The sequence below is a fragment of the Buteo buteo genome, chromosome 12 (genome assembly GCF_964188355.1).
Source record: "Buteo buteo chromosome 12, bButBut1.hap1.1, whole genome shotgun sequence".
Lineage (NCBI taxonomy): Eukaryota > Metazoa > Chordata > Aves > Accipitriformes > Accipitridae > Buteo > Buteo buteo.
Genome location: NC_134182.1, coordinates 40,109,296 through 40,179,892, shown reverse-complemented (window position 1 = coordinate 40,179,892; position 70,597 = coordinate 40,109,296). Strand labels below are relative to the sequence as shown.

Below are 70,597 nucleotides of genomic sequence, written 5' to 3'. Positions count from 1 at the left end.
ATCTGATAAGAGACACTTTCTACAACGCAGAGTTGAGTTTTCAAGAACTTTAGCTAGCCCTTAGTAGCATACACGTAGCCTAATGTAGACAGTGCCAAAAGAAGCCTAAAATTTCTGAGCAGATGAACCTGTTCCCTTTTGCATCGGACAGATGGAACTAACGTGGAGATTAATTCATGTAGATAGAAAGATTTGCACTGGCATCTCTGTGGGTCTGCTGAGAATAGCCAAAATGACTACAGATGCTTTCTTCAACACGGGGCTGCTGATCGGTCTTTCACCGCTTTTGAAGATTGAAGAATGCATACAAATTCTCTTGTTGTGACTTGGCCCGTGCCAGAAAAATTGTCTTCCATCTCCCCACTTCATTAATCAACCAGTGCATTGTTCAGAACTCCCTCTTCACTGCCACTTCAGCCTTGCAGCTTATTTTAATCACATGTTAACATGCTCAGGTTTATTAAGCTCCTGAATCACAAGGTCTCTAAGCAGAGGGCTGAAGAAGTTGCTGGGGCATTTCTTAGTGGCAAAACGCTCACCCTGCCCTTGTGTCCGGAGAGTCAGCAAATGTTCCAGGTTGGTCCTCTTGTCCCATAGTGACAGCTATTGGAGTCAAGTGCTAGGGTATCTGCAGGAGGAGCCAAGGGCTCTGCCAGGCTGGGAGAAAGTCATGGACTACAGGCATGGTTCATATTCTGAATTTCTTGGATCACGGACCTACAAAGGTCAAGTCAAAGGGGGTCAAGGACTTTGCTAGAGATGGTACAGCAAGGTTTCTCTGCTGCCTGTAGTGTTCTGTCTGATTGCGCTCCCGTCTTTATCATGCCAGTGATTTCCTTCGCTCGCCTCATTTGTAATAATGATAACATTGTAAAAGCTTGCCCTTTCAAAGAGCGGGAGCCCTTTGAGTCATAGACCTGCTCTGCTGAATCAGAGCCCTTTTCTTCCTTTCCAGTGCTGTCTTCTTCCCATCCTGCCTCCCTGTTCAGGAGCCCTGCCAGGTCCCAAATGACAGCGTGAAGCCTTTCTTTAAAACAAGAGTTTAAAGGGACAAAAAAAGGAGAAAAATTCAGAAAGCAAAGGCTAGAAAAGCAAAGCATTGCTGCCTTTTTGTGTGCATCCTCCCTCTTCCCCCTGGGAGTCAGGAGCAGAGTAACCCAAGTAAATGCATGAGACTTTAATTCGAACAAGTTGCTGGCATGGCTCTGGGCCAGCGTCCCCCCGCGCCGGCTCCCAGGCCCCCAGGAAAGAGCAAGGCGGGGGTGGGGGCTGAGTCAACAGCTCAGATGCACTTTCTCAGCAGTCAGCTGGGAAGTCCATTCGGGTTAGTCTACTTGAGGGGGATTTCTGTCTCTTCTTATTGATCTGTTTTGGATACCAGGCACCAGTGTTTTCATATCCAGTCATGAAACAGGAGGCAGAGGGGTAAAAGGGCTGAGGTGAAGGAGAGTGCAGATGCAGAAGCAGGCAGTATCTGCTGCGTGGAGCAAATGTGCAACAAGTCTGAGAAGAGGAGAGTGAAAACCTGGAGTGGGTAGAAAATAGTGGGGGAGGTAGAGAGAGATCAAAGATGAGTACAGTAATGGAAGAGCCAAAAAAGGAGCAGGAAAGAAAGAGGAGACGAGAGAGACTGCCAGGTACGGGGGCAGGTCTAAATGGCACAGGGCTGCAGCGCTTGGTTTATCGGACATGCCAGCAAATTGCCGTGGCTGGGAGTTGAGGGACAGTCTAGCTACGTGCGCTGAGAAAGCAGCAGGCTTTTGAGTAGAAACTCATTAAGAAGGGGAGGAAAAAGAATAAAGGGATGATGCAGCAAGGGACCAGGAGGGTGACGCAGTGGTGGCAACAGAAAACAAAGCATGAGTGTATACAGACAGAGGGATGGACAGTGGACACAACCGTCAGGCCCAGAGTTGTTATAAACATCCTGCCTAGAAAGAATCTTCCCTTTTCAGATATTTCGGTCTGAAACTGTTCCAGCTAACATCTCTCCAAATAACAAATACTGTAATGCATGTTTACCCCTACTTCCCCCCTGCACACACACATTGTCAATCATTATTTTGGCTAAACATTTTTATGACTACTCCCTCTTCCCTAAAGTCGTGTTTATTATTACAACTAAACAGTGAATTTTCTCATAGCCTTTTTATACATCCTTTTAAAGGTCTTCTCTAATAATCCAAAGAAAATTCTCGTAAACTCCCCCTTAGCGAGAGAGGGGCAAGATTGCTTGGGCCGATTAGCCCGGCACATTTTCACTGCTGTATATGTTTTACGGAATATGGTCACTAATAGCTAATGCAGGACTTAGCCACGAGCAGGATTTTCATGAGATATTCAGCTGCCAAGCTTGGTTACTATCAAGTTTATGTGCTTATTTATGTATTTGGACTGAATAGCACCCTATTTTTTATTTCCTTATAAATTCTAGACAATGAAAAGCGTTTGCTTTTAAATTCATAGGTAAGAGATCTGAACATCTCGGGATTTAGAGCACGACCGTGTAGTCCTCTTTCATATCATACTGAGCAGTAACTCACAAAAGCTTTACCAGTGACTTATCTCCAAAATAACCTGCTTCCCTGTTGCTTCACACTGTACAGTCATTAGTACTCATGAAAACTGCTGCCTTATAATTAGAGTAGAAATTGTCCCCACTTAGTGTTCATAAGCCTGACGACCTATTTCCTGCCAGAGGTTAATGACAAGGCTCAAACCTACCTGTGCTGTAAGGTAGAAGAAATCGGAATTCATCATCACGGGCAGCTTTGCTCCACAGTGAGAACTAAAGGTTCAATTAAGTTTGTGGTCATAGAGATGCCATCAGTCTCTAATCACATCCTGGGTTTTGTTTTCCAGTTCTGGGAGCTGTGCACTCAAATCCCTTAGATTAGGCACGTTGAATGTTTGTATAGATAGCTGCCTTTTGGTGAAGAAATAATAATAGTAATGATAATACCTGGATTGTAGACACTGCTTCCTACAAGTACTTTTCAAAGTGTTTGATATTGCATTTAAAGTCTTTAAATCGCTGCCGTAGACCTTTGTTTTTCAGGGCCACAGTGCACAAAGTGATAAGGGGCAGGCTTATGCTGCAGCAAGAGTGACTCAGGTTAAATACTAGGAAAAACATCCTAGTAATAAAGAAACAAAGTTTTCAAAAGAGCTTAAACTTCACATAAGTTTGTAAAGAATTTATTGCTTTCCAAGAGCAATTTCTAGCCCAAGCAGGCCTTATGAACAGGCTGAACAAAATCTGCTTTTGGAGATGACATGGACAAAACTGTTCCCATCTTGGAAGAGGGTACTGGATGTTGACCTGGAGTTCCCTTCTGACTCTGCTTCTATGAATATCCCCACTTTATACATGGGAAACGAAGACAGAGAGCAGTGAAAGGCCATATCCAACGTCATGAAGCAAAACTGCAAGTAGAACTTAGGTCTCTTCTCTGTGGGGGCAAGCAAAAAAGAGGGAAAACAACAACAACAAAAAAAAGAAAAGTAAATAATGGATTCATTACAGGCTTTTCCTGCCTTTCAATCCTAGGCTTTCCTGCATTTCTTCAGACGTATTTGAAAGGAATCTTTACCTGCAGTTCAAGAGTAGACCATCTTATCCAGACCAACTTACCTTCTATCCTAGCCCCTCAAAATCTCCTTGTATGGATCAGAGTACCCATGGATAGCCAGAGGAATGCTTGTTTCTGGGTCATTTCACCTGTACTTGCTTGATGGATAGTGTGCAGCATTTGTGCAGTACTAGGTCACACCAGCTTTAGGCAATTTGCACTGTGATAGCAGAAAGGAGCTGCCTAAACATAAGAAATTATTTGTCCTGTGCAGTTTATTCCAAGCCAATAAAATCTATTTTATTCTTTATGAATTTTTTGGTTGCTTCCAAAAAAATAATTGTAAATGCAAAACCTATACACTGAGCAGTTAAGAATTAGAAGGGAATATTGGTCCTTGCAGTGTTAGTAATTACCACTCACTTGAAAATAATTGCGGCCCAAGATTAAAACCGATTGCAATAGCAAATTTTGTTCAAGAGCGTTGTTCTCATTTTGAGGTTATAGTCACTGTCCTCCTCCAGTTTTAGCATTGTTTGGTATTCAGGAACTTGAAATTAAGACAAATGCTGCTGGTTTTGAACTGGGTTTCAGCCATTAATCACCAGGGATGCTGGTGAGATTCTCAGCTCGGATAAGTTAGAGACTGTCTCTTCATTACCTTCCTTATGTATCCAAGCCTGGTATTAGTGTGCAGCTTATCAAGAATTTATTGAGATAACAACTAAAACCTCCTTCATACTGAAGCCAAAATTCTGTTGAATTCGGAGAGAAAAGCAAGAGGATATTGCATGTAATTAGCCTGTGGATGAAACTCCTACTGAAGTAAGCCTGAACCAAACCCCATATCTGTGCACCCCTAGATGTCGAGGGGGAAGTGAAAAGAGAGGCACAACCTGGTCTCCTAACCTGGATCCAGTTTCAAATCAATCGGTACCCCACCCATGTAATGTGCTAAACCAGAGAAGTCTAGGCTTTGGGACTGGTAGAAAATTCTTTTGAAACTTTCTTCTCTCATTTTCTTGTATAAACTTGAGTTTTCAAACTAAATTGAAAACATTCACGGAAAGCATGTTTGCCTCAGTTTTCTCATGTTTTCACCAGAAAACAGCAAATCCAGTTTTATCTGCAAACAAATAGCGTCAACTTTTTGTCAAAAAATAATAATCACAAACTGGAAAATAATCAGGTTTTGATGCAAAGTCATAATTTTCCATGGGAAAACCTCCAAATTCCATTTCAGGGCATGTCAGCATTCTAGATGAATAAAACAGATACAGGCAAGCTTTAAACTAGCTCACTCCGGTACCAGTAAGAGTTTAGTACTGGCAGTATGAACTCAACATAGACTACTCTACCCACTTCTCCAACAGAAATCAGCTACATGCACAAGCTCCTATTAATACCATGTTGGACAATGGCTCTGAGCCATCTTTTCCTTTGCCTCTGGCCAATATCTTCAGAAAAACATTAATGAACTCAGTAATAAAATTAGTTAATCATGTCCCATTCTGTCTTCAGTACCAGATGTTATATGGAGTTGGAGGGAGAACACTGCCCGTGAAGAAAGCTTACGTTTTTCACCCTGTTGGGGAGCTTTATTCTGCACCTGATCTCTTCTCTGCAGCTTCTTCAGTGCAGAGAATCTGCGGAGAGTCTGCAGGAGAAACGAACCACCGGTTTTGCTTGCTTTGTAACAAGGAGCAGCCACTGTCCCCGTTTTGGGGAATCTGAACCTGACTGATTTGCAGACCATCAGGCAGGAAGCGTGTGAGGAAAGCTGAGAACGGGGCCCAGATCTCCGCCACCTCCCATCACTTAACAACAAAGTGATATTTTCCCTGTGCAGGAAATTGGATCTCAGTCTTTAGAAGCAAGACAGTCTAGAGAGCAATTGCCTCTCTCCTGGCCAGACATATGCCAGTAAGTGTTGGCATTAGGCACAAAGAGAAAAGGACAAGAGATTTTCCTATTGACCTTTGCAAGCTTTAAAAAGGCTCCCGTTGGTAATGCTAAAGGCAGCATACATTATTGTTCAAAAGAGAAGTCCCTCTAGCAAGTTCCTGATGGATAATAGTGGTGTTTACTTAAGGAAACTGGGTGATCACAAAGGTTATTTTTTATTGGGTGCCATCCTTTTTAGCATCCTCGTACACAGCCGACGTCAATGTGTGTCATTAACAATGACTTGTAAAAGGATACAGCAGTTGCTAAGGAAACCTCTGTTGCACAGGAGCTAAACAAATAACAGCAAATTAAGCAGGGAGCAGAGGCCAAGAAGGGCCTGATTCTGCAAATCTTTACCCATGCAGGCAGTCTTAGGCTGCAAGAACTGGTCTCTGGACTTTGCTAGTTGGTGCTCAAACTCTTGCATGAGAAAAAGTTTGTAGAGGCAGGTTGCTTGTCAGAGACTCCTCAAACTTTTATGCATTCACTAGAGCAGATCAAAGGCAGCCTACAGTAGAAATAGCACATAGCTATTTCTGGCCTCTGAATATAATTAATTGTCATTTGAAAGCATCCGTGTAATCTTTGTTGTGATATTAATTTCACTGAGAGATGCTAACAGGAAACATCAATGTACATGGCCTTCAGTCCTCCATTAATCTTCAGGAAGTGTATAGCAGATTAGGCACCTTTAAGCATTAATGAGATGTGTCCTTAGGACATACCCAGGTATCCCTGTGTGCTTCAAAGAGCCTGAGAGTTTTGCAAGGAAGGTTGTTCCTGGTGGTAATGGTTGCTGCTTTGACTTATGGGCTGGATGGGTGAATCAATAGGACCCATATTTCCAAAGAATTGACACCCTGGCTTTACAAGAGTTCTGCAGAGATGCTTTGAAATCCTTTTGCCTGTGAAAGAGAAACAAGAATATTAGTTTAGCGGAGACTTTCTTCCATGCAAAATCCTGGGTTTTTTAGGGGACAGGTAGTTTTCACTTCACAGTGATGAGACAAGATCAACCATGAGAGTCGGTCTTACAGAAAGACACAACGACGCACAGCCTGTACGCAGCCATGCAACAGCTCCTGGTGGAGAAGGCTCTGCAACATCTCCAGGTCATTCATCACACACCACAAAACAGCCCCAACAGCCTGCAACAAACGCAGGGTTTGTAACAAAAAGCAGAAAATGATGACTTGAATGTTATGAAAATGTGTAGATCAGATAGTATGGTGTAGCCCTGCAATGACAGATATTTTTTACCTGCATCCAGGTAAAAATAATAGGGTCTTATGACTGCTGGAATTTAACACTGAAAGAGGCATTTCAATACAAAACCCGACAGAGTTTCTGACAGTGAGGAATAGCCTCAGTCTACTCAAGGGAGTTTAAGTGGTTTATTGAAGTTGTGATTTCAGACTGGTTTAGTTAGAGGGTTGCAAATTGCTGAGTAAACATTGATTCTTCAACTTCAATCAGATTTGTTTCAGTTCAGTTCAAGCCAGGGAGGAGAATATTTAGCCTATGCTGGGATAAGCCACTGCAACCGAAATAAAAGTGACCATTGTGAATTTGTGTCAGTTTAAGTTAACCAATGTGAAAGTCTGTAAGTAGGCAGTAAGATCTTTAGAGGAAAGGACTCTCTTTTATACACATTTCCACTGAACCCAGGACAATGGGACCAGGATTACAGGGTGTTACCATGATACAAATGAGACACAGTATTAAGAAAAACAAGTGTTACCATAGAAACAGCTGATAAATGGGCACATGCAACAAATTTGTCCTTAATTTGCTTGTTTAAATGGGAGGGGAACTATTTTGATCCTGCTTAATTGCAGCTGATCCTTTTTAATTGCATTTTCTTCTACCAAGTCCAATACAGTGTCACAGTTAGAGCAGCAGGATAAAACTCCAGTGATCTGTAGTCTTAGGTCCTGCCACTGGGAAACTGAGGCAAGGACAGATGACTGTGCTAGCTCCCACCAGCTTTTTTGACTTACCCTTACCTCAATTTCACCCATCCAGAAAAGTGACTGTATAGTAGGAAAATGAAAATTAAAAAATGCATGAGGGAAAAATCTTTTGCTCACCTGCTTAGCTTGAGTGGGAGTAAGATCGGGTCCTATGGTTGCAAAGAAGGGGGGGTCTTCTTTTCTTATTTGTCCTTTGCAAGGTGCTAATGCTGATTTTAAGGTCGCAGGAAAAAGAGTTCCGCATTTAGCAAAGCGGAAAAACAGCAGCTAAGTGTGGAGAATCGGAAACCTGATTTGAATAAGAGTAACCAGATTGTAGGAACTTTAAATAGAATGGCAACTAATGTAATTAAAATGAAAAGGTTCAAAGCACATTAAAGGGCATTAATATGCAATAAGGAAATTCTTAGCTTGCTATATCTCCAAATACACAGTCCTGAAGGTGAAAGGAGCAGCGCCCATAAAAGCCATTCTTTTAGGGAGGGCATTGGGTTCAGTGCATGAGAAAGGTTCAGTCACAAAAGCCTTCCATGGAAAGTTTAGTTACTGCAGGACATTTAGGATGATAGAGGCTTGATAACAAGCACTAGGCACGCTCAAGTCATGGAGCAGATTCACATTTGAGCTAAACAAACCTTCATCTTACAGTGTGATGCACACGAGCAAAGTCCTTCAGTCTCTCAAGGTCTGCCAAGGCAGATAAATGTATAAATAGAACAGAGAAAGGGCCACACTGGTTCAGTAGTCCAATTGCTCTCTTGAGCTCTCTCCTGTAATGGCTGGTACCAGCTGCTTTGAAAGAAAGTGTGTTCTGCAGTGAGCAGCTCTGAAATAAACTACCTTCAGGGAATTTCCTTCCCAGACTCCCTTGTTAGATGTTAGCTTAAGTCCTTATAACAGATTATGCCCCTAAATATAGCTTCATTTCAGCAGCACATTGTTTTATTTTAGCAGTAGAAATGGAGATGACATTTTTTTGGACTGTGGAACAGCATTAATAGCATCACTATTCTAGCATTTTTCAAAGCTTTAAAGAACTAAATGAAAAATTCCTATTACATATTATCCTTTCTACATTGAAAGGATTAAAACCAGCTCGTCAACACAAGCCCTGTATGTCCTAATTAACTCCTTTTCTTGTAGCTTTAAACGATTCATTTAAGCTCCCTGCATAAATAGATATTTCACCTAGTGGAATTGGAACTTTGCCATAGATACCACGCCAAGCAGGATTACACCTCTGGGCATCAAAGTAGCTGGGCAAATATAAACTTTTTGATTTAAACTCCATGAAGATAGCAACAAATGCTTAGAAGAGGAACAGAAAACAGGAGCTGGTAGACAGCAAATTCTCCTTGTTGGGACAGAAATCTTTCTGTTTGGAGGTGTCATAGTCACCTCTGGATGGGGAGTCAAAGACCACACGCACTCATTCATACCTACGTACAGGCTCCGAATACTCTCACAGGAACTATTCCCAAGCATATGGTTAACAGATTAGGTTACCTACAGTAACTGCCATATGCCAGATCCCCCAAGTTAAAGACTTAATTTCCTTGCGTGGTGACAGTGCAACTTGTTCTCCTGCAGGAATCCTCAGACTGTGGTGCACGGAAGGCTGTTAGACAGTTTTTTGGACCATGCATTCATCAAGAGCTGCTGGGACACACTGTTTTCCCAGTATTGGTGTTTTAACTCAGAAATGCAGTGTGCTGTCTGTTTTAATTATAGGGACATAGTTCTCCTTCTTGAATTTTAAAGGACTGCAAGTAACAGTGTGCCTCTTAAATATCTGGTTTCTGTGATCTCCTTTTTTTGCCTTTCGAAAGGAAATCTTAAAAAAACCCCAAACACTCAGTTTCCAGTCTCAGTGGAAGTTGTTTCCTACTAAGATAAATAAATAGATGTGAGAATAGAAAACATATACCCATTCTAGTTACATCCTAGGTATTTATGTTGCTGAAGCATAAAAAAACCCCCAGTTTTAATCCCACATAATGGAAGATGGTCCTCCTAGGGATAATGTTTAGGCAGGAACCACAGCTTCTTAAAAATAATAGGCCCATGGTTGAATTATCTTCTCTGGGATTTGCAAGTGTCTTTACAGTCTCTGTTGGACAACAGTTTTCTCCAGAAAGGACAGTGTTTCCCAAACTAGAAAATACCTTCTTACTACAGCAGGGAAGTTTCTCCCTCCTCTTCCCCTCCGTGTTGGTTCCTTTACTGGGGCTCTCGCCAAATCTGAATGGGACAGGAAAGACAGAGAGAGGCTGTCCTAGGCGAGGGGGAAAAGGGGCCCAGACACAGTGCCATGGCGGATGTCACAAGTCGGAAAAATGAGGGATGTGTCTCAGCTTTAATTAACAACAACAAATCAGCAGCGGTGGGTGAGGTCTTTGGCTGATGTGCATCCATGGAGCTAAGTCAGCAAGTGGACCCAAAGGCATGACACCACATACGCTGCTATTTTTGTTGTATCTGCCTCTGGCCCTCTGCATAGTTTTTAGCACTTAAACTGATTTTCTACTTCTCTTAACTTGCCTGCTAAATCACACAGGTTCCTCCTATTTTATTATGTAACTTCATTGTCTTGAAGCAAGAGTTGAATCCCAATGATTTTCGTTCTCCTTCCAGCTGCTATTTGCTATTCTATTAAGGGAAAGCCAAAACCCAAACACAACCCAGATGCTAATGTGAATTCTAGAGACTCTGGTAGGATTCAGGATTACCGTTTTTAGCTGAGAAACCAGAATATTCTGAATCCAGTGATGGAAATGTAACTGAAACCATTTCCAAAGGGAGACACAATAATGCTAGAAGAGTGGATAACTAGGAAGTTTTTATAATTGCATCAATTACAGATATGACCACACTCCATTTTGCATTTGAAAGGAAGTGAAATAGATGCTCTGGGTTCAAATATCATCACATATTGGCATTATTACTTGATATGAAAGAAATCTTTGGCCCTGAAGGCTTTACAAAAGCCTCTTCTGGATTTGTCGGGGCATGAAATGAAGTTCCTGCTGATTCTAAGTTTATCTTTCATAGCCCAACATGTCAGGGTATAACTTTGGCTGGTCTGAAAATGAAGCTGACACCAGACTTCTCAGTGTCATATAAAGGAATGACCTTCTGGATTTCACAGAAACTACTGAGATTTCAAAGGGAATTTGCTTCTAATTAGAAGCCCAGAGCAGAAGTAGGAAACTTATGCAACAAAGTAATTAAACCAAATTCCTCTCAGTCCCTGTGCGCCTTATGTCCCGTCAGGCAGGAGCGTCCATTTTAACAAGCCGTGTTTGTCAGCCAGGGTCTCATGGTGGGTAACGTCATGAGAGTCAATTGGTCTGTGTTCATTCATGCCAGCTGAGAATGTGTCTAGGTGACACCAGAGGGTGAAATACTCAAGCTGGAATAGAAGGCAAGGCAGAACTTGTCAGTTCTGCATAGAAAAAAATGGAATATTAAGTCTTAATTGTGACATGTAAATTATATGTCATTAAGCTTATGAGGTCTCTGTGGAATCCTCAGTGGGACTGGAATACTTGCACAAACTCAGGGTACTACTCATCAGGTGGAAAATAGGTTCTTCAGGCTCAGGTTTTTTTAAGTGTGATACAATTGTGCCTTGAATTAGCCCACTCCCTTCCAATGACCTTTCTTGCAGCATATTTTGGATATTAAGAAGAGCTGGATCTGGAGCAGAGCAGTTCATCCCTCAAGCCAGGAAGCTGAGATGCAGCCAACTCAGAGGAACTTTTTTTGTTGGGTTTTTTTTTTTTTTCTTGACTGTGTGTGTTGCCAAAAGATTAGAAATGACAATCATCAACAAGAATGAGAGCCAGGGTAGGACAGGGCTGCCTGCAATAACAGAGGGAGCCCCTCTGACAGCACTGGAAATGCTCCTTCAGGGTTCACAGAGGCCAAGGGGTTCTCAACCCTTTTCATAGGGTGGATGATGTTTTAATACTGAGATTCTCTGCTGAGAACATGATCCCACGGACCCCACCTCTCCTTTCACTGGAAAGAGAGCAAGCTTCAGCAGTTGCTTACGTGGGAAGTGACGGTAATGGGAGAGAATTGAATGTAGCTTTAGCTGCCTTTAAATGATTTAACAGCTGGATATAAGGAGATGTGACTGCCACTGAAGTTGCTCCATTGGTTTTAGGAGCTGGACTGGCTTCCAAGCAATTGAGCCAATTTAAGAGATTATATATGGTGTCTTGTGGGAACCCCAGATATGAGCACCAGTTTGGGACAGTTATCTTCTTAAGGTCCCTTTGAGAAAGGGAGGTACAGCCAGCCCCATCATGGAGCCAGGGAAGTGAGGGTGTGATTTTAAGGTGCTTTTGATGACATTGACTTTGTTGTGTTCACACTTTGCTTGCATTTGAACTTCTGGGGAGACGCTGTGGCAGAAATACCTTTTTAAACTTTCTGTAGCACCACAAGCCACAGTGAAACAGGATAGTGGCCTAGGTAGCCTTTTCCTCTAACCATGGCTTTTCTTACATAAACTAGTAAATCCCAAACTGCACGAAACCCTCCTTGTTAGTATGCATTTTAAGTAGGTAGAGCTTTCAACCAAAGGCCTGAGAAAAATGTGTGCTTGCCCAAAATAAATCTGCTGGGTGTTCCTTGGGGCAAGAAGTTTTGGAAGAACTAGTAGTTAATGAGTTCAGTAGAAAACACTTCTGGAACAAGTGTACCCAAAAGCACACTACAGAGGGAAAAAGCCACGAAACTTCAGTTTTCATAGAAATCTGACTTCTTCCTTCAGCAAAGTATCTTTGCATTTCTTGCATTTCTCTCTGACAAACTCCAGCTCTGTCCATTCCTTCCGGTGTGGGTAATCACAGAGTAATGCTTCAGAGTTCAGAAATCTTTGTCCTTGTCTAAACTTTGCGCTACAGGCCTTGTTTATGAGCTGTCTGGAGAGGATCTGTGAATCAATGGAGCATTGTTCAATAAATAATAAAAGCCAGACACAAATAGGTTTCTTTTTATATGAGGCTTTTCCCATAGGAGATAGTATATAAAAAATTCTGATGTGTAAGAACATGGTTTCTTCCTCTATAGAATATAATTTAAACTCATCAAATTAATTACCACTTTGACATACTGCCACTTGAAGTAATTTGTAGCATCACACGTGAAACATAAAGTCGCTTTGTAAGACGGGACCTTGTTGTGATTTAGATTCTTTTATTATCATGCTGGAGGAAGCTGTAATTAATTTCTGTCAGTGTGATATATAAGTGGCATTTTGTTTCATGTTTAATACAAAAGAATTAAAATGGCCTTTCTGGCGCACCTCACTTGTGTTGAAGAGTCAGATTTGTCTTACGTCTTTCATTCTACTCTCAGTTTATCATACGTATGGTAGTGCTAGACCAAGATGTGATGTCTGTCTCATTTAAAATGCCTGCACAGTGGTCAGGATTAATGTAGCAGATCAAATTTTATTCATACTTAGAGCTGATAGTCCTGCTTCATAATCACTCTGTTTTTCTCTAGTCAGTAACACTTGGTTCCATCATCACTGAAAACATAGTTGTTGAAACCAGAGGTACATGGAAGGCATTTCATGATAAAGAGAATCAAGCCTCTAATCTTTCCGAAATCCTGTTACTAAGCAGTGCAAGTGGTGACAAACCCTTTTGCTCTTCTTGTTCCAGGCAATTCCTGATTTTTTAATAAAATATGTCCCCTTTTGAATCAAAGTATAAAATTGCAGCCTGTGCTCTAGTATTACTGCTTTTTCTATACTTACCTGAGTCAGCCGGTACCCGCTGCACATACCCGTCAGCCTCAACCTCTTCATTAGTTCTTCTGTTTGAAAGATACAGTGATCAGGCATGAAAAAAGGCTTTAGATAACACAGTATGATCTCTTGGAATATGAGATAAGTGATATTAGTAATGAAATGTTCCATAAATCATCTTTATCTGCACAGCTGGGTGGGACTTAAAAGGAACCGGGTCAAAAAGACAAGTACGTGTCTTCGCCTTTGCATTAGTCAAAATGCCTAAGGCCAGACTGTAGCTTCACCTGACACGGCTTTCATCATGTTGCCTTGCAGAGCTTGTCTTGTTAGAAGTGCTCTTACAGTTCTACAGTATTACTACTCCTTGTTGCAAACAACAATATCTCATTGGACTCCTACTTCGTCTGCCAGGACTGTCTGATCATGTCTAAATTTTAGTGGCAATAGAAAGCTCAGGAGTCTTGTCTTTGCTGGCAGTTTGTCTTGCTATAACTCTATCTCTGTGTGTCCATTTTATGTTTAGGAGGAGCTAAACTGAGCATATCTGCAGGAGGACATGATGTGACAATGCTCTCTCCATCTACTCATAACCACAGGTAGAATTTGGGGACCTTTGCAAAGGTGTTGCTGGGGCTTTTCCACTCAGGGGTAGCAACTAAGCCACGCCAGCAACAGATCTGAAGGTGAGCACCAGGTGAGCAATGGGGCTAGGGAGCAAGTTTGACCTCAAGCCTGTCTTGGAGGCAATTCCAGGCAGCAGGGCTTCATAGCCTTAGTCTGGGTGATGTGAGGATAGATATGGCTAAAGCCTGGCATGTCTGTAAATCCATGTGACAGATAAATCCCACCTGGAGCTTTGGGTTGTTATTTTCATTAAAACACTCTCTTCCAAGGATGTGCTGGATTCTTAAGGTTAACGTGGGAAACAGAATAAAATAGCTGGTTGAAAAACCACTGTGTCCTAACCCAAAGGCCAGTGAAATCTGGGGAATGATTCTTCTTCATTTCAGTGAAGTTTGGATCTGGCCATCACCTGCCCTCTGGCTGGGAGAGAAGTGGAGAGTAAACACAAATGAGAAGTGGGCAACCAGGTATGTAACTTCTGCTTGTGACTGACCAGTGAATAAGCCCACTGTTTGTTCAGGATGTTCAGTGGCCGGATCCACACGTCCAGTCTTGTTTAGATCGCTCTCACAGGAAGGCAACTGCATATTTGTGGCAGGCTTTAGTTGGGAAAACTTCAGTCAAGCCTGTAAGTATCTGTTCTGCTCTACCACCATCACCACCAAAAACCATCTGGTATTTTAACAAGCTTGCACTGCAGATTTCCATATCTCCAGAATAAAACTCCATCCATGGTGGGGGGAAGGAGGAAAAGGAGTCCCAAACCAAAGCATTCGGGAAACCACAAAAAGGAGGCTCTGTGGCTAACATCTATCTTCTCAACCCAAGCTGGATGCACTGGAGTAGAAAGTCTTGCTCAAAGTGCAGAAATTGGAGACAGCCTGCACTGACAGCTTCCCCACAGGGTCTGCCAATGACAGAGAACAGCCCCTATTTCCAGCACTGCACTAAGGAGGACAGGGTTGACTGGTGAGGTGCTGAGCGCTTTAATGCACGTGAGCATCAGGATGAATCAAGAACAGGAAACAAGTTGCCGTATGGGGCTTCCTTTAAGGGAAAGCCAGGGCAGATTCTAATCACACCTCTATGCAGGTCTAATGCAGGGCCGGCTGAAGTCAATGGGCTTCAGTGGATGAGGCCTTGACCACAACAGGCTTCGAATTGCATTTCCAGAAGGATTTGCAGAAGTGTAGCTCCAACAATTTCAGCACTGTGTCTTCCTAAATGAGTAGAAAATCAGGCCTAATGATGGAAACTTTTCTAAGCAACCTGATACTCCAGAGCCTCCTAAACACAGAAGTAGAGGGATAATAATGGTAATAAAATAAGAGCCATCCTAAAGGCATGATCCAAACTGTTACCAGTTTCATCCAGTCCTTTCTGTCTGCTGTTCACCCTGGATGACTGCAATTCCTTTTAAAAAGGGAATGTACCTAGAAAGTACCTTTTTTTGTGGTCATCATAGGAAACATTTGCAAAGGAATGTGAAATTTTTCTGGGTGTCTTACACACCCCAAGTTCTAGGTAAGTTGCTCAAATAAAGTGACACTTCATGAGAGGAGGGCACTAACGTATGGCTGAGATTTGCCACATTTGTGGGTTCTCTGTAACCCACATAATGCCTACAGCACATGAGAAATGGCTCTATTTCAGAGCAATAGAAGATGGCTCCAAGAAGCACTTCCGTGCTTCTCTATCTCATCCAGGATTGTATGTTTAATTGATCCATCTTCATTAAGCATTTTGAGATCCTCAGAGTTACACAGCAGTACCTTATTTACATTCTCATTAAGGAAAGCAGATGAAGTGAAAGAAGAAAAGAGAGTGTGAAAGACAGCATCAAAGCAAAAGGAAAGGAGGTTCTTTGCAGAATGTTTTCTCAGGTGTAAGAAAGGGTAAGACTGTTTCTAGCCAAAGACTTCAAAGGCAGGGAGCCCCCTCCCCAAGCTGTTGGGCTGGTTGGGTTTGGTTAGGCTTGGCTCAGCAGCTGAGGAGTGACTCAGAGTGACGGGGAGCAATGTTTTTCATGTGTAATCCGGAATGGGTAGGAGCCTTTGTTTGGGAACCTTTGCAACTCCCTAAGTGAGTTCATACCAGTGAGGTCAGCGGATAAAACATATCGGAGACAGGTGAAGAAATCACCCTGGCTTTTTAACACTTGTGTTTTTAAATACTTCTTCAGTGCTGCTTGGATTAGTCCTGTGCTGTGTCTGTTCTCAGCTTGGTTCTCTTGCCAGCAAGAGGACGCTGAATGCAGTCAAATAGTCTTGTGGTTACAGAGGTAGCTAATCCAGGACCCTTTTCTTCTGCAGACATCCTGCATGACTCAAGTCCTTCCATCTTAGACCCTCATTTGTAAAATGGCAACACCTGCAGTGTCCCTGGAGAAGTGACTTGCCTGGGTGTCTGCAGTCCCCAGCCTTGTGCTGATTTCACAGAGCCTTCATAAGTTACTTGAGAACAAAGAATAAATAACAGTATGTTGCTCAATAGTTACGCCCCACAAATGTACATGGTTAGGAAGAGAATTTCTCTCCCACATGCAACAGAGCAAGATTGTTTGGTTTGTGCAGGAGATTGTATGACACAGCTTCTCCTCAAGCAGGGAAAAGAAATACAGTGACACAGGAGACCTCCTCCTTATCCCTATGTCCCTTTGACTAAGGGACAGGGACCGAAGGCACTTGGAGGGAGATAAGGAATTTTTAAGCATGGGGCTGCAGTTTGGAGCACTTTGAAGTTGCATGGGCTAACGAAGAGAACAGTTTGTCCTGGAAAATGGGAAGTCGGGGTGGGACCGCTGGCTCTAGATGACCTGTTGTGTAGCACTGGCTAATTTGCCCATTGTCTCTCCCGTCTATTTAAATCTGAAGCTCTTGGGGGCACCATATGTATTTACACAATGGGGCCACGATTTCCATAGCGCTTGTGCTAATTATCCAACACAAATAATTAATGGATGGAACAAGTTCTGGCTCCAGGGTTGAGCTTCTAACCACCTGCCCTGCTTATGACTTTAGGCCAATTTGATTGCAGCAGAGTGAACACAATGCCGTGAAGAAAACCCAGCAAATGATTCAACTTTTTTCTAAATGTAAAGGCTAAATATCCAGTAATCCTAAACCACATCAGCCCTTTTCTTCACCTAGGCTGGCTGCATCCTCCTATAACTGCTAAATGCAAATAGTTGAATGAACCACCAAAACCTTAATGCTGTTAACCACTGCTGGATATTACTGTGTTGCAAGAATAAGAGCGGCAGTAGCAAGCTCTTGGATCAATGCCATCACTTTATTACTTATTACTTATTTTTATATAGCCTTTGGCATGGCAAGAAGTCCTTCTTTAATTATAAACAGGAATGAAGAAGCCACAAGAGGAAATCATACAGTATTGTAGCCGGATAGCTGGTACTGCACTGATTACACAGGGGCTCTTATCAAAGCTGACACAGTGCTGGGGCTGTGCAGATATTGTGCTGGAAGCCACAGGCTGTGCGTGGGAGAGAGCCTCGAAGCGGACGTAAGAGCAGTGTAATTCTGCTGAATTGAATTCTCCATGGAGAACTTTTTTGTTTCCTTTTTCTCTCTTTCTCCCTCTCTCCCCCTGCATTAAGGAAATAGGAGAAAAGTAAAGACAGGTCCTGGGAGACGAAGAAATAAGATAAATGTGTAACCTTTTCACTTCTCCTTTCAACATGTTGGGGCGGGGGGAGGAGAAACCTCGGTTTGACACAGAGATGAGCTATGGATAACGACAGTTGTTTGTGGAACCATGAGAAAACTCTTGAATCCCATTTAAGTCTCTCCCAAGAAGTGAATAACTACTGTTTGTTTATCTTGCCAAAGCCTTTTCAGTTTTCTGGAAGGACTGTCAGCCCCACCTTCTCTGTAGGCTCTGAGGATCCTGTCCATAGTAGTCTCAGCTTCTGTCACTTTACTTTGGTCTGTGCTGTCCTCTGCGCTCAACCTCGCTGATATGTGAGGCTGCTCTGAGCACTCCCACATGATCTCTGAACAAGTTTGCCTGAGACTCAACAAGAAGTCACCAAAGGGCTGCTGAACCAGAGGCCATAAATCTTGAGTTTTTAAATTGTTCCTCCACCACCAATCTGCTGTGAGACCATGGGAAGATTTCTTCTGCTGTTTTGGATGCCATTCTGTCCATGGGTAGATGCATCTCTGGGGAGAAGACCAGCACAAGGCTGTGTCTGTCCCCTTTCAGCCCTGCTTTAGATGGAGCTTCTGCTGGGCGCTGCCATTGCTCAAGCTCTCTGCACTGCACGGTAGGGACTGTGCTTTTAGCAAAGGTAATGTTGGCCTGGTCAAACCTTTGACTGCACCAAAACAGGGATACTATGGATCAGTGTTCCACCCTGCTATTCCCTTGCAGAGCAGAAGGCAGCTGTAAAAGTGCTAGTTTTGGTTCTATAGCTGATAAACCCCTTTCTATCATTTCAGGCTATAAAGCGTCTAAATTGAAAGTCAAGGGAGGTTTGTACACACACATGCTTAGGGCTTTAAGCCAGGCTGCCTCAAGTAACTGTTCTCCAAACGTGACCAATGATTTTATTTTTTTTTTGCTTGAGATCTTCCCGTTTGGTCAGATGTTGGCCCTGTCTCTGTAGATTTTAAACTCTTGCAATGATCTTATGGCAGATCCTGTGGGCAGCTACAGATTTTCAGAAGCCCCTGTATTTTGTGGGGTTCTATATTAGCAAAAAGAAGCCTATTGAGCCTCATTGTCTTGTTTTTCCCCTCAGTTCCCACTCGTGATTATTTTCCAGCCAACACTCATTGAAGGCCCATAAATAATCGTGTCAGAGCTGCAGACATCTTCCAACCCTTTAAATTTTTTTCCAAAAGCCCCAGATACCATCTGTGTTGACTGAAGCCAAGCACTGTGGAGGGTTGGTGAACTTGAAGCTTTCATTGCCTACAATCTATAAAGGAATAGAAAGCCAGAACATATTTTTATTGTGCCCAAAGGGGATTCAGATCAAGGGGTTTGGATGAACTTCCTTGTCTTTCTTTGCTCCAAGTACTCCTTTCTTAAAACAAAGTAGATAATTTACTAGTGATTTGGGTGATAATGTGGAGCCAAATTCTTGGTGGTTTCCTTCAGTTAGTTCCCTCTGCAGAGAACTATGTTCTGGTGACATTTCAGCACTATGAAATAGAGTCACGGACAGATCCTGCTGAGAGCAACCACGCACAGTGCTGTACCTGGGGATTACATCCGCTCAGGAGGACTGTCAGGTCATCGGATTGAACATAAATGCCAGGTAGGAGAAAATCCTCCTGAAATTTAATGTGATGGCGGATAAGGGATGAATCACCTGATTAACAATGGGAAGATTTCAACAGCTTAGCTCTTTCTCCAAATGATTAAGAAGACATTAGTTCCATTATTTTTCCCCCCTCATTCCTGCATCCTCTTATCTTTAGCATGGGGATAGGGCAAGGACAGGCAGAGATTCTTCTGTAGTGAGCAGAGTAAAAAGAACAAACTGGGCACAGAACAAAGATAAATTTCCATCACACATCCCAACACAGCTAGCTCTGGCGTGACACTGGGATGAACGAAATCTGTTTAATTTCTAAAAATGTTCAGAAGCATTTTGTCCAGAGGTTGAGGCACAAATTCCACTAGAAAGACAGGAGGGCACATCCACCTAGGCAGGACCAACATCTCCGTTGAGAAATTGGCTGAGCCCAAGCCATGGCAGTGTCAGTAAAGAACTCCAACTTGAGGATCAATGCAGTGTCTCAACAGACCAGAGCAGTGTGTACGTGCATTTACCTAAATACTAAAACAAGTGTCATACACAAAAATTATCTCCAGGATCTTCTTTACCAACATACCCTGTTATTATAAAGTTTTCCTCCTTCACTTACATTAGTCAGATTTGTTAGCCATGTATCTATCATACTTCAACTTGTCTTGTACTCCCTGGGCAAAATAGTAATTTATAGTCTCACAAGGTGCAGCGAAAGATCTGCCAGGTTCAGAATTTTGCATTTTATTATTTTTACTTTTATTACAGAAATAAAAATTGAGCCTGAGTTGCAGTTCCCAGTTTACCTGCCCTCTGGCCCTTTAAATTGAGGTGGGAAAGGAAGAAAGTGTGTTTCTGCTAGGGTAGCTGTTTGTCAACTGGTTCCTATAGGCTTATATCCCTTCTAACTGGTAAGTTTGGGGGGTTCCTGGTATTTTTTATGACTGCTCTTCTCCTTTTATTCTAAAGAAGAGGGTGGGCCCTCAAAAATAATGCTTTGGAGTGGTTTTGAGTGATATGCACAGCTCTGTGTGAGGTTTTCAGATGCATCTGATTTGCTATGTGTTTGTGACACTGAATGGTTTGATTCACATAAGGAAAAAGATGATTTCAAAAAGAATTTGTTTATGGTCTTTCCTTGGCTGTCCTGCTGTTGTGAAGGACTCTCAGGCCCCAGAATAGCTGGGTAGTGCTTCTGTTGCTTGCTGCCTTCCTTGTCTGGGATCTGGTATAATTTAGTTATGCGCTCCAGTGGGATCTCCCAAGAACTGTTATAATACATTTTTCTCTTGAACAGCTCAAACTGTGACTAGACAAAACAAACAAGGGAAAGGTGGGAAAAACAGGGGCACAAAAAATTATATAACTGGCCCAAGGTTGTGCAGTGCAGTTAGAAATAGGCCATGTATCTCTAATACTCAGCTTAATGCCTTGCCCATTTACCCCTGTCTTGCTCCATCCTCATCCATGGGATGATGCCATGGGCTTCATCTGTGCACAACACAGACAAATCCAGCTGATGAGGGGAAAACATGCTGCTCACCTCTGAGCTCCCTTGGCATTGAATAAGAATGGCAAAGGCTATATTTGACTAACTTTCCATATTTTTTATTTTATTGTTTTGCCAGGAGATTTCTGATAATGGACTGATTTTGTTACTTGTGTAAAAGAAAACTCTCAAGGCCCCAGTGTAAGGACCAGCATGTCTTTAAACTGCTGTACCGAACACAGGCCCAGATATTACAGTGTGCAGGTGAAACTGGGGAAAAAGGGAAAAATGGCAGTGTGAAAAGGGACTGTCCCCTAACAGGTGGAAACTGAGGCAAATGATCTTCCAGACCTGACCCTGCAAACATCCACCTGTGCTTAATTTTAAGCATGAGTGGTTCCTTAAAGTCTGTGATTTAAAGGATTACTTGTGCTTAAAATTAAACACACATGTATGGATATGGGGAACTCGATCTTCAATCTTTCTGTGTGTGAATTGTCCACTTCTAACTTGGAAGCATCTCCATGCTCCTGTAACTTTATCGCATAGTAAATACCAAAACAATCTTATCAGCAACGTCTAGGGGGTTGTATAGCACCTAGCACAACAGATCTCTGCAATTATCTGGGGCCTCTGCTATACTAGTACAGGAAAAAATTAATATTTAAGCTGTGCTGTTTCCATCCTTGTCATCTACCTGCACCTCTGGGGTCTCTGAAGTTTCATTTTTTAGGATCTGCTTCAGCCAAGGGGCAGAAACTTACTCTCACCACATTTTATTTATCTACCCTGAAAGGGCTTTACTTAAAAACCCTCCCATTCTGTCACTTCTGTTGTTTTTGTGTAATGTAAGTAATCACATTGGGTCTGCTTTGAGGCTGGGAATAATGATTCTATGCAAGATTGAGAACAACTTTCTTCTGCCAGTTAAGATGTGCTAGCAAGGAGGAGGACATTGGCACTTGGCAGAAAATGATACTCCTCTCAACCCCCGGTTATTAAAAATGGGTCTCAATTTGAAGCATGAGGGTTTTATGTTCTCTTTTAAACCCTTGCCTGGCTTAAAACTGCATATTCTTTATCTTTATTCATGTCTGAGCTCTTTTTAAAAATCCTCCTACGTGTCTTCAACAATATCTTGGAATAATGAGTCCCACTGTCTAATTATGAAATATTTTTTCTCCCAAAGCTTTTTTTAAATCGTGAAAAGTGAAGAAGTTACGATCCAACCCCACAGTACCTCTGCAGCAAGAACTCCAAACTCTGCTCTGAGTTGGGTTGCATGTGATCAGTATCATCCTCTCTCAGCAGCTTATCACCAGCTGCTCCTTTACAGAAACCAGAGATAGAAACACTGCACTGGGCACTTGAATAAAATCAGGGAGTCGCATCACCTACCCTGAACACTCGCTTTAAGTGCCATGTGGTGCAGTTTAACTATTTCTGGAGAACAGCTCTGAAGTGACTGCATCTTGTGTGCCAGGCGTGCGATTGTAGCAAGTTAGTGTACTGTAGTTTTTGCCATTTCTCAAGTCAGGCAGTGGCGTGTGATTTATCAGCAGGAGCCGCGTTACCAGCATGTCTTCCAAATTAAAGAGAAAATGTTCCATCCTGCTCATTTAAGCCAGGGAAAGGAGAGCCTGTTTTCCTTGCAGCTTTCTCCATCAGCTAGCCTCCATGTCACTGAATAAATTTACGTAGCTTTGGATTTGTCTTGCCCAACTTTATTGTAGACATCAACCTGTCAGAGTGAGCAGAGGCTCAGCCTCTCCAACAGTGTTGGAGACTTTTCCCATTTCTGCTCCTCTTGGACCACAGACTGCCCACCCCCAGCAAGGGGAGATGGTGCAGTAGTCTGGGGTGTGGAGGAGGGAATGGGAGAGGATGTGGAGCAGTTCGGAGGTGTCAGCACTGGGACCTGGAGTCAGGCTGGGCTTTTTTCTTTCTTGAGAGAATTTTGGGAGCTGCAATAGCAGCCCCGGCTAAGTCCATCACCCTGGACCACGACTGTGATTTGCACCCTGAGGACAGCAAATGCTCTCTCTGCCTTTCTCTGTTGTTCAAGTGATGCAGAGCAAAGCAGCAGCAGCAACTCAGGCTTGGTGTCATCTCTTTCCATCTGACACAAGCTCTCTGTTAGGGCTTACTTTTTTTTTTTCCCAATGGCCTTCTTGGTTTCTTTCCAAGCTACCAGCATCAGTACAGATGTAGTGATGGGTTTGGGTCCCAAAATTCATCTTTTTCTCCAGTCTTATTTTCCAAGGGGATGGGGGGCCTGGAAAACATGACACAGCCATCATTTGCAAGGTTTAGAGCCTGAACTGAAGTTCGCAGTCCACTCTCCCTGCTCCCGCACAGTGGGATGCTGTGAAATTCAGCAATGCTGGTAGTGCCTAACAAGCAGAAATCGGCCATGCTGCAGGGAGGGTTGTGTGGTAAGGGTTTTATGTAACGTGGGAGAATAGGGGAACCCACTGTCTGAGGAGGGAAAATTGCTTATTCCATAATGACTGTTCCGCTGCCTAGTACAGAGTGGAATAATTAGGGTTTCTTTTCTCTTTAATTAGAAAATGGCAAACATAGATTAATCAATTACAAATGCCTCTTTATACTGCAGTGCACTGCAATTAACATTACTTAAATGTGTTAACAAAGTAGGAGGCCTGTATTTGTAAAGCAACTTCTTACGGCTTTTTCTTTCCCCATTTTCCCGGCTCCCAACATGTCTGAACCCTTTCCGTTTTCCCTTTCTGCTCTCACCCCTGCTCCTTCTGCAGAGATTTAACAGTTCTAGATGAGATTTTTAAACCATTATATACCGCATAGTGTTAGTGAAACTGCTCTTTCCAAAAAAGCCCTTTTGGCCAGGCTTGGAGGGCTGGAGGAATTAACTGAGGGGAAGAAGTGGAATCGGCATATTCACTGGGGTCGCACACTACAATAGCAGAGTAAAATCCAGGAAATACAATAACTTGATTCATTACTTGTTTCTTATGCCGCTGCCAAAAGCGTGATTAAGTCACAAAGAGTTCGATTAGGGACACTTGGTAACAAAACCTCAGCTCCATTGACATGGTCTATTTTCAGAGTACATCTAGTGCTTGTGCTCGCCGCTACAGGCCTCTTCCTCATTCGGCATTTAATAGCCTCCACCGCCGAACAAAAGTAGCGGAGGACCGAATAGGGGAGAGCGAGGGGAAGGTTGGGGGGGAGGAAGCCGCTTGCATTCAAGTGCACAAATAATGAAGCAGCAGCAGCAAAAGAGGGAAGGCAGGGTGGTCCGGAGGCTGGAGCCCAGGGTGCCTGGGTCCTGCTCTGCACCCTGGCGCTGCCTGAGCCCTTCGCCTTTTCCCCGGGTGCTCACCTGTGCCTGGGGCCGGAGGAAGACTGGGAGAAGTGCCTGTGTCTCCATCCATTGCTGCCATCTATTGGGAGGAATCGGCTCGCTCTCCCCCCGATTCCCCGGCGGAGCCGCATTTCGGGAAGAGCATGGGACTTCCAGCCCCAACGGCTGTGAGCGTGGAGGTATTCCTGTGCCACACCGCCTTGATGTGGGTTCTTCAGCCTGGAGGGGTTTAGGGCATGCCCTCTCTACACACGTTGCTTTCCTTGTATCTTTGTGAATTGTGCGGTAGCCTCAAATTGCCCTCCTGGACTCCCAAGCGTTGGCGGTGCAGTTCAGGCTGAGGCAGCAACAGCATTGCTTGATAATACTTAGGTTTGTGCTGTCATGGTGGTTTTATGCTGAAAGGAATGGCCCTGTGATTGCAACAAGTATTGGATGGATAGAAAGTATTTGGAAGCAAGCAATCTTAAATTTGGATGCTCCAAAAAATCTGGTGCCTTGCACTGGATGTGCATTGCTATTTTGGGTGGATTTTGTAAAAAACGTGGTGACTGGAAAGAAACCTGTGGCCTGTGGAGAGGGAGAGCCATGTGTTCACATGGTGCGTGTGCTGCTCCCCTGGCAGCATGGCGTGCCCTGGCCGGGAGGTTTACAACTGTAGGAAGCAGCTATCAGGTTTCTGTAGGTGGTTGTCTGCTCCTTTCTTCTCTACTGTAATTTAAAGACACTTAGCACCTTGGATCTACCCCAAGATGAAATAGGTAGAGCAGGGAATGGTATCGCTCACACGTTCATCACAACACGAAGCTAATGGAAAAACAGGTTTTGCTGTTAGGTCACGTCTTTGTCCAGGTGAAGACTAAGGCACAGTTCAGCGTTTTCTGCCCTGTCTAGCGGGTACTGCCGATGTGATGCAGCGTATTGCTTTGTTTTGCAGTGATCCCCCCAGTTCAAGTAGGTGGGAGGGGAGCTTATGCAAACACAAGCCTCCCCATCTTGCCAAGAGCATCCCCGTTCTCCAAGAGGTGGTCCCAGTCGTCTCCCTTAGATTGGCGACAGGTTGTCCCCTTTTGTACTGCCCTTGGTTATGGCTGGTTGCAAGATGCTGTCTTTTAGGGGGTGATGGGCACTGCATCAAATGAAACAGATGCTCCTTCCCAGCAAAATCTCTCAGGGACTAGCCAAATATAGCAGCAGCGTTCTGCTCTCTTGCAAAGCAGCTCCATTCAAATTCACAGCTGGTGTGTTTCTACCTCCCATATCGCCGTGCAGCTCCTCCAAGCCCCTCTCACTTCTGCCTGAAGGATATGTACTCAGGTTGCTGCTCTGCCAGCATCCGAGGAATGGGGTGTTCAGCTCCAGCTCCACTTTGTTTGAAGGGGAGAGGGCAGGATGTCAGACAGCGAATCTGCATCGCTTGGCTCCATTAAGAGACATCTCATAAAGCAGAAGTCATTTCTCAGAGTGTTCGTTGTATGCCACCTGTGTTTTGTTCTCTGTTGGCACATTGCCAGAAGACCTTAGATAAAAATGAAAAGGGCTTTTATGTTTTATTTCAAAAATTTCTAGAACTGAGTAGGTGAAAAAGACTTCATCTTTAATATGTCGCACATGCACTGCTTAGTGACCTGACTGCCAAAATCTGCCCTACCCAAGAGGGAGAACACGTGCAGCCCTGTATGGAGAGATCTTTCCTACTGTGGGTGTCTTCTGGTGAAAGTCATGGACTCTCCAGACCCCAGAAGTTGGCAGAAAGCAGGAGCCTCTGTGCTATGCTGCAAGCCTGGCCCTTAGGAAGTGGTTGGTTTCCACCTGATAATAAAGCTAAGCATGCCCCGAACTACCTGCTGAACTGGGCCCCCAAGGAAGGAGCCCCGCTGGCTTTCTCTATAGTTTTCTTCTTTTAACGAGCCAGTATGTGCTAAGTTTGAGATGTAGCTGATTAGGGTGCTAGCTATCAAGTGTGTGGTTTCAATTTGGGATGTTGCTGGCCATCCTCCCGGGAAAGATGCTTTGAACTGAAGCAGCGGCATGTGGCTCACCACAGCTCTGCTGACACAAGAGTCGCCGAGCCTTTGAGAGAAGAGGCAGAGAGCAGAGCTGCCTCCCTGCTCCTTTCATGCCGTTACGTTGTGAGGAAGCAGGGACCACAGAAACACGCTGGGTGGGAGGCTAAAGAGCTGTCTCTCCTCCCAGATATTGGCTGGCTTGGAACAAAAGTACGTGTGGGAGGGGTTGCATCTTATATGCTCGAAGATGCAAAGGCAAACAGCTTTGTTATAATGTCACCGACGATGATTTTGGAATTGATAAGGCCAAGGCAGCTGGCAGTTCACAGAGCAATAAGGAGTGCTGTCATGAGGGCGAGGGGGGAAGGAGACCAGAAGTTGGGATGCCAAAGGGGCTGTTCCTGCTTTGGAAGAAAACGGGATGCAGCCATTAAATAGGAGTGACTGGGAGTGGGGCTCTGGGGTTCTATTCATGCCTCTAGGAAAGGATTTTGATCTACTGGTGAACAGTTGGGGGTCAGGCTGCCTGTGTCTTCATCTTATTCTGATTACATCTGTGCATGAGTTTTCTGCTCTGTGGAATGAGGATAGAAGGCTTCCCCTTGAAAAAGTTTGTGGGACGTCATTCATGAAGTAAACTTGAGTGTTGGAGGGAAAAAATATACTAACCTTTTTATTTCTTGTTTTCACACAGATTTTTCACTGTGTGGTTAAGATTAACTTGTCAGTTGAGCTTGTGTTTATCCTCTCAGAAATATAAAGGCTAACTGAATCAACACATGAATGTAGATAGGGTAAAATCAAATTTTATTGCATGTTCAGCAGTAACATGTGCTTACCATACATACAGCTTATGTATGTTTAAGTAGCTGCTGTCCGTCATAGTGTGCATTTATATAATAACTTAGCTAGAAATGGGATATGCTTGGGGAGATCAACTTTGCAGTGTTGAATGCTTTCAATTTCCTGGAAACATGTTCAGTGCAGTAACTCCTGGTTAGGCCTCTTTTATTAAAAAAAAAAAAACAAAAAAAACAACAACAAAAAAAGCTGTTGAAGACAAAATCTCTTGAAGATGCATTTTAAACCTTTTGTATATGAGAAGGGCTGGACCTGACCAGCATAACCTGGAAAGTGACAATTGCTTTTTCTGAGTTGGGGTACTTGGGCATTTTGTTGCAGGCATGTTGAACTAAAAATCTGTATGTTTCTTAAACAGGAAACGTTTACTGAAGAAATAACTTGCAACTAACAAACATAAATAGACTTGCACATAGCTTGAGTTCCAGCTTTGTCTTCTTTGTTTACCAGGAATTTGTCAGACAACTGTCTAGGGCTCTAATATAACCCATAGAGACTTCAGGCAGCTACATAATATATTGCAAGAAAAACTTTATGCAAGGCATCTCTTGCCCAGAAATTCACAGCCTGTTCTAGTGCTTCTTGTTTCTAAGCATAACTGTGCTGAAAAACTCACCTTATTTAATAACTTGTGAAAGGAGTACATTAACTGCTTTCTGACACTTCATAGGTCACCCAGAGAATACCTGGTTGTCCTCCGGTCATGCGCTGTCCTGTGCGTGCTATCACCAGTTCACTTCCCGTGAAAAGAGACAGTTAGGGCAGAGTGCTGCTCACCAACACAGCAGACTGTCAGTGAATGTAAGTCTGTAGATTTTACAACATTTAATTCTGGTGAGGACACCTGTGCCCAGGTCCCGTGGTTAGAGGTATCTGTAAATGTTAGGATGTGTTTTACTGCTGCTGGGTTCCAACCATCCACTCCACCCTCCCAAAGACGAGTGATCACTTTTGCAATAATGAGAAGAAGCCTTTTGCCATGCAGGTAAAGACGCCGTGGATGAATTTGGGAAGGGAGCAGGGTTGCCTGGATGCTGAGACTGCTACTGCCTTTGCAGGCAGACATGTGTAACAAGTGCAGCTCTATTCAGCCGTTTTAATGAGGAGGCTGAGGCTAAAAGGCTGCCGGGGGGATGGGAAGGCAGGCGCAAGTCTGGCAAATCCTTTGAACAGTTTGGACCAGCAACTGAAATGTATTTAACCGTTAGATATGAAACTCCAGCCTTTCTTCCCCCCTCCCCCTTTTCAATTAACAGTTGGTCCCCAGGCTAACAGCCTGCTGATTCACTCACAGCGGCCATACAGCTGATGCTTCATAAAGTCTCTGTGTTAATCTAATCCCTAAATAGCTCTGGTCTCCATCACAGTCGCAGCGGCGATTTCAGTTCCAAATTGTAATTTTATTCTTGTAGCTTCTGAAAAGTCAATAGGTTCCTGGAGGCGTTGCCTGCCCGTTGGGCAGCTCAGATGGAAAAGGGCTATTGTAAACCCAATTTAACATGCCCTTCGGTATGGACAGGGCATGACCCAAAGCCTGCTGAAGTCAGAAAGGCTTTCCGAGAGCTTGGAGTGGGCTTTTGGAGCAGGGCTGTCGCAGGCTATTCTCAGTTTCTGTCTATATATTTAGATGGGAGTCTGTGCCTCTATTAGGGCCTTTCACTGCTTCTCATAACCAGAGTAGCTGAACAACTCTGCATTCTTTGCATCCTTGCCCAAATTTGCACTTTTATTCCCGGAAGCCATGCTGAAGTGCAGAGCTGGTGTGAAGGGAATGAGTTTGCAGATTTTGCTGTGTGAGCTGGCTGCCTAGTGGCATTGTACACTAAAATAACCAAAACTCCAGACTATTTTTAGAACTAGAGCATTCTCAAAAGCTTCCTGCCTTGATTTCCCTACCTCCCCCTGCTATTGTTCACTACTTTGGGCTACGCTGTTGCTCCAGGAGTAGCCCCAAAAGCATACCTGCCCCAGAGGAAAGAATTTCAATTTCTGTGGCACGGACTCGAATTCCATTGTTGCACCCATACCTCTTTTACCCAGCTATTAAGTGCTGTTAATTAGCTAGCCTTCATCTTACAGCTTTAGGAGATTTTTGCTACCCTGAATCCAGGCCATGGCGAGCATTTCCAAGTGAGACCGTACTTCCTGCATGTGATCTTTGGAAAAGATCTAAGCCATTTTTACTTGTTATTCCAGGCCCCTTTCTCTCTCATGAACCCTATCTGGTAAGCAGGAGGCTTTCAGCATAGCTCTGAAATCCCTCGAAATAATACCTGCAAATACCTATCATACACCATAAGAAGTTCTCCATAAGAAGAGACAATCTCAGCTGAGAAATCAGGAGTATCCTGGTATAAGATTGCTAAAAGCTTTTCAAAGCTTTGGTAAGCTCTTTGGATTAGCTATTCGGTAGCTATTACGGTGGTTGCTGTGGAGCAATTGTCTTGCTCTGGGACGGACTGGACACCAGCCAAATCGCCCTGTAGCCCCATTGATAGTTCCCTGGCTATAGCAATCTGCAACATCTTGAGATTTCAAAGCCTTGCCACTGGATCGAAAGCATGGTTACCGTAGTGAAGGACAGGGTGTATTTGGGGGGAGAGTGGGAATTTCTAAACAAATTGGCCAAAAGGTAGAAGAGTGAGGATAAAAATGATGGTAAAATCTATCCGGTCCTTCAGCCCATCTTTCTGAATAGTGCAGGTTGGTTTCCAGTTTTCTCAGGCTTTGTCCAGCCATGTCTTAAATATCACAAGAGATTAAGCTTCAAATTACTTGTGTAGCTTGTCCAGGTCTTAAATATTTAGATCTTAAATGAGCGATTAGGGAGTGGCTGGATGCTGCCATGACACGTACGGGGGTCCTGAGCGGTGGTGGCTGGAGACACCCACCCGGGTCTCTTCAGTGGGAAGGCAGCTGGCAGGAAACGGGCCCCTTCCTCACGGAACGAATAAGTATTTCCTTGAGCGCAGGGATTAACAAAGCCTGGTTTCCCACAGATTTGTGTCTTGTGGGCAATTGTTAATTGCGATTGAAGCTTTTCCCACAACTGGGGCATTTGACATCTCCCTTCCCCCTTCTTCCCCCGTGGAGTCTCTGGTATCCAGTGAGGGGTGATCAGATGCTGTAGGTTTTGAGTGGAGTGGTTTTTGGGGTTGTCTTCTAACAGCTGTCTTTTTTAACAACTTCTCACAAAGCTGCCATGATGGGGGACTCTGAGGCATTATGCCTGCATCAAAAGCAGCTGAAGGTGCCCAGAGAATTAAAACGGTGGAAATGTGCATGCACCCATGCATATACAGTGTGTTTGTAGAAATGGCACCTTGTTAAATCAGGTTAAATTGCTAAGGATGGATTTGAAAATCATGGCAGACTTCATAAACTTCATTGGTTTTGAGTTAACTTAGTGGTTTGGGGGCTTTTTTTGTTTCTGTTTTATGGGCTGCATTTATTTTTTTCTTTGTGGTGGATTTTTGTTTTATGTAGAGCTTGGTCTTGAATTTCTGGATGAAAAGCGTGCAAGATTAAATTCTGCTAATCTTGAAATGAGGATTGTGAGCATTATCCTGTCTTTCTTGGTACAGGCAGAGCAGGACCAAAGTCCTGATTTTTGTTTTATGATCTAGCTGAGATACTAGTTTCTTGATATTGGCCATCCACTTGTGGGTCAAGCCTTAAAGTCTCTGTGTCGGTTTCCCAACTGTTACATGGGGGTAAAAGATCTCCTTTGTTCTATTTAAAATTAAAACTGTGAGCTAAGACAATGGAGTTTCCCAGAAAAAGACCCTCGGTGTTTGGGTGTTTGCGATGGACAAAGCTGCTGTGCTGTGCTGGGAGATGTAAACTAGAAGTCCCCGGCCAAATCTTTCAGTGTGCTGGCTTGAACTGGGGCAAATTCCCTGTTCATATAAGGGCCTTAAGATGCTTATTCTTATGGCTGCACACCAGATAAGTGACAATTAGAAAAGACAATCAATTTGTGGCTGCGCTGGTTTTAGTTTCCATCTGATGCAACTGCAATCTGGAAGACAAATCTTAATTTAGGACTACAAAGGGATTGTTCTCTCAGAAGATAACACGCTGCCAGCCAGGCTGTTATCTTCCGTGAAAATTGATTGTCCCGTTTAGTGATGTCTCTATTTTCCCATAGCTGGTTCAGAAGGAGCTGCTGAAAAGCGAACTAAATTGAGGTTGTGGATGCTGTGATTGCTGCTGTGAGAGGACCGTTAATTATCGCACCTCTTCTCCCTTCACCTTTGCAGGTTTCCTAAAACTCACTTATTTGTCCTGACATGATATGGATGTTTGAAACTCTGTTCTGTAAAATCTGCTTTCTTCTCACTTTTAGGGTTTGGTATGAAAAAGGCAAAAGCCTGTTTTAAAAATGTGGACACTGGAACTGTGATCTCTTCTGTATTACTGTGTGCACAGTTAGGAAACGGGTGGAGGATAAGTTTCCCATGGCAAATACATAAAGCCTCCTTGGAGGTAGAGGATGGCCTCAGATTAGCTTCTTCGTTGTCACCCTTAGTATCCTTTATCCTTTTCCCTTTCATTTGGTCCACTCTCTAGATTCCAGTTTCTTTCTTTCACTTACGTCCCTAGACCTCACTTGGCTAGCTGCTTTGATAACACCTTCTCCTATCTCTTTTCCTAATAAATGGGCCAAAAAAGGTCTTCAGACTAAGCTAAAAAATCAAGTTCTTCCTTGCTGTTCTGCTGGTTACCGCACTAGCGAGAAAGCTCGGAGCAGCTGTCAGATATTTATGCAAACCCTTTTCCTCTTCTATTTTAAGTTCAGTTTTGATCAAAAAAGAGGGGGGGGGGGAAGAAATCAGCTTGGAAACCACAATACATTATTCAGAGCTCCCTGCTGCTTTTTCCTGCTCGTTTGCAAAAGTAGGTGTGAGGTGTAGCAACGAAATGCACTGTTCAAACTGAACCTGCTGAAGGAGGCAGCAAGCAAAGGACCGGAGATGCTGACTTGCTTCTCTACAAAACCCAGCCTTTCTCACTGCCCAAACTGTGCTGTCGAGTTAATCATCGTCTCCCTTGGAGGCCAACCCGCAGTGAACTTCAGCCAGACAATACACGCGACTCTTCACAGCCCTACTTATTTAGCAATGTTCAGGGTTTAACATCCAAAGCAGCAGATGGGGAGGATAGCATGCGCTGGGGAGGGCGGCAGGCAGAGCGGGGTTGGGAACAAGCTGTTCGAGGCCTGTTTCTGCTTGGATTTAACCTCCCATCTGAACTGGAAGTAACGCCACGCTCAGACCCAGCTCTGGACGTTCCCGTGGCTTTGCATTGCAAGTAGGACTTCGTAGGGGTGAAGCATGGCAGAGAAAGCCGCACCGTTTCTCTCTGTGCAGGCTCGGAGAGGAAAGAGGTGTATGGTACTGCCTTTCCCTCCAGTTAGCGTAATAAATATTAAATCATAAGGTTTCCAAGGGCAGTGAAGCACAATCATTGTGGTTGAGTTCACGGTGAGTGAGAATATGGGGGTATCTTTTCTTCTGAGACTGTCGCTGAGCCAGTGGTTTTTATGAGGAGCCCTAAAAGGAGAAGAACGGCTGTGTTACTGATGTGGAATCTCAGAGGAAATATGGAAGATTTCCCTGGTTTTCTTCTTCTAAAAATACCCCGTGAATGTTTCTACTGTGACAAACAGGTATTGCATACAAGTATTTCAGAGCAGGGACTGGGACAAGAAGCATCCACTGGCCTTTGCTTTAACTAGCCCAAAATCCAGGAGGTCCAATGATTTCAAGGGACCTTCAGCCTCTGCAGTTCTGGGGTTGCACTGGCTGCGAGTCAACCTCTGACACGGAGACCAGAGGCCATAATCCCCCAGGGGAGATTTCCCATTTGCTTCTATATGTTTTGAATTACGCTCTACTCACTTGGCGCCTCTTATCTAACAAGGCACTGTGTTATTTAGGCCTTGGCAATTAATAGGTTTTCCCTGAGAATAATCTATCTAGCTTCTGAAAAATCATGGGGAAAGAATGATTCTCATGTTAAATGTTCTTGTCAGTACAGTCACCAGAATATTTAAAATACTAACTTTAGGATCTGTGACTTGTTACGGTAATAAAAAGAAAAAATACAAAACGACACTCTTGCAAAACAAATTCCAGTAACTATTGGCTAGAAAAGTTTCAAGAGACTTTCTCAAGAGTAGAGTGAGGAGGCTGCCATGTCATTCCCCCTTTTTTTTTTCTTTAAAGAGCTGCTGTGCAAATTGAAATGTATATTGCTGGCTGATTCCTGCTTGCCTTATTTCACACCTAGTGCTGAGGTCACCCTGCAAGAGGCTGAGCAGGGAATGCTCTTGCCTGCCTGTAAACAGGGGAAAGATCTTCCCAAGGATCCTTCCACAGCACACAAAAAAAGCAAATTCATGATTCATGAAGGCTCTGGCCATAGATCTTGCAAAGAAATGCTTGGCAGCTTTAGAGAATAGCTGGGTTTATTTTAACCTTTAAGAATGACACCAATTTCACAGCTGTTAATGCTATGTGGCTCCTACGCTTTCCAATGCAAATTGCACATGAAGGGCTAATGCATTTTGATGAAGGGGGGGGGGGAGGCAGAATCTCCATATTAATGTGCCAATATCTTTGTTCTGAAGTGTTTAATTTTATGCTTTAATGAGAGATCCACTTTCTGGTTAAGGCAAGCCTTTGCAAGAAACTATTTAGATATTTGCTAGTGTCATCAGGCTCTGGAGCCGGGGGAGGGAAATACTTATTGGAAGTGCTGGGCGGGGGGGGTGTGGGGTGTGCCTCTGTGGCAAAGACTGGTGTGGGGGGAGTCTTACCCAGAGCCCCTCAAAATCGGGTTTGGGATTAACTCTTGCTGCAGTCAAAAGCATCGGGGATTCTGGATCAACCACCTGGTGAACTACTGGCTGCAGGGTGGGAAGTATATGTGATGGGTGTCTGACCACTCTAAAATTCTGGGGGGCTTCCTCCCTCTCTTCATCTGTGCCAGCATCTCTGAGCTCTGATTGCCTTTAGTTCAGGTGAACAGCTCTGTCACTGTGTGCAAAACCTGGCATTCTGTCTCCATGTGCATCCTCCAAAATACATTACTCATTGGCATGATGCGGGATAACCTGCCAAAGCATATTGCCTTGTGTAAATGCAACTTCCTCGCCTCCGTGAGCCACGTCCTGTTTCTATAACTCCTCTTGGCTAGTGCTTTAGGGCTGGGACTGGGACTGGCACATCTACCTGCTGAATGGAAGGATTAAAAAACCTTTGACTCTGTTTTTCAGGTACAAATCCAGTCCAAGCCAGTGATAGCTGCGTTTGGTTAGAGTGGAGTAAAGCTGTCGGCCTGCCACAGCAATGCCTTTAAAGGACTGTTTCACCTTCCACAGATGAGTATTTTCACTGCCTGGATCAGGCCAAGGTACCAGGAATTGAGTGCTGAAAGTTCTTTATGTATCTGATATGTGATGCACATTTGGTTTTAATCAAAATCCCATTGAAACAGGCAGTCAGGATTTAGAGCATAGGATTACAAGTAATACCGGGTTATTATTAGTAATCACTTTTCATCATGCATTGCATTTACAAGATACAAAACAATCCCAGCAGAAATATACTAAAATACATAATTCCTTTTATTAAAAAATCAAATTGTGCGAAGTGAATAAATCATGTAGTACAGTAATATGAGAAGACCTTTAACTTGCCTTCATTTATGTTTCCAATTACCTCAAACACAGTAGAAGACAATAGTTGTAACCTTATGTTGGGCATTAAACAATTGTACCTTAAACATACAGCGGTCGTGACACAATTAAACCTCTTCTGACTTTCTGCATATAAACCAGAGATACTAAATCCCTTTGTATAATAAGAAGATATCGAGCAGGTTTTTTGTTGTTGTTGTTGCCAGGTTTATGGAGCGAAGGCCAAAGCCTGTAGATGGATCCAAGTGGCTTTGTTGGGGCAGACACCCAGGTAACTCTTAAATTGTATCCTGCCTTTTGGAACAAGTTCTGACATCGCTTGCACCGGTGCAGCCAGGGTTATTCATTTGGGCTAAGCAAATTAAAAGGTTCTGCTTAGCCTCTCCCTTACTTTGCTTTTATACTGTCAGTGTAATTGAAGCTACTCCTGGTTTATAACTCTACGATGGGGAATTGCATCCAGACAGCGTGTAGTGACGCATCAGAATAATGGTGTAGATGAAGGGCTAATATTGAATTCGGCGGTTATACTAATGTACACCTGTTGAGGATCTGGTCCAGCGAGATGTGCGCAGGCGGCTGGCGAGCTATCAAGGCCTCGAGACAGCGCAGGTTTGATCCTTACAACGCACGGAGCGTTTCCCGTGAGGTTCAACGCGCGTTAGAGTTGCGGTGAGGAGGGAGCGTGCTCTGCCCCTTGCCGGACACGGGTCCTGCTCCGTGCGAACCTAACCCCGTACGCCCGATGCTGCTCCGTGGCGGCTCTTTCCGGCCATCCCTTTTGCGCGTTAAGAGAGTTAACTTGCAGCGTGTCAACCGGCCGAGCCGCGAGGAAAGGGTGGGGTGGTTGCGGACGTGTGTGCCAAAGTGTCGCTGCCGAGAGGCGGCCGAAGAGGAGGTTCGTTTGCTTGGAAGGAGCAGACGTGCAGGGACGAACCAGCGGAGCGTTGCTAACTCCCGAGGTGATGCAGTTGCTCACGTCCCTCCGGAGCGGAGCGAAGCGAATGGAGGGGTCCTGTGCTGGGGAAGGGGGCGCTGCAAGGTGGGCACGGATCGAGTTACACAATGGCAGGGGGGGCCGCTGCCCTCGCAGCAGCTTCCAGCCGGGGAGCAGCTGAGCACAAAGCGGGGGGGTTACTGACTTCAAGTTCCCCTCTTTGCTTTTGCTTCTTTTCTTTGCCCCTGTATTTCTTATTGAGGTTGGACAAAAATCTTAACACCTTGGGAATAGACTAACAGTGGTACAATAGTGTGTACTGTTCGATTTAACAGGAGCTTTTGAATGGAAATGGAAAGAAGGGGACAGTTCACTCAGGGCTAACAGTGCCTTTCTTTTCTCTCTTTACATGTATCAGCTGGGAAACGAACCCTTCTACTTCAGGGCAGCATTCAACCTGTAAGGGAAGCTACAGAGAAAAGTCTTCCAGCAGGTCATGCTGAGCCTTTAGTATATAGCGGAACTTCTTTGGGGTTTTTATTTTGGGGTTTCTTTTCTCTGCTGGTGAGATGTCTAGGGTATAAGCCAGCTATTAACTGAGAACAGGAGGAAGGCAGATTTTTAGGGAAAAATCTTATCCCGTAATGGGTATTCTTCTTGTGTCCCTAAACCTTCTAAGCAGCAGTCTTAAAGGCATGACCCTGGAATGGGCAAACCACTGATCTTTGAACAGTTTAATGATTCCTGCGCTGGTTGTTTCTTTTTCCCTTTAAAAGCTTGGGTACAAGAGAGAAGCCAAGCTCCTCTGCCATCATACAGTGAGTGCAAAATTGAAGTTACAGGGGGATTTTGCAGTTCTTGTTGCCTTCAGTATGCAAAATAAGTAATGCAAATATGCTCTGGTACCAAAGTACTCAAATGTCTCATGCAGAAATTTGCTTGTACAAGTCTCCTGCCAAATTTGACAGCAACTCAGTATGGGTCCTTCACTCCTGAATTCATTTTCCCACTTTCTTAAAGCCGTAATAAAGGTACTGCCTTCACAGGGTCTTTTTGGAGACTCGATAAAGTTTTTCTGATGTTATAATGTTTGCATGTGTCCCGATCCAATATATCGCACCGTATTGTAGTGCCCGCTCCCATTAGCAAACTGAGCCTTATCTTACAGTTGATCTCCTGTTATTGCTGTTCATAATTAAAACGGGTTGCTTTGAAAATACGCAGCAGGTACTAAATATGTCCCTAAAGGAGTAAATCAGCCCTGGAATAATGATATGAGAAAGAACAGAAAATGTGCTGGAAGAATTTTAGTATTTATAGGAGCTACTTGCTACTAACTTTTCCTTACACTGGGACTCAAATGAGGTTGTATACGTGCTCAGAGGGCCAGGACAACCTGTTTTGTTTTGCAAACTACTTACAGTTCAGATTGAAACATTAAAAAAGACAAGTAGGAATTTTCACCTTGGGGGTGAAGGGGTGGAGAAATCAGGCTTTGAGTTTGAAATTCAATTTTGCGGAAAATGCAATGCTTCCACTCCGAATAGGACTTAGATAGAATGGTGATTCATCCCCCATTGAAGTCAATGCCAGAGTTGCTTTTGATTTAATCAGAATCAAACCCTATGGGATTATTCTCACTTGCAAACTGGACCGGTCCTATTAAGTAGAGAAACCACAGTGCTTTTGCAGGACTGCTTCTTTTTTTTTTTTTTTTTTTTTTTATTTAATGAAATTGGCTCGGTGTCACAAAACTGAGATGAAACCCGAAACCCTTCTGTTTCAGTGCTTTTTGAATGTTCTTGGAACATCTGGCACAGCTGTTATTTTGACCCCAAGGCAGGAGTACAACCTCGCTCCTGTTCCTATTCCAATTGAAGCTGACACCAAATATGCCAACACAAATGGGGCTGTGCAGCCCAAACTGAGCTGTCAGCTCCTTCTCGGAAGAAATTGGAGCTCAGGGATGGGGCGAGAAACCAGAGTGGTCCCGTTGTCATGGTCAAAGCTGTCAAACCTAGGCAAAAAAAGACAGGAATGAGGTAAAGCAGCGGGCACTGTTTCTGGAGCTCCGCTAAGGAAGAGGCTACTTCTGTTTTTCTTTAAATTGCTTCCTTATTGACTTTTAAATGTAACCACCCATAAACCTGAATGAATGCCCACAGGACGAGGGTTTTTTGCACCTCCACTTAAATGAGATTTGTAGAATTGGTTCATCCAAACGGAACTTCTATACGTGGAAGGATCTGTGAATCTATTCCAGCTGCTTTTCCTTGCCTGGCACCACAGAGACGAGAGTATTTTTCCTTCGACAGAAAAGATTGTGGGGATAGCTGAGTGAAAATCAAACATGCTCAAGATCCAAAAGACGCTGTCTTGTCTCTGATAAGTAATACCCGATACCTAAATCTTTCGACTTACTCTAAGCTGCAGGAACTTGTAACTTTTTATCTATAAATCTTCTTCCTCCATGCACCTTCCTGATTTCCTTTCAGCTCGGAGGCTTTATACTACTGCTTATACTTTCATCTCTTAAATACTCAGAACCTTAAATTGTCTCTGGTATACAGGATAGTCTGTTCTCTAGTGTGTTAATCCTCATTATGTGCCTATTAAAATGAAGATTAAATGAAGCATTAGGGTGCCTCCTCCCGTTAAGAAATCTGAAAAACAGGATTGAGTTGGGGAGGGGGGGTGGAGCAGGAAAACCACCAAACACCTACAAAATTGTTTCTTGAGCTTCGCTGGGAAGCAGTAAAAGCAAGACTGCGCTGAAGTCTGAGGTATGAGCGCATGATTTTGTTAAAGTAATTGTGCGAGCGAGGGGAAGATAAGGACTGCAGTGTACTAGGAATAAGGTTTTAGGCACCGAGAGGGTATTTGCATGTGCCTACGTGAGGCGTAGTGTGTTCGTACACGGGTTCAGCGTCGCGCACATGTGCTTTGGCAGGCAAGAGGCGATGCCTCCCATCTGCACGCACACAGGTACGTCCTCTTCGCCTTTCTGGGGGGCTGGGGTCAGGTGCAGAGCCGACCCGCTGCGTGAAGGCTCGCTGCCAGCCCCCTTCGTACGTGCCGTCCAAAAATGCCCCTTCCCTTCTTCCAAGCTGCCGTAACCCTGGGATAACTGCTAAACGGATGGGAAAATCTCTTTTCTTAAAGGGCAGGTGATTTTTTTGGGGTGGGGGAAGATTTCGGGCTGCCCTGTCATTTCCTTGAGCTCAATTATCCCTAGGAAGTCCCCCCCTCCCTTTCCCACCGCCTCTCCAAAGATTAACTTTTGGGTTATTGTTGTTTGGCAGGTACTTTTAATTGGCTGGAAAATATTCTTCCTGTGAAGTTGCAGTTTTCTGGGGCTTGAATGAGTCCAGTCTGCCATTGGCTCTGCCCAGCGCCTCCCGATTGGCTCGGCAGCCCGCGGGGGGACCGATAAGGGCGGCTATAAAAGCCCTCGGCACTGCTCCTGGTCCCCCAGCGAGCAGGAGCCAGAGGGGCCAGGCAGAGCCGGGCTGCAGCACGTCCCTGAGCCTCGGCGGACTCCTTTCTCTCTCCCTGGGAGCGCGTATCCAGATCCACATCTTTGCTCAAGCCGAAGTGGAAGAGGAGAAAGAGAGACACACACACACACACACATACACCCAAAAAAAAAAAAAAAAAAAAAAAAAACCAACCCACCCAAAAAAACACACTTAGCGGAAACTTGTCAGAGAATGCTACTAAAGTCTGGTTTTCTCCTGCTGCTGGTGATCAGTGCATCTGCATCCTATGAAGCTGAACAGAATGATTCTGTGAGCCCCAGGAAACCCAGGGTTGCAGCCCAGAACTCAGGTAACACCCAGCAAGGAGGGCTTTGAGCCTGAACCCTGATGTGTTAAACTGTTTCAGATATCTCTACTGCTGATTTTTCTTTTTTTTTTTTCTGTTTTTTTCTTTTTTTTTCTTTTTTTTTTTGCTTATAAACTTAATGGCTGGTAGGAACAAATATTAATTTAAGGGTCTGATTCAGGAGGATATTGGTGCATAGCTGGAGAAGAAATCATCTCCTTTCAGGAGCTGGGTCAGGGAACCGGTGTGTGATCTGCTTGCAGGATGCAATCCATTCTCTTTCCTCCTCCCCATCTACTAAATGAGTTCCGTGTACTTTTTTTTCTCCTGCTTGCATGTATCTTTATCTCTTCTCCAATTGCAATCATACTTTGGTGTTAAATTCCTTGCTTTTTAGGAAGTTGATAATATCCGTGGAAATTTGTCTGAACCATTGTTCTGCCAAACATCTGTCTATTCAAAGAGGGGGAGAGAGATATGCGACTTTGAAGAATGCGGTAACCTAGAAACTGTCCACTGCTAGCATTTATTTTCAAAAACTGATTGCTATCAGTTAGATGGTGCCATAAAAATACGATTGTGACATTTAGCAAACTTGCTTTTACAATGGTTAAAAAAATTGCTGGCAAGTCAGCTCTGGATGTCTCTACTTTGTGCACTATAGATGCTTAGATAAGTTGGACACATTGTCTGGAACAATGGAAATTAAAAATCTGTCTTCTAGTATACTGAAAAGATATTAGGTCTCTAATTTGGAGCTCATTAACAGATGTCTTATTTTAGATCTGCAAGGCTCTGCAGCATTATACTAGGGTGTTTGCTCAATTTCCTTTTGTATTTGGTTGCTATAGAAACATAGGGTCTCACTATTGCACCGTGCCTAAAACAATAAAAGCTTAATGCATACTAAGTCTGCTGAAAGCAAAGTTATAATTTGAACCTGTGGAAACATAATTATGGGAATGACTTGAGCGATGGTGAGGTTATGAACTGGGGAGAGGATGATCTTACCAAATATTTCTCCCTTCAGGCACGTAAGCAAAAGCGGAGAATGAGGAGGGGTTAATTGGGTGATTTTTTAAAATATTTTTTTTTTCTTCTCTTTTCTGTAGAGATCTTAGTTATATAGATACGTCTTTAGGCTACAACTTAGCTCTTAATAAGGTGTGTTCTCTTCCACTAAATGCAAATCCTCACTTTTCCCACACCTAGGATCTTGATGGGAGACACTGGCTTTGCATTTCTTCCTAAAGAATGTCTCGTAACATGATCTGCAAAAGTAATGAATATGCCTTGCACAGACGCATAAGGGGACAGATGTTCAGCTTACCAAAAAAGGTTAATCCCTCCTAATTTCAGGGCAATCATGTGGCAATACTGCTGATTCATTGTTAAAATGCATAGTATCTGCACTAAAAAAGATGGGATGACATGGATACCCTCCTGTTGAGACTAACTACTGCCTCAACGATTTTAATTATACATGGTCAGCTCCATTACCTTAACTTTCTCTGCCCAAATGTCCCTTCTCTTTGCAAATCTTCAGCAATATGACTTCTCTTGCCTATGCTTGCAAACTGCTGGGTACCAGGTTAGTATTTAGCACCAAGCTGCTCGTTCAAGTCCTTTGTAGTACTGATAATTGACACGCAAACTAAAATCTTATTTCTAGATACTTTACGCTTTTTAGAAAAGCACAAATACCTCCAATGCTAGCAAAACCAGCGCTTCCTCGCAGTAAGTGCCCATTTCATGCCAGCTTATTGGCGATCGCCATCACTTCAGTCTCGTTTTCAAAGGAGGTTTGTGAGCCAGATGCTGCCAAGCTGCTCCGACCTCCCCTCGGTCTAAGACAGTGCAGAAGACCTCACTACCCTGTGCTCTTCATGGGCCCATCCTCATTAACTTCTGCCTTCTTTAGAGGAACTCTGAATAAAGCTGTAAACGCATGCAATCAGAATGAGGTTGGGACGGACCCGTAAGTCTTCATCTATCCAAAGCCTACCAGGTGTTGCTTCTCTTTTAATCCATATGTAACCCATTGAAGGTTTCGGTAGTTGCAGTTTCTGTTCCTCGATTGGCTGGTGATCTGTTGCATGACTTCAGCACAGCCTTTGGCAGTGCCTTTGGCCCCTCTTTGTTACCTTTCCCTCCAGTCCTGAAAAGCGATAACGCTACTGCTTGATTGCAGTTGAGTGTGACTTGCCTTTGCGCTGGAGAAGGACTTCACGGCGTTGGGCATCGGGGAGCGGTGCGTCTGTAATGTTGCGCCTGTGCCTCTCTCTGCAGCTGAGGTGGTTCGCTGTCTGAACAGTGCCCTCCAGGTGGGCTGCGGGGCCTTCGCCTGTCTGGAGAACTCCACGTGCGACACGGATGGCATGTACGACATCTGCAAGTCCTTCCTGTACAGTGCTGCTAAATTTGACACTCAGGTACAGTACGAGTATAAAGGGGACGAGAATAATACCTCGCCGTTAGAGCTCCCTTTTCATGCCCCAATTCAATAAAGTGCTTTTACAAGTCCTGCGGCACTAAAGCACGTGCTTAAATACTTTGCTGAATGGATGCCTTAATTTCTCTGTCCTCACGGAGATGGGGTCTGTACAGGCTTAACCCTTCCTTTCTTGCAGCCCTTCCTGCTGCTTAGCTACTCCTCTGAACCATGATTTTGGTTTTTGGCTACAAATGCATCCTTCAGGGCTATTTTCTACAGTACATTTTCCACATACTGTATGCTATGTGTGAGGACTTGGCAAGGAGTGTTTTGTGGGGCGGAGAGCTAAGTTTCCTCTTCAGGAGGAAATATAAACGTTCTTCTAACAAAGTAAGTCTTCTGACTGTGTGACCTGGCACAGGGCTGGGATTTGAATTGGAAGTCTTCGGGCCTGGGAATGCATGGCCAGATCAGCCTCTCTGGAGCTGCAGTTGCTCGCAGCAGAATAAATAGGATAATATCAGAGGACTGTGGCTCTGCCAAGGGCCCTTTTCCCTCGTACTTTCTTCCCAAAATGCGCACACCCCCTTGTTCCCTGCGCTCTCGCTCCTAAGGACAAACTTAAAAGCTCTTAAAGCATCTTGAGGTCTGGTGAACCAGATGTGTTAAATCGCTGGTATGCAGTCAGCGGTCCGGCCCTCTCCCGGAGGGCAGAATTGGCCCATGTCTGGTGCTGGCACTTTTAGGTCTGTTCACGCAAAGGCTTCCATTGCCTAAATCTTTTGGGACCAGGAGCTCGCTGTTCTCGCTGGACTGTGTACCTCTCAACTGAAACTGCTGTGAATGATAACTATGCAATAATTGCGAGCATTTAGGGTCCAATTCCCTGCCGTACTTGGTAAGGGATCTCCAGCAGGTCTGTAATTGCAGCAAGGGTAATTAATAGCAGCCAGCCACAGCAGAGTATCTGTTAATACATCCCTTTCTATGAAATCTGTTGCAGTTTAAGGTTTTTCTTCTCTTTCCAGGGAAAAGCTTTTGTGAAAGAAAGCTTGAAATGCATTGCAAATGGGGTTACGTCCAAGGTGTTCCTTGCCATCCGGAGGTGCTCCACATTCCAAAGAATGATCTCCGAAGTGCAAGAGGAGTGCTACAGCAAACTGGACATGTGCGGCATTGCGAAACGAAATCCTGAAGCCATCACGGAGGTCGTCCAGCTTCCAAATCAGTTCTCAAACCGGTACGTGGAGCTTTCCTCAGCTGAAATGCATCAAATGCAAAAATGTGGAGCACAGAGAAAGAAATGAGAGGAACCGAGTTGACTAACTTCTTACAAGTCCTAATATAGCTTAGCCTAAGTAATGCTCTCTGCCTTTTCAAATTCTTGTTAAGTTTTACCAGCATTCTTCTGATTCTCTTTTTGGTAAATACACTTATAAACTTCTCCAGGGAAGAATCATAAAATTAGCTAGACATACATTATTTCAAAGCCTGGAGTTTGTTTAAATGTTAGTTCTTTTAGTCTGAATGCAGTATAATGGTAAACAGCTTTTAAATACCAAACCAGTTCGATTAATGTAGCATCTCTGGCATATTGAGCACTTACGAGCTTCTCAACCTATTGCAACTTCACTCACTTCTTCAGACTGCAGCCATCCCTTTACTTGGGTTTTTATGGCACCTAGCAAATGAGGCCTTGCCCTTCGACTTACCGTGGCAATATGAAGAACTAGAAAAGCTTAAAGGGAACCAGCGAACGTGCTCCTCTATAACCTTACTCTGCCATGAGTCAGAAGTTCATATTTGTAGGGGTAGCCTGGTGTTCTTAATGGTCTCTTTTAGGGTTGTCTTCACCGCTGTTCCTTCTTGATAGCAAAAGCTGCTGCAGAAATGTGCACGTCACGCTGCTCTCTGATGCCTTTATCTGAGCACAGAACTGCCCTGTCCCCATCATCCAAGGACAAGGGACAGAGAGAGGCTTCAGGGAGCTACTGCAGTCTGCGCAGTCACGCTGCAAGGGCAGGGATTTCTCCCTCTAAATCCTGGAACAATCAGTGCTGAGTCTTGTGATTGGGATAAAAGGGATCTTTTTGAACAGTTTGAGTAAATATGCTCTAGAATTTGAGTGCAAACAGACCAAGCTGCAATTTAACATGTTGGCTGGCTGTGGCGAATACTACAGCTCCTCTGGGGTGGCTGTTTGACTTGATCTAGAAGCACCTTAAGCCTCCAGACCTATCGTAGGACAGGTATGCAAGTGATATATAGATGTTGCATCTCTGACCAGCATAAATTTATTATAGAAAACTCTATTGTAGATGTTATATCCAGAAAATTATACTTGTGGGAAGGCAAAAATTATACTCGTGTATAATTGTGTCTTTCCCCTCTTTCCCCAAGCAAATTTGGAAGAGGCTTGCTTCAGCCTTCCCCCGAGGGCTGGGATGAGGAACAGGCAGTGCAGCGGCATCAGTGTTTTACAGGCTGAAAGAGCAGTTCAGGTTAATACGATGGATTGTAGAGTTAAAGAGCCCTTGGCGGGACTGTAGGGGCACTGAGGTGAAGGAGGGATGTGTGGACACTCGAGCAAGGGAGGATGCAGTGATAGCAGCAGCGGTGTTATACGTGTTGGGGACATTCCTCTCCAGAGGACCAAGCCTGAACTGGAGCTGCTGTCTGCCGGCACGGAGGGAACTCCTCCCCCACAGCCGCCAACCCTTGTCAAAGCCAAAGGATATTATGACATGTTGAGTAACAAAAGCAGCAGGATTTCCCAGCTAATAGTTTACATTGAGGTCTCCTAAAGCATCCTGCTTTCCCAGCCCCTGTCCCAACATAGCCACAGAATAAGAATGTGCCACTTGGCCTGGGACACTGAGAGGAAGTAGTTAAAGGTCATAGCATCTTCCTGTGATTTAATCTCATGGCAGGAGCAGGAGGAGAGGAAAGCCTTGTTGCCTTTGCTTGCAGTCTAGCTCCTGAAAGACACTAGCGAGCTGCTTGATTGCAGCTCCAGCTATGGAAACCACCAAGCTGTATTCGTATGGAGGAGGTGTATGCAGCGCACCAGAGGAAGGTGAATAGGATCTGGTCCTCCTGTCCTGCTAGACTGGGACCAATTTAAGCTGGATGCATGGCTCGCACAGATGTATTCATCATCAACTACTGTGCATGCTTCAGACCTTAATATCAGCACTGCCGAGCTGTGCTTGCACTGTGCTCCACCGTGCCAAAGCCTGGTCCTTTTGTACTTCAAGTGCAGCAGAAACTTTAACCTCACCTGACCTCCACTGGCTGCTCTAAAGGCCAGAGCTGAGAGTTAGGAAAGGAGTTTGAATGTGAACTCTCATTTCCCTCTTCCTTCCCCTCCTCCACCTGCAGGTTATTCTCTTTTCTGCTCCTGTGGAAAAATGTCACAGTGACCTTAAAGGCTTAAAATAAGTTCCCCAACGTCCTTTCAGGCAGAAGTAGCCCAGCAAATACGGGACTGCTCCTCTTTTCCCAACTTTCTCTCCCTAGGAAGATGTTCTCTTTTACAGTGAGGTCCCACTTGCCAGCTTTGCTCTCCCTGCCCAAGCCAGGCGTGCACGCAGGGCTGTGCTGATTCTGCCTTAGCCCCGCAGAGGATCGTTCCTTTGAGCACTGTTCTCTGCTCGGCTCAAGCAGCGCTGGGGAAACAGATCAGCACAATTTCCTGGCTCCCTCCTTGAGCATGGAACGCGTACTCAAGGCTGCTGGAAGGCGAAAATGCAGCAGCAGGCTGTAGAGGAGGCAGGCACGCAACAGGGCAAAGCATAAGGTCCTCACTTGTGATTTAATGCATGGTCAGCTTGTTGGAAGTGACAACTGATTGTATGTCCTAAAGATCTGTCCCCGGGGAATACATGCATCTGTCAGGCTCTGACTTGGACTGAGTTTCCTTCTCCCTCTTCTGGTCCCTGGCTAAAGGCTGTGCACGGAGGGGAAGGGAGAGGAACAAAAGGGAATGGTGCCAGAGGGATGGCTGCATTCATAGGAAGGGTCGTACTGGCTCAGACCAGTGGTCTGTTTAGTCCGTTATCCTGTCTGATGATGGGCAGTATCTGTCTATTGGAAAGCTGCAATTAGGTTTTTTCCTAAAGCTCTAGAAATTCTGGTTGTTTAGCGGAGAGTAAAACACACACTTAAGCCAATTACTACATCGTCTTTGCTCCTGCTCTCACCTTCTTCCTGATCCACCCAGGTAATGCCAAAATCACTTGTGCTTATAGCCTTGCCTTTCAGAGCTGGAGCAGCTGCTCGCTTAGGACAAGTCCATTAGAAGTTTGATGGGTTGCCTTCCTTCCATATGTCATAGGCACAGCATCGCCAGGTCCAGGGCATTTGTTAAATGCAGCAAGAATAGGTACGTTGTGCACTGTCAAAAATCAATTTCAGACATGGCCTAAACGACTTAAAGTTCCGATTCTCATAGTTTTGTCGCTTGGACTGGTCTCCTGGCTTGCGATCAGCTCTTACCTTGTTTCTTTTGTCTTGCTGGGGAATGCCTTGGGATAATGGATGGTAACTCTCGTGCAGGTATTACAACAAGCTGGTGAGAAGCTTGTTGGAGTGCGATGAAGAGACTGTCAGCACCATCAAGGACAGCTTGATGGAGAAGATCGGACCCAACATGGCAAGCCTCTTCCACCTGCTGCAGACAGATCACTGCGCCCAAGGCCACCCGCGCGCGGACTTCGCCAGGAGACGTATCACCGAGCCGCAGAAGCTAAAACTCTACTTCAGGAACCTCCGAGGTGAGGGGTCCGTCCCGGCCCACACAAAGCGCAGCTCCGCCGAAAGCGCATAACGCCTCAGGGGAGCGACAATGGGTGTGTAAGGGATGCTAAGCACTACCAAAGCTGAAGTCTCTCTTCTAGAAGAGTAATGCACCCAAACCAAGTGTACTGTAGCTAGTTTTAATAACAACTAGGAACTGGTTTTAGATTTAGTCATTAATATTTTCTATTCCTCTCGAACAAAACTTTTGCATGGATCTGTGTTGTGTCTCAGCTTTCCCGCCGTCAAAATGTCTCCATCTCTTTTCTTCCCCACAAAAAACATATCCCGAACAATCTTAGTCTTAAATATAACCGTACAGTAGTCAGGCCTTCAGACACCAAACTCTAAATGTACTGTAGCGCTAACACCATTGAAGTCTGAAGATTTGGCACCGAGGAGAATAGTTTATTCTCTCTTGTAGTAAGCTGGTAGGCGACGATAGATGCACTAATAACTATTGCACATCCTAAAGATGTCAATGGAATTCGTGTTATGAATCTGTGCTGGCCATGGACGAATATGAATGTCATATTCCTGGTCTCTTAGTGTCATACAGTCCTAATCCTTCCAATACAGCTCCGTTAACCCGTTGATTTACCAAACTCGCTAGCTGTGGATGATTCTAGTTACCGTGACCTGGCACCACAGTGCAAAATGAGTTAAAACTCCCCCCCTCCCCGACACACACCAAATCAGGAAAGGAACATTTTGTACTACGGAAATGATTAAAAGAGGTGCCAGTCTATGGTTGAAGCTAGTCAGAAGGTTACATAATCTTGCATTGTATTTAAAAGCTAACATCTATGTACTGTATTTAACTGTCTAAAGCTTTAAAAGAAATCTAACAAAAACAAACCCTGTCTTAAGACTAGAGTATTAAAGGTCTTGCTCTAACTGTGGTATAAATAGTTTTAAAATCTGTCATGTACTGTACATAAATTCCACGAGAGTCTGCTTAAAAGGAGCAGAATATAATAACTTTATTGCATAAACTTAGTTTTGTAAGTTAGCTATTTCTTTTTTCCTGGAAACAGTATCTCTGTCATATTCAAGAGTTCACATTCTACTCTGTGGCCTTCTTATAATGGAAGAGAGAAGATGTTTAGGACAGAAATTACCGGGCCAGAAACAAGCCTCTCTTCTCAGTTAAAACGGGGGAGGGGGAGGAAGAGTTCAGACTGGCCAGTCCTATCTCCACAGAGCTGCTGTGAGATGTAGTTATACCCAAGGCACCAGTGCTGCTGGAGAGCTATTTGGGGAATTATCAGATGACTGACAAGAAGCTGCTTTGGGATCTCATAGCTGCCGCAGGGTAAAACTTCCTTTAGAAAGTTGATTTCTGGGGAAAGGCAGGGAAAATCCTTAAATTCTCTTCAGCTTCAGAAGTAAAGCGGTGTGCCTGCCTTTAAGAGGACGCATGCATTAATGCTCTCAGACCTGCCTTTCCTCCCATCCACCTCTTCGGCAGCCTCTGCGAACAGGAGCGGAGCAGCCGGTCCCGCAGCAGTAGCTGGGGGCCTCCCCCAAACGCCACTCTCTGCACAGTAGTCTGGCCGGGCTTCGGTGAGCCAAAAAAAGCCACATCGTGGCATGCGATCAACAAGGCCGGTTCCACGCTCCAAATCTACCCCGTTAGAGTCCGTCTGCAGAGTGGATGACTCTTGCTCAACTAGTTAGAGAGCTAATAAAGGAGGGATCTATTTTTCTTTTCAAAATCTAAAGCAATATAACTTTTTTTTTTTAAACCACAAAGCCTTTAAACAATAACTTGCTGCTAATATATTGAAACCAGATGCAGTGGCAGCATTTCTAATATTGCTGTCTTCATTAAATGTAGCCCAAAAGTGCTGTCATAAAATTGTAAGCAGCAAAAAATGTTGCTGACGGTAGAGGGTTGTTATTTTTTATTTTTTTTTTAATACTCTGAATCGTGCCGTCCAGGGCAAGCAAGATGCAATATTGCTCGTTCTTAAATCACAGTCAGGTATATAGAGTCCAACACAAAGAAGTTTTGCAAGGTGAAAACCAAAGGCCCCTTGAATATCTTGACCCTAAAAGTTTGACTTATGCTTAGGAACTGATCCCAGAACTGTGCACGTGCGACTCCACCCTACAGCATTACACCTCACGCTGCACCGATAGGAGACAGGGATTACTAAATAGGGAAGTCTGCTGGGGTTTGTGCATCAAGTGCATATTGCTATTCGGGGAAATTGTTACGAAAAGGTCTTTACCTGGTGCGAGGCAGCGCCCAGCCAACCGCCTGGATGGCTGCACTGGTGCTACGGAGCCCAGCTCTGGGCTGTGTGAAGCAGCTCCCGTTTTGGGTACCCAAGGCCTCCGTGGGCTCGCACCAGCAGAGCTCACTGAGGACATCTAGCAGCCACGATTTTCCGTGGAGATGCTCCTCATGGCAAGTGGCTTCTCTGTTGCTTTGTGCATCCATTTCCATGAAAACCCAAAGAAGGTTTGTCAACTTGACTGGGGGCCAGGGAGGAGGGTTAGATTGCCCCAAACCCTATCTTTTTGAGTTTTCATAATTCACTTTCTTTTTCCAGTAGGAATTTAAACTTGTTGTCCCCTGAATATGGGTGGGAAGATGACCGGGAAAATAATTCCCCCCGATTGGATTTGCTGTGGTATCACAGGTAGACATCACCTGTGCAAACCAAAGCTCTGCCTCTCCGCGCTGGCACTGCTGTTGGGCGCTCACTGGATGGCCCGTGTCGGAGAGAGCCTCAACTACGTCACCAGATTTTTGAGCTGCTTTAATACGTCACTTTTTTTTTCCTATGCTGAAATAGCAAGGAAGCCGCAAGCACACATCCATCAAATCAAAAGGCCTGGGGTTCACCTTGCCTAACTTTTACCATCTAGCCTAAGCTGGTCATTTAAAGCTCTCTCTTATCAGGGGAGAGGGACAGGGAGATGGGAGAGGCGCTTCCCGTCGACTGGGAAGGATGCCTGATTTTAGATGGTTTGAATTTGGTGAGAGAGATCCCCCTGGGGATGGGGAATGATTCTCAATATTAAGTCCAGCTATTTCACATTTTATTTAATCTCTAATGCTTTATTTTTTTAATCTTGCGTTCATTGCAAAATGATTTCTCTTGGGGGCGGGGAGGGGCTTATCTAGAAATGTTTGCATGATTCTCATTGTGATTTGTTTGCACTTTAGATGTTTTGTGCCATTATAAATTTGCATTATGTATTTATAATTTAAAGATACTTAGAAGGGGGAGAGAGTTTGGGGTTTTTGTTTTTTTGCTGAGTACTGGAATAAACAGTGAGCATATCTGGTATATGTCATTATTTATTGTTTAAATTACATTTTTAAAGCTCAGTGTGTTCATATAAAGGTTATTTGAAACATATCATAGTAATGAGAAAGATGCAAGTTATTTTCTTTGCTTATTTTTATAATTAAAGATGCATAACATAATGAGGCCTATGTTGGATTTTCTTCTGCAATGAAATAAAATGTCAAATTTAAGGGTTTTTAGTGTCCGACTCTCATTGAACCTTACTGTGACTGCTGATTATGATACTACCAACAAACAAGTTGTTGCACTTACCTTCGACTGAGCATCGTAGCTGTTAGGTCTCTTCTGGATGCTGCATATCTCGGGTTCGGGTCCTGCAGTGTAGGTGATGGGAAGTCAGAGGTTCAGCTCACACAGTCGCCAGCAGCGAGGCTGGAGAAAAACAGGTAGAAGGGGGTGAGCGCAGAGTAAATGATACCCGAAGTAGCTTTTCGGCATCTAGACCGCCGTGCCGAGTATAACCAGAATAATCCTTTGGATACGTTTGCTCTGTCCAAAACCTCTGATCCGGGGCCCTGCGATGTCCGAGAGCAGCTGTAAATCGCAGTGCTAATAAAGCTCTTGTCATGGTTCTCTTTGACAGCAGCCTGACCTTGTAAGTTGTATCTTATTTAGCCTGAGAACAAAATTAAGGCAGAACTATTTTTTAATGAATGCATCCGTAACAGCGTTGCAGGAAAAAGAAAATACCTTGGTTTTGACTTTGATGTACATGTAAATGTGCATTTACACTTCATTCAGGAAATCTATAATTTCCAGTGGAAGATCAAAAAAAGTGTAATACTCATCAGAGGAAGACTGGCAGACTAATTCAGATTTAATGCTCCAAAAGCCACTGCAAAGTTTAAAAAAACATTTCCCCCATCACATTAGAGTAGGACTTGTCCAAGAGAACCAAGGAATAAATATTAGCAATACAGTTGGATTTAAAAAAGAATATCTTTTGTTCCTTCTTGTTTTGTCCAGCAAGGTAGAAATTACTTTCAAAGGGGGCTATTAAAACTTTGCTTTTGTTGAAATCCCTTTTTAGTCAAAAGCGAAGTTTGTAACAAGGTACAGTAACTTACCAAAATCAGAATTTATCATTCTTTGCAAACAAATAAGCTGCTGTGGTTCACAGCAGTGAGAGTTGATGAGCCAGAGCGACGCTTACTTAATATTGCTGCAAACCAGGGCCAAGGTGCCAAGGAAACGAGACCTTCCTTGAGCTCCCATTACTGCTATTAATCCATAGATGGTGATGAGCCACCCCCCCACCTGCTTACCTTGATACCGTTTTGGGAATTCTCCCTGCTCCTGGCTCCAGGTGAGCTTCACTGTTCCAGCGGCAGTTGAGCTGGTATCTCGGAAAAAGGCAGCAAGGGCAATTACGTACGTCGTTCGAAACGCTGGGCTGTACTGCCCGTTTGATTAGGTTTCTCATAAAATCCTTTCCCCAAATGAAAAAGCGAAAAGCAAAAAAGGATTGCTAAGAAATGTTGGCATTGCTGCCATAACTGAGCATCAAAGCAGTTAGGTTTACCAAAGGAATTCAAACCCAGTTCCCCTCTATGTACAAGTGCCACTGAGCCGTCCGACGTGCCAGGGGTCTGAGGAATGGATGTCACCCTCTGACTTTCTCATCTGCTTTTCCATTAGCAGGAATCCCCAGATCGCTTGCTGAACACATGCGTCCACTCACCTATCCATAAATCAGCGGCTGCTGACGAACATCCCCACCCCGCTTTTGAGAAGCCAAAGCAGCAAAGGGAACAGCGTTCAAATAGAAATGACAAAAAAATTTAGGGGTAAACAGCGGATTACAGATTGCTAGAAACAAAGCCTTGCTCTTGCAAAGAGTGCCTTGGAAATAGTAGGGATGCCACACTTCCAAAAGCTGGCTTTCACAGCTAGTTTGTAATTAATAACCACGATGAAATAATTAGTGTCAATACGATGTAGTAGTCATACAAAATCTTCATAAATCTCAGCCTGTATGTCTGCAAACCACATCCCTAAAATGAAATTGTTCTTGGACAATTTGAGGATTTTGCCAGGCCCGAGCACCTCACCCCGAAGCATGGAGTCACTCAGAAATCTGGACATTTCTATAGTAATTCTACACAACAAATTCTGTTTGAAACCCTGCTAATTCTGGGTTGGGGGATTTTTCTTTCTCCCCTTAGCTCCCCCGAGTGCTAAGACTTGACCCCAAAATGAAGGGAATAAATGACACAAGAACTCTCCGGCATGGTTCAAAGCAAGATCAGCCATACTCCACCAGAAATTGCAGCATTATAACACACGTTTTCCTTTCTCCTCCCAAATTCAAGGCCAACCTTGTGGTGAGGGTTATATATCCTATAGATCAAAATGTCAACAGTTCATTTACATAGCTCATAAAGCAGGCAGCATGAGTCAGGTGAAGTTCTTTAAAAAGAACAAAAGTTTATCAGGCTGTTTGGAGGGGCAGCGTTATTATCATTTTTATTATATTACATTATTATTATTATTGTTATTGTTACTGTTATTGGAAATTTCATGGGAAATTTTTACCTGGTGTCCCAACTGCGACAATATTTCTGAAGTGCAACAATTTCTCAAGAGTTGGAAAAAAAAATGACATGTTTAGATCAGTGCTAGTAACTAGGGTTTTGATTTCAAAAAAATGGCAGCAGCCGGGTCTAATCAAAACAGCGACCATGGTGGAAAGACTGTGCAGAAAACAGTCCTAGAAAAGGAAATCTCGGCTCGATGACAACGAAGAGCTCAGAGTGCATTAAAGTCCTGGTTATCATCTTCAAATGGAACAAACAGACCAGGAGTTAATTTGATTTGGCCAAGGCCCAAAGTACATGATTGACTGATGTTCTTGTCTTGTCCTTTTTTTTTTCTTTCTTTTTTTTTTTTAAAGTTTCATTACAAAACAAGGGGAAAATCATTTCAGATTTTCCTGGTCCTCACCCTTCCTGCTTGCTTTGCTGTTCTGAGCAAGGGGGGAGAGAGAGAAAGAGCGAGAGCCGGAGAGAAGGAGTGTGATCTTTGGCACTTCGAATGACACCGGGCAAAACAACTGGGAGTGAAATTTGGGAACAGACTTCACTTCCTGCCTCCTGTGAACTTAGAAAAATAAAAAGCAGAAAAAAACCCCTTCCACAATATAATAAAGGACATTGTCTTTGCTGTCATGATTCAGCCAGTATGACCGGGAATATGAAAGAAGTTTAAAAAAAAAAAAAGTGAAGTAGGATGCTAAAAATATAATCAAAGTGCAAACAAATTGACTCCGCAGTGGTCGTTCCCATCGTGCGAGGTCCGATGGGCAAGAAGCAAAAGGAAAAGGTAGAAGAAATGCAAATGGATGAAGACTTTACCAGATTATAAACCAGGGAACTCAGAGTTGCAAGACACTGAGCTATACAAATGCAACTGAGGTTTTTATATATTTCAGTGTAAAGTAATGGCCCAAAATCATACTGATGGATTTTTGGGGGGTGGTAACACTGCTTGAAATCCCTCTCTTTCCAAGGGCTGATCAGAGGGAGGGGTACTCAGCACGTATGGAAAGCTTATGGAGAATATTGTTCGACAGCATACGGCACTCGCAAAAATTACTTTCTTTCAATAAATCAGCACTTTCCAAAGAGACAACTGTTCCTCACCTGGTTCACAATATACAAACCTGTATTTTCAAAGGCTGGGTTCCTCCTTGAAAAGGCCCAGTTAGGCATTCGAGATAATTTCAGATAATTTTTGCTGTAAGCCCCCCTTATCTCGGCGATGGAGAGGAATCCACGTTGCAAGCGGCCGGAGAACCTTAGGCAGAAAATACCTGGGAGAGACACGGGAGTTTTAGTCCAGACAACAGCTGGAAAAACTAGTAAAACCTGTATGAGCTCATGAAGGGAGGGAGGGGGGGTGTAATTATTTTCACACAGATGGGATTTTTTTTTTTGCCTCTTTTTTTCTTCTTTGGTTTTTATTTTTAAGCAGGCTGAAATACCAGGATAGCCCAGACTGTAGCTACAAAGGATGATCCCTGTTACCTGCGCTGTCCCGCTTCCCCCTCCCGCCTTTCTCCTGGCCGGGACGGATGCTGCGGGTCAAGGCACACAAAACCAAGCCAGTCATAATGGTTATTTAAAGAGAAAAATCATTTTATAGAAACTGCATTCCCCATATTCTCAAGCTGGGAGAAAATTCCAGTTGGTTCCTTTGAATTTCCTTCAGGGTTATTTTTCATCTGCAGCCTTGGAGCATTTTGTGCTGCAAAAACAAATCCCTGCTCTTCTCTCGATGTGCTGTTTGGCTTGGAGTAATCAACCGGGCTCAATAAAATCATCAGCCATCTCCAGCCAGTCGTGCCGAAACCCTAGCACGATTTTGCTCTCAACTGGGGAATTGAGACAGTCCAAACCAGCAGAAAGAGCCCAGCGATTTATTTTTATTACTGTGCTGATAATTAATCCTAGAAGTTTTTTCAGGACTTAAAAAATCTTTTTCTGAGCTGTTGTTTGCTTAACTGTTTCACATGTGTTTCTTAGATTCACTTTTATTCGCTGGCCATGATTTTCATGGGAATGAGGTGTCTGTCTGTGGGATTCGAGTTCACATTCGTGGCTAATTATCCGAAAAAGGTCCCTTTCATCTTTTCCTAAATACGCCTTTATTCCTACAGCCACGGTGAAGAGCACAGCCCCCATCGGGTTGACTTGCAGAGAAGCCACAAGCATGAAAATCTTAAAAATCAAATTAATCTGAACAATAAGAGAAGAACACCGGTGTTTTCTTGGGTTTATCATTCCTCCGTCACGTTTGCTCGCTCCAGCGCTCCCACGCACGAATTTCCACGAGCATCGCTCAACTCCCTGCCCCAACAACCTTCCCCTTCGCCCAGCGTCTCCTGGCCGGGCAGGACACACTCCTGCCACGCGGCCGCGAATCTTTCCTGCCCGAGGTAAGTCTTTCCTTCCTTTGGGCAAAGACACTGTCCTCAGGAAGAAGGAAGGAGGAGGCTGAGAATCCCGGCGGCTCACGGAAAAGTGCGTGACGGGCTAGGTGGAGCTGCCATCGGTGAGTCAAGAGAGTCCCAACGACGCACGAGCGTTTTCCTCCTCGTCACTCGCGCGGGTGCCGGCGGGGACGGACACCCCAGCCCCGAGCCCTGCTGACACGGGGAAAGCTTTGATTGATGGAGCTGGAGAGGGCAGATGTTTTATCGCTGCATCAGAGGAAAGGGCTCCCGGCAGATCCACCCACGGGGCCCCCGGGGAGATGCGCCAGCCCCGGAGCTGGATTCCCAGGTCAGGGAGCAAACTTCCCTTAAGGATGGGGAGTGGTACGTTCTGGCCGAAAAAATGAGATTACCAGAAGGACAATATTGGTTTTTCCTCTGGTGTGGAAAGGCGTTCTGCTCTGCTCCCAGCATTGTGCGGCTTTATTCTTCCTAGGGGTGTATTTGGAGTTCACGGAGCCTGACGCTCACCCCATCGTTAGTCACTAATCGGAGTCAAGTATGAGGGACCTTTTGCCTGAAGCCTCGGGACCCCTCGGTGCTCCGGGAGAGCTCGGCATCCAGAGGAATTTTCCACAAATACCCGGGATTTTCCCGGCATCCCCTTCTGGGGCTGCTCAGGACACTTTGACAAAGCCCTGGTTTCAGCACACGGGTATTCGGCAAGGCTGAAAAAGCAGATCGACACCAGCTGAGGCAACCCCAGCCCAAACATCAGCCTTTCTCCAGCGCAGCGGGCCACGGTCACCACCCACGTCCCATTTACGTGCAGCTGAGTTGCCAGGAGCATCTGGCTGCGACATCTCCCAAATTTCACATCTGAGCACGGCTAAAAAAGTCACGTTACTGTTGTAGAAATCCTGCGCACGTTGGTGCCCGGCTCAGCTTTACCATCCCCTAGTCAACTTTGCAGCAGCTAAGGGTTTCCTCTGCCATCCAAATAGCAAATAACCCTCTGCTTTGCTATTCAAACTGCTAGAAAAAGCTCATCGTTTGCCTTATAGAGAGCAAAAGCTTCCCTATAACCTGAATTTCCAGCAATTTCCTAAGCAGACACCGACCAAAAGGCCAGTGGGAGCAGCACACATCCCGCTGTGTGGCCGAGCTCTGGCAAGATGCAAGTTTTTTCAGCATCCCCTGATATTCAGCTGATGGGCACGATATGAATGAATGAATAATACAGTGGTTTTTCTAAATTACGTGTGTGCTCAGAGAGGTCTGATGTGCTCTGGCTGCTTGTCACGCAGGCGGCAGTTCCTTACCGAGGTTGTAAATGTTGTTTTAATGCGGTAATAGGCTTCTCGCACGCTGAGTGAAGGATTAGCCACGTTCCTTGCCCTAAGTGCCTTAAAAGTGAGCCAACTGTCCCAGCTTACTGCCACTTTCAACATCCCAATGCTCGGCTGAGATCTGAGCTCCCAAAAAAATCCTGTTCACCCGGGGATAAGTCTAACAGAGGCAAACTAAGGATGGATTTGGTTTAAGCAATGACAGGAAAGAAAACATGGAGATGCTCTCTTCTGGCGAGGTATTTTGGGCTCCCAGCTCAAACGTAATTTGATTCTACAGACAATTATTGACAAAATCTCAAGAAGTTTGGGATTCGGGCATCCTGGCAAAGAGCAAAACTGAAGCTCGGTGTTAATCCCTACCAAAACCCCTCCCGGCTGCCCTGCTGGGAACGGGGCGAAAGCTGCGTCAGCCATTGCACAGCATCACTCCAGAGGATTTCTCATGCAGCTCCGGGACTGTCAGGAAGCGATTAAGAAAGCAAAGGAAATAAAAGCAAGTCAAAGAGTTTTGATCCCGCTCACCCTCTTCCCCCCGTGGCGCTGACGCCGGAGAGCAGGATTATTCAGGGTCCCCTTTGAAGCCACGCTTGCGTCAAAGGACGGCACCTGAAAATGGGGAATCGTCGCGATTCCAGCCCGGATTCGGTGGCAGAGAGGAGCAGGGGCTGATTCGGGGCAGAGCCTCGTCTCTGCAAACTCCTGCGTGGTTTGTTCAGTCACTGTCACCCCAGTGCAGCTGTCCCTAACACAGCACGTTTCCCAGTACCGCTACGGGGATTGCACTGGGCAGCAAGAAAAACAAAGCTGGTCTACGTACTTTCACCCAAGCTGGGCTTAAACCACTTCACGGCTGAGCCGGCAAAGCGCATCGTGATCCACATCCCCAGCCCAGCTGGGGAGCTCAGCCCCGCCGTGTTCAACTGCTCCCAAAAAACTGCTCTCGAGCATCACAAAAAGACACGTTTCGGAGCAAACAGGCAACCGAAAGGTTGATTTCTCCAAACCCACCCAAAAAGCCAGGGATATTATTTGCTTTCCTCCCCTCTCTCCTCCTCCCGGGAGGCTCCGATGTGTTTTCAGCTGGTTCGGCCGCCCCCGGAGCCGGCGCGCAGCCTGACGTCACCCCCGCGCTGCACCTCCAGCTCCCATTTATGCTGGCAACGCTCTAAAGATAGATCCGAGCAAAGATTATCAGCCCGAGCGGTATTAATAGGAGGCAGCTGCTCTTTAAAGAGGCTTTTAAATAATGTAAAGAAACTTCGTCGTATTTTTAAAAGCCTTTTAAGTGAGCCAAGCTACCCCTCCTCTTCTCTCGCACCCCCCACCCCGAGCCCACGTGCACCTGCACCCGGGCGATGTGTTGGCCCCGAAAGGTGCCATTTTGTCACCCTGCTTGGTCAAAAGCCGCTCTCCCGTCGGCGTGGGCCGGGGGACACGGCTCCATCCCTTTTCCAGCCCAAAGGGAGGGTGGTGGCAGGTTTGCGGAGCCGGGAAGGGGTGAGCCGAACCCCCCCCGGCTGCTGCGCCGCGCCAGCTTCAACCAGCGGCCTCTCAAAAAAAAAGCCGTCGGCAGAGCTGGTTTCAAGGAAAACACAGTGAGATGCCCAAACTGGCACTGAGGAGAGCAAATACCTCCCCGTGGGTCAGCGGGGTCGTACCCGGGGTCTTCCCCACGCTGACAGCCCCTCGCACTCCCTGCTCTGCCGCGGGACCACGCAGGCGGCACGGCCACGAGCCTTGGGATGGGCTGGTGAGACGGGCCAGCGTCCCGCTGCCGTGTCTGCCAGCTATTTTAATGGCACGAAGGGAAAAACAACAACAAGATCTCGGTCTTTCCTCCAGCCAGCGCCGGCTGCCGGGGCCGTGCTTCAGCCAACTAAATGGCTCCCGAGCGCAACACCAGCCCGAGAAAAGCGTGAAAGGCAAAAAAAATAAATATTGTGAAACTCGCGGCTGTAGAAACCAGCTGCAGCTGCCGACGGCCACATCTGGCCGCCGTGGCAGGGACCCGCTCGGAGGTCGGGGCGAGCGGGCAGAGGCAGCATCTCCCCTGCCTGCCCCATTTGCCGGGGACAGGAGGGGGGTTCTGCCCTGGGTACCCCCGGCAGGAGCCGTGCGGTCCCCGCAGCATCGCCGTTCCTCTGCTCGGTAACCTCATCTCCCTGTTAACTGAATAATGGAGTGAAACCTTAGCCGCGCTGCTCTCAGCCCGAACATAAAACCCTCCAACGCACCGCAGGCTCCTGCTAAACCCGAAAGGGGAGCAGGTACCCCGTAAATCCCATCTTTATATAAAACCGGCGAGTGTCTGAACGACACCCAGGGCAAAAAGGGTCTGGGTTTGGGCCGGAGCGGGCAGAAAACACTGCAGCAGGGACACCGACCTGCTGCCTTCTGGCCCTGGGCACAGCCAAGCTGCAGGGGCGATGCTCATGCCCGCGGGCAACAGATGCCCGCGGTTGTTAGAAATAGATGCCTGGCACACGCCGTTACTCTTAAAGGCCAAAGCAGGGCAAAATTTATTGCCGTGACTTGAAAAGAGATGAGAGCAAATCTTATCAGAGTGGAATAAACGTTACTGCCCATGCAAACAGAGGCAGAAAGGGTGCAAACACCGGGGATTTGTGCCCGCGCGAGAAGCGGAGCGGGGGTACGGTCGCAACCTGCCTGCATCTCGGCTGCCTCCGTCTGGGACAGGGGGACGCGGTCCGGGTTTGGGACTGGGCTCCCAGGAGACTCCGGCTCTCCCAGCCGTCAGGCCAAGACCCGTGGAGGAGTTTCTGACCCTCCACGCGCACAATTCACACACTTGTGTTTTTAAGGAGGCTTTTCCTTTTGGCAGCCTCTTAGTTGAAAGCGGAAAATTACACGGCTCACCCTCGGAGCTGATGGCCATATCATTAATCATGATTTTTTTTCTTTTTTTTTTTAATTTAATTCCAGAGAGGATGCCACAAACGTGAGCACCAAATGGGCTGCTTGGATTGACCTCCGATTGCTTTGACACGTATTTTGCTCCAGCTCAGGAAGTTGCTCACAGCCAGTTTATGTATTTTAAGGGTGGGTAGATTGACAAATAGGAAATCTATGACATGTAATAGCTGATAATGCATGATGCATTTCCCCCTGCCCTGTGAATTATTTGAGGCTGCATTTTATTTAAATATTATCATGCTGAGGGTTTCAGCGTGTGGCATCCACAGATGACATCAGAGAGAAAAAAATTAAGCAATTCTCCTTATTTTAGGAGCTTATTTAGTCCAGATATTTTAAGTTACTTTTTTGGCCCAGTATCCAAGCGATCTTTCTTCAATCTAAATAAATGTCTCCCATTAAAAAAAAAAAAAAAAAAGGCAAAACAAAATAAAACACAAACCCAACTGATGTGGTGAGCCCCGCAGTTGTTCCAAAGCAGAAAGCAAACCCAAGCACGTTTGCCAGGCCCCGTCCGCCTGCTTAACCGAGCCTGTCAAAACCAATAATAAAGAACACTTGCGCCGTGCTTGATCTTTGCAAACTGCGGGGCAGCTTGTGATGGGGACATACGGAGAGCGGGGGGGGGGGGGGGGGGGGAGGAACCCCCTTTTTTTTAAGTGAGGATGTTGAGGTTTGGGGTTCCGGGAGGTGAAGTTGGGAAGGGTGGGTGATAACGAAACTCAGCTTTTCCCTAATCCTGCACACTTTTCCAAAATGCCTCTCTTGGGTGGCTCGGAGGGTGCTGGGGGATTTTGCCCCCCCACTTACACAGCTGGAAGGGGGGGGGGGGGCTCACCTCGGCAATGCATTCGGGATGCCGCTTTGCACGCTGAGCATCCGAGAAGCACAGACCGAATTCCCCCTTCCCCAGGAGCATTTGCATCCCAAACACCCCATACGTTTCCCATCACGTCTCATCCGGATTTTCCTTGTCATAGCCTTTTTTTTTTCTTTTTTTTCCCCACTTACCACCATGCTCACAAGCCCCCTCAGCCCCCTGCTCCTGGGGGGTTAAATACCCCCTTGGCTCCCTTCCCAATAACCCAGCCAGGAGGGCTGCAGCCTGGCGAAGCAGGATGCAGCTGTGGGAAGCCTGCGGATGAGTTTGGGATACTCCGACCCTAACAACGGAGCTGTTGGTGGGAAAGATGATAGACTGGGCTCCTGCTGGGGCTTACTGGGAGCTGTGGAGGAGGCTGGAAGGGACCGGCGTCAGTCACCTGCGGTGCCTCCTGCTCTGCCCTTACTGCTCAGCAAGCTGCAGGGTGATGCACTTCTTTTTATTTCCCCAATTTTTTATTTTTTTTTTTATTTTTTTATTTTTTTTCCCCCAGCAGCTCTGCTCCCTGCCCAAGGCGCTCAGCCACGGCTCTTGTGCCATCTGCTGACCAAAGGCCGCCGGCTCCAGGGCAGGACCCAGCACCCAGCACCCAGCACCCACTCAGCCTGCCTGCACCCACCTTCTCCCCTCCGGCAGCCCCCAGGTGCCTCCTTCCCTCGTCTCACTCCCGCCGCCACCTCCTGCCCAGCCCTGACTTGAAAGCATCCCCGGGAATTTGGCTAAATCCCAGAAAGTCCAAAGATGGGAAGATTCTGCTCCTTGGTCATCCATCCCTACGGCCACCCAGGCGGCCCCAGCAGCAGAGGAGGATGGGGAAAGGCTGCACCCCGGCTGCTTTTTTGGGGGAGAAAGGGGATAAAAGCAGAAAGGGTCTGGCCAAAACGTCCAGGTATAGAATCGTTTAGGTTGGAAAAGACCTTTAAAAGCATCAAATACAACCCTAAATCTAACACTGCCATGTCCAAATGCTTGGAAGGGTCAGGCCAGCGGCTGCAAACCCTCGGCGGGGAGACTCTGCTCCTGCTCAGCACCTTCAGCCCCGGCGCTGCCGCCGGCCCCGGCGATCGCCCCAGCGCAGCCCCGCACATCGATGCCGCAACACGCACAAAGGCAGAAATTTGTCCGCCCGCTGCAAACCAGAGGTTTGCACTCTTCATCGCCGAAATACACGGGGGAAGGAGCAGGTAGCCCCGACGGTTTGATGAAGGATGCTTCCTACAGCTGTCTCCTTAGAAAAAGTGGCAGACAAGAACCCAGAATGTAATTTTGTGAGTTCAATTTTCCTCCATCTGCCAGCACTGGGGGACACTGAATTATTCATGACATTTCACCAAAATAATCCCTTTTAAAAATAACTCCCCTGCATAAAAGACGGTGAGAGCACTTCTAGCACCGACCAGTATTTTTATCTCCCGAGCGTGACACAGCAAACCCCCAAACCTCAGCAATTCCTGCCCGTACCCACCGCTGACCCACTCCTCTTTAGCAGCGTGGGTGAAAGAGCACGGGGGGATTTTTTCCCCCCTGCTTTTCAATGCTCAGCTTCGGAGTTTAGAGAAGCAAAGCTGCACATCTCCTGTGTCCAAGCAGAGGGCACTGCTGTCTAATGATTTGAGCCAGGGCTCTGCTTTAAGTAAGTCAATCCCAAAGTCCTTCTGGCACAGAAAACCTCTCCCGCCAGCAGATATTGCTGTAGCAGCAGCTGAAAAACCCTCTCTCCATTTACTTCCCCTGATTTCAACAGGTCCCCAAAATCCAGAAATAATAGATAAAATAATCGGTGATAAAACCCAGTCTGAGCAAAGCACCAGGGAAAGGCTGGCTTGTCTCAAAAGGGTAAGAGCTGGCTAAAATGGAAAGAAAAGAGATAAATAGAGGGCAGGAGATGACAGCCTGCCCCAATTCTGTGCTTCGTCCCATCAAGAAGTCCTTCCACCCTGCCCGCACCCACCGCCGGCCTCTGCCACCACAGTAGAGACGTGGCCTTCATCCCGGAGCCAGGCAGAAAGCGGGTTCTCCGTGAAAACTTGCTAAAGTTTCAAAGTTAATTTTATTCCACGGATTCTGAAAAGCAGCACATTTTCCTGCCCTTTTTTTTTTTTTTCCTCCCTGATGTTTATTAGAAAGCCTTGGAGAGAGAATCTGCTTTCCCTCAGCTGCCTGCCGCTCACTCTCTGCCATTGCTTCTATCTTTTACTGCTTTTTGTTTTATTTCACTCATGAAAAAGGACAGAAAGTAGCTGGGAAAAAGAAGAGGATATAGAAAACCCTTTTAAGTTTCATTTCAGCTGCATCAAAGCAGTCGCAAACTCCTTAGAGATGCCTATACACGTGCTCTGTGCTTGCAACCCCCCCATGTATCCACCTCACTCATTATTCCCTTTATTCCCATTATTCCCATTAGTCAATATTCCCATTATTCCCTCACTCTGAGCACTTTAAAAACAAAACCTTCGGGCAGGGCAGGAGTGCCTTGGGAGGGCTGGCTGCCCCATCGCACTCCCGGCAGGCAGAGTCGGGTTTCCAGGGCCTCGGATGCTCCTCCGACATCGCATGGGGATCCTGATGCGTCCCAGCGATAGCTGCCAGAAATCAGATACTTTGGGAGCTGCGGTTGTGCTGCTGCCATAGAAATCCTCCCGTTTAAACACCCGACGGCGGCTAGAAGCAGCTTTCTCCTGATTTCATCTAACCTAGTTAAAAAGAGGAGTAATGTCCCTGGAGAGCTGTAATAAAATTAACTTGCCAGTCAAAAAAGCAGCTGATGATTTATGATCACTTGTGATAGATCCTCTTAGTCTTCTTTCCAGAAATCCCCCAGTGGCCTCTGGCTGCCAAAATGCGGTGGCCAAGAGCCGCGGTCCATCCCCAGCACCGCGGCGAGGGCCCGGTGCCCTCACGGGTGCCGATGTCCGCGGCACCGGGAAATCTCCCGGGCACGGGGCAGGGAGCGGGGCTGGGGCTGGGCAGGCTCGGCAGCAGGTTTTGGCAGGGAATTGCCTGCAGAGATGATTTACAAGCCTCATCCGAAGCCTCCAGATACTCCAGAGGCTGTCGGTGCTCTGCAAGCAAGGGAGGGCTGGATGCGACCCATGGGGGCACACGGAGCGGGATGGGGAGAAGCCAGCCCAACCCCACGGCCGTCATGGGCACGAATCCTGCCCCGCTGCCAGCTGCCCTGTGCTAAACTCCATTTTCCTTCACTCTCCTCTTTGACTCGACCCACCCAGTGCTTCATCTCTCCGTGGGTCCTTGAGAGCCAAACTCCAGCCTCTCCATTAATCTCAGCCGCACCGAGTCATTAGGGGCGGATAAAGCTACTCACCCCAATTCCTTCCTGCTCGTCTCGATCCCAGCCAAGCATTTTACCTTGGCGCCGGCTGCCTCCCGCCATCAACAAGCCAAGGTGTAATGTTACTGTCTGTTTGCTCTCGCCTTTTGGTGTTTCGAGTCCCAAACAAGCCATTTAGACGTGGCAATGAATCCAGCCGGGGACTGGGAAGGGGCTTTGCGAATAGGGCACAGCTCTGGACTCGGAGAATGGGTTTGCGGGAGCTGATCTTGTCCGTGGGGACCACGGCGAAGGGCTGCAGGGAGCACACGGCCGCTGCCGTGGCCGGCACGGGCAGGAGACTCCAGCCCAAGAAGCCTGGGCTGGTTTAAGTGAGCTGCAGTGTCATTCCTGTACGGGATTAGGGATTTTGGGGTCTGGGCAGCAAGTGCAACAGCCCCAAAAAAGGAAGGAAAAAAAAAAAAAAAAAGAATACCTCCAGGTATCCTTTCAGCATGCAAAAGTCGCACTGCAAAATTCACACTCCTACCAAGTGTAAAGAGAGCAGGATCAGGCCCGCAGGAAGGGACAGCACAACTTGAAGCCATCTCAGAGGAGGGAAAAGCATCGCCACGCACCGCGAAACCCTCCCGGGGAAGGTGAGCTCGGTGTTTCTCACAATGTGTTCGGTCCTAATTCCGACTTTTCCCTGGAAAATAAGGCACCGTGTGCAGGGATGTCCCACGGGCGTGAATGGACACAGAGCTAAAAACACGGACGACGGGGGCCGGGAATGAACCCGGGCATTACACAGGAATGAGGACCGGGCTGTGGGGCTGTGAGCGCTTTTCTCCCCAAGCCACTGTATTTATTTTCCCTCCTGTTCCAGCCCCTCACTTCCTTGCCTGCATTTGGGTAGTTTATTTATTCAGCCTCCCCTAACAGTCCGGTTTGGCTATTTCGGTGGTGCGAGAGATACCGACCCAACCCAGACAAAAACTAGCTCTGCTCTGTCAGGGCTATCAGCAAACACCAGCCCCTGAGGCCGGCTAGGAATTTTAATTGAAATAGCCGGTCACTGGGCCCAGATAAGGCCCAGCATCACCCCACGGCCAGTGGGGCTCCCCACGGGGCTACCAGCACCCAACTCATGCGAGGGACCCCGTACCCCAGTGGGGATCTGCCAGCTCGGTGCCCACCCTCTGAGGCAGCACTGGGACCAGACTGGGAGGGAACTGGGGCCCAGGGCTGCTGTCGGTGGGCAGCCCACGTTGGCGGGGGCTCTCGCAGCATCATCCCCCCCCTCCTTCCCCGGCCCGCAGGAGCTAGGTGGTCTGCGCCCCTTATCAGCCCTTATCTCCCAAAGCCGCTCACTAATGTGACCTTAATGGAGCTAAAATCAACTTGATTTGTTTTATTGGTTGTTTTTTTTTTTTGTATTTTATTCTTTTATTTTCTTTGTTTTATTTTGGCTTAGCCCCAAATTCCCCCCCCCCCCCCCCTTCTCACTTCCCTTTTTGTTTTGGAAATAGAGAGGGGAAGGGGTCTGAAGGGACGTGAAGCGGGGGGGGGACGACACAGACAGCCCACGGGGAACCGTGTCCGGCCCAGAGCACCCTGAGTGACCCAAAGACCCCCCCCCATGGGTGACCAACCCTCCTTTCCCTGCTCCCCCCAACCCCTGGGACCCCCCCCGGGGCAGGGACTGGGGGTGGTGCCTGGTCCAGCAGGAGGGTCAGAGGCGGGGAGAGGGTCCCAGAGCTCACATACCACCCACCCCCCCATTTAACCCCCCCTTCAACCTCCCCGCCCCAGCCCTGGCTAGAAGATGCTGCCCACCCCCTTCTCGGTAAAAGACATCCTCAACCTGGAACGGTCAGGACCCACCGGGGGACCCCACGCCGTCCCCGTTCCCCGGGCTGCCCACAGCCCCGGGGGGGGGGACGAGCCACCGCCACCCAGTAAGTGACCCGTGGGGTCGGGGGGGGGGACACACACACGAGAATCCCACCGAGCCGCTTTCGTTCCCCCAGGGTTGGAAGCCCGAGGGGTGCAGAGCAGCCCGTTGCATCCTCCAGCTCCGATTCCACCCGAGCCCTGTGTACCCGTGGATGGTTTTCCACCCCCAGACCTTTTTTTTTTTTTTTTCTTTGGTTTTTGGGGGGTTATTCGGGGCTTTTTCCAAGCAGCCCCCCAAGCCTTGCATCCCTCCCGTGCGTCCTGGCTGCCCTCAGGGAAAAGAAACAGCCCAGGGTAGGGGTATAACTGGCTTGTTTTAGGTTTTTTTTGTTTGGGGTTTTTTTTCTGCAAGGCACAAATCGCCACCGATTTGATACAAATCCCCGTTTCGATGCTCCATATATTTGCCCAGCGGGGATGCTGCTCCGGAGCAGCCACCGAGGGGGGGATTGGACGGGACCCCCTTCTCCCCGCCGCTAAAATCCCACCAAATATCCTTTTGCTCGTGTTTCCCTAATGCCCGGTAGCTGAAGAGTGGAGAAACGGGGAAACCAGTAAAACCAGAGCCTGAGCACTGGGTAGCGCTGGGATACGGAGCCAGAGAAGGCGAGAGGAGCCCGGGGAGAGTTCCCTGCCGGCTTCATACCGGCAGACGGAGCCCTCCAGCACCCCATTTCCCCGCAGCCCCCCCAAAAAATTCCCTGAGCCCCTGCTGCGGCTGGCAGGGTACCCCAGCGCATCCCACCAGCCAGGGAGCGACCACCGTGTAAGACCCCTGGCTAGCTCGCCCGCAACACAAAAACCCAGCGGATGATAAAAAACCAAACTGCTTTCCATCTTCTCGCAGATCTAACAATTTTCCCTCCTCTGTTCCCAGTCCCTTCATTTTTCTGGCTTTGCTTCAATTCAGAGAGCTGCGGGATTCCCTGCTCTCAGCCGCCGGAGGTAAATCCTGCCAGCGGTCTGACTGCCATCGCTTCCATCCCTCTGGAGCAGGACAGTGGGAAAAGGGATTTGTGTTCTGGGATATTCAAACCTGCACCGTACCCTGCTTCCCCCTGTGCCTCTCCGGGCTGGGGCTGCCACGCGCATCGTTAGGAGGGACCGAAAGGAGGCATTGTCCAAAATTCACATAACAGTCAGGCTTCTAATTCCATCCAAAAAAAAGGGAATTTTCTTGAATTCCCATTAAACATCACAGAAATGTTCATATTAAATTTAGCAACTATCAACCCTGCTTCCTCTCATTGCCGAGGGTCCCCATTCCCAATTCGTTCCCTCCTTCGGAAACACACTCTCACTGGGAACAGAACCGGACTTGGGTCTCACTTTGCTTTGGATATTTCTCGCTGCAGGAAAATGTTTGCTTGCCCACCCTTTCGAGGCAGACGAGAAGAAAGCCGATGCCTGCCACCATCCCAAGCAGCGACAGCGGAGAAAACCCCGAGTTTTATTCTCCCAAACTCAGGTGTTTGAACTGGAGCGGCGATTTAAGCAACAGAAATACCTCTCCGCTCCGGAAAGGGAGCACCTCGCCAACGTGCTCAAGCTTACCTCCACGCAGGTGAAAATCTGGTTCCAAAACCGAAGGTACAAGTGCAAGAGGCAGAGGCAGGATAAATCCCTGGAGCTGGCTGCCCACCCGCTGCCCCCGCGGAGGGTGGCAGTGCCCGTGCTCGTCAGGGATGGCAAACCCTGTCTCGGGGGGTCCCAGCCTTACCCAGCCCCGTACAGCCTCACCGCCAGCCCTTACTCCTATAGCTCCTACTACAGCGCCTATAGCGGCGGCCCGTTTGGTGCCAGCTACGGGGGGGGGTACACCGGGGTGACCCCCAATGCCGTGAACGTGAGCTTGGGTATGGCCAGCGGTGCTCAGCACCAGCCCGCGTGCTTGCAAGCCGCCGTGCAAGCAGGGATCAGGGCTTGGTAGACGGCCACGGGGGACGGGACCGCCCGAGAAGCTGCCGAGGAAAGCCCCCCCTCCGCTCCAGACTCCAGCTTTTGTCGGGACTCGAGACAAATCCGGAGGGTTTCTGCCACACCGGACGGCGGGACGTCTCCGGAGCATCCGTCCCCTCCAGGTAGCTCGTGCTGCTCCAGCATTGCGACTTTGGGGACCCAGTGACTGAGGGCATTTATTTATTTGAACACAAATGTTTCGGTCTGGCCTTTCCCGCTCCTACAGAGGATTTGGTCCTCCAGGATGCCAGTGCACGGCCATCGAGAAGGTATGAACACTGGTTTTCTTCCTAAGGACAGCTGGAAAACAGGGTCTGTGCACAGCACTGTGCATTCACTTTTTTATGAACCATATTTAATGCTTTGAGTTCCTCTAATCTTTTGAGATACATTTCTGATATATATTTCTTAATATCTCCAAGCACAGGTGTTCATTTCTGTCTTTATTATTATTATTATTTGCAAATAAAAACCAAACTGGTGCAATTGTGTTACTTCACTCTCTCGCCATTCCTCAGTTAATATTTTGACTTTTCCTATCCACAACTTGCATTTGAGCATCAAAACCTGATCCAAAGAAAAAAAAAACCCAAATCAATCTTAATACTAATAATTAACCCAGAAAGTTAATTGTCTTGTAGTCCAAGGTTGCCCTCCCTAACTCTTGGCAAATGTTTTCAGCTCTCTGTTGCTATTCCCTTACTGGTAAAATGGGTTTGCAGGTACATGGTGGGGCAGCTGCGAGGGGCAGCTCACAGCATCTCACGGTGGGTCGGTGTCGTCCGAATTACACCAGCGTCACCGGTGCTGAGCCAAGAGGTGCAGGATCCCCAGATCAGGATCCATTGGCATCAAGTGCCTTGCTGGATCAAAGGACTGTATGTATATTTCTATATACATCTCTCTGTATCTATTTATGAAATGCAGGAGAGCTGGATGCCGTTGCCGTGTGCCGGGGAGGATCAAAGGGGAGCACAGCCCCATCCTGAACAGGCGGCATGAATCTACGGCCTCACGTTTACAGAATAAACCCAGTGAGCCCCCATTAGACCGACCCACTCATCCGGCTGCCCATGGCCCCCCAGTACAGGCTTTACTTATAGCAGGGAGGGGGGAAAAAACCCCCCCAAAAGTCATCATCTGATGCAAAATGTTAGTTTAACAGAGATTTTTCCAAGATATCCCAGTGATGGAGCCAGACAACAACCTGCCCACAACTCCCACCGCACGGGACAGGCAACATCTCCCCCCTCGCAACCTCCGTCCCCGCTCCGGGCTGCTGCCCCCTCCTCCCCGCTCCTTTCCCGACAGCTTCTTATCCTCCCAGTGTTTGACGAAAAGAGACTTGCAGGAGGCAATTAAGCTTTTATCTCTAATCCCCACTCAGCCCCAGCACTCCGGCGTTCGCTCACTTCCCAAATGGGACATCCCTGACATCCCAATCAAACCAGAAAAACCCTCTCGGCGAGATAGCTTGCTCGCCGTCCTGCCGCTCCGAGGCTTTGCAGCCCCACCGAGACCCTGGAAAAGACTGGGTAAGGCGTCAGCCAGCCGTGATGGGTGCTGCCCCTTCTCCTCCCCTTCATCCATCCACATTTATTGGGGAATATCTCCCAAAATCAGCTGAGTCCTGGGTCTCTCTCCTGGCTTTGGAGCAGCCAGGGGACTCGACAGGGTCCTTGCACCGGGAAATGCTGCGGGCGTCGGGGAAAGCCCCGGCAAACAGGAGCATCCCCAATGCACGGGTTCCCCTGCAAGTCTTAACAACACTGAGAGTTTTTCCTTTGAGGTTCAGCAACAAAATGAGGCAAATCACATGAAGCTCCCCCCAAATGAACACAGAAATCAAAGAAGGAAATTGCTGCCCTCCCCAGCTCAGAAAAAAGCCTGAAAATGGGAATCATTTATGCCCCACCATATGTTTTGGAGGGTCTTCCCAAAAGCCCAGTTCCTGTAGGGTTGGGATACCCTTAAAACCCTGGTGTTTGCTGGATCCCTCTGTCACCTTCCTCTCTGCAGCACATGCCAGGGCTGTTGCTTTAAACCTCCCCTGTTTCCAGCCCAAATCAGAAATGACCCGCTACACCAACCACTGTAAAAACCAGCTTTCTCAAACACCTCGTCGTACGCAAACCAGCCCACGTTCCCCCAAAGCCTTCTCCCGGACCAAAACTCCTGTCCTGGGCCAAATCGCTCACTGCTCATCAGCTATGGGTTATTTTCACCAACTGAGCTACGGATGTAGGCACCGGCAATGAAGGGACAAGAGACTCGACCACAAAAGAGCTGTACAACGAGGCTGCCCAGGACAGACCTACAGACAGAGGGGTCGAGCAGACGGACGGCACCGGGAGATTTTACTAATGGTTATGGTAAAGCTCTGGCTGCAAAGCAGAGGTGTTAAGAGCACAGCTCTATTTGCAGGAAAACGCTTAACTGAAATGAAATGATGCCCCTGGAAGGAAGGGAACTGCCCAGCTTCTGGGGAGAGAAGCCCTTCTGCTGGGTCTTATGTTCACGTATTTGTGCTAGAGCCCCAAATAGTTACGGGTGCACGACAGGCTGAGTCCCTGGGTGTGCAGGCACGTGCTGATCTCCGGCAGCAGCAAGGGCAGCCTAAAATCAGCAGGGGTAGGGTCTCTGCAGTGCGGAAAACTGGCTCCCGAATTCAGCACAGAGTGTCCCCGGGGAGCAGCACGGCTTCCCCGACCCGAGCGAGCATCCTCCCACGGCACGGCACCCACGGTCACGCCGACGTGCCGTCGGGCAAGCCCAGCTGGGTGCGTGCCAAGCCCTGGTCCTGCCAGGGCACCCACCGGTGACCCTCGGGGCTCCCCCTCCACCCCATCTTCCCCCTGGGCAGCACTGCGGGATTCAGATTAAACGCTGGAAGGACTGGGCAGGGAGCTGTGGGGCAGCCCACCCACCCACGCACCCACCCACCCACCACAGCAGCACCTACCACCCACCTTCCAGCACTTTCCAAATTCCCTTTTTCGGACTATAGGAGGATAATGAGGTTGAATTATTGAAGCTACTGAATTTTCCAAGCATACAGCAAATATAGGGGGGCATTTTCTAAGCCAGGAGCATCAGCAGGTTAAAGAATGAGAGAAAAGGGTAGGGTAAAAGCAGGGTTTGGGGCATGGCTGCACAACCCACTCTGGGCTTGGGGCTGCCGTAACCAAACACCCTCCTATAAAATCAACAAAGTCCTCCGGGGATTTCAAGGAAATCCATTGTTTCCCTTTTTAAGGTTAAAAAAAAAAACCAAACATGCCTGGGCTTTTCGGCTGAGGGACTGGCTTTGAGTGAAGGCTTTAGGAATAGAAGAGGTGATCAGTGCTACGTTATTCCAACAGCAAAAGGAGTTTGCAGACAACACGGCTATAGGGGGTCACTGTTTGTGTGTG

The 70,597-nt window shown here is 46.4% G+C and overlaps 2 protein-coding genes and 1 long non-coding RNA gene across 4 annotated transcripts; 2 read left to right on the top strand and 1 right to left on the bottom strand.

The window, feature by feature from the left end:
- The first annotated feature begins 36,736 nt into the window (after window positions 1-36,736).
- Window positions 36,737-50,013, top strand: STC1 (stanniocalcin 1). 2 transcript variants are annotated; one of them, XM_075043581.1, is made up of 5 exons: window positions 36,737-38,496; window positions 38,814-39,339; window positions 41,626-41,768; window positions 42,799-43,010; window positions 46,328-50,013. In XM_075043581.1, the coding sequence occupies exons 2-5, from the start codon at window positions 39,222-39,224 to the stop codon at window positions 46,596-46,598; spliced, it is 744 nt and encodes a 247-aa protein (XP_074899682.1). In that variant the 5' UTR covers window positions 36,737-38,496; window positions 38,814-39,221; the 3' UTR covers window positions 46,599-50,013. The 2 variants fall into 2 exon arrangements, with proteins under 2 accessions (XP_074899682.1, XP_074899680.1); XM_075043579.1 differs by having other exon boundaries at window positions 36,737-39,339.
- On the bottom strand, window positions 42,849-52,436 carry LOC142038281 (uncharacterized). The gene is made up of 5 exons (XR_012652559.1): window positions 51,159-52,436; window positions 50,146-50,265; window positions 46,268-46,442; window positions 45,973-46,166; window positions 42,849-43,030 (listed from the first exon to the last, which is right to left on the bottom strand). It is a non-coding gene; the product is annotated as an uncharacterized LOC142038281 (long non-coding RNA).
- A 12,658-nt stretch (window positions 52,437-65,094) lies between these two features.
- Window positions 65,095-67,155, top strand: NKX2-6 (NK2 homeobox 6). Its single transcript, XM_075041972.1, has 2 exons — window positions 65,095-65,227; window positions 66,581-67,155. Exons 1-2 carry the CDS (start codon window positions 65,095-65,097, stop codon window positions 67,153-67,155), a joined length of 708 nt encoding a protein of 235 aa, XP_074898073.1.
- The last annotated feature ends 3,442 nt before the right edge of the window (window positions 67,156-70,597 follow it).

Coding starts and splice junctions, on each gene's coding strand:
- NKX2-6 (XM_075041972.1), top strand. CDS start 65,095: ATGCTGCCCACCCCCTTCTCGGTAAAAGACATCCTCAACCTGGAACGG. Junction 65,228..66,580: donor GGACGAGCCACCGCCACCCA/GTAAGTGACCCG, acceptor TTCTCGCTGCAG/GAAAATGTTTGCTTGCCCAC.
- STC1 (XM_075043581.1), top strand. CDS start 39,222: ATGCTACTAAAGTCTGGTTTTCTCCTGCTGCTGGTGATCAGTGCATCT. Junction 41,769..42,798: donor CTGCTAAATTTGACACTCAG/GTACAGTACGAG, acceptor TTCTCTTTCCAG/GGAAAAGCTTTTGTGAAAGA. Junction 43,011..46,327: donor CCAAATCAGTTCTCAAACCG/GTACGTGGAGCT, acceptor ACTCTCGTGCAG/GTATTACAACAAGCTGGTGA.